We start from the raw sequence: 72,089 nt of genomic DNA, 5'->3' as shown, positions 1-72,089 counted from the left end.
TATTTATGCTCAGTATTTTGTACCTGTATTTTCTTTTTTCTTTTTTTTTAAATTTTTAGTAGATGTATAAAATAATGCATTACATTAGGAACCTTTGATACAAACATGCACATCATTGTAATTTACTCAGTATTTCTCCTCTATTGCCCAGTCCTGTCCTTATGTTCCTGTTAGTACTTTCTGCTCCCACATGGTCCTCCTCTGCTTGTGTGTCATAGAGATGCACTTATATTTAAATCTGGATGTGCAGACTGGAAAAGAATGCATTACTCTCTTTACTTTTATGGTTAAATGGAAGTTTTTTTCTGATAGACATGATAGAGAATATAGCCAGGGGCACCTGGAAGAGTCCAGAGCAGGGAGAAAAAGTAGTAGACTAAATATGGCCAGCAGAATAGGTCAGGCCTTGAGATGGGGAGCAAGAAAGGAGGATGAACAGAGAGGAGCCTAGAAAGAGAGTGGCAAGAAGACCAAGAGAGTCAAGAAGGAGCATTTCAAAATGTCTTGGTTATGTAGAAAGCAGAAGCTGGGGAAGGGAAGTTCATGATCTGGAGAAGTTTAGGCTAGAGCCTGGAATGAGAGCAGCTGAGTGGAGTCAGGATTCCAGATACCGAAGTTGACTCTATAACAAATACTTGCTCAGAGTTCTTGGAGGCCAGCATGAACTTTGTTATGCTAATAGGCACCACAGTTAGCCATTTGTACCAAGTTTCCTTTTGGGCCTGACATATCAGCCCTTTTGTTGATGATAATGCAATCTATTCTGTAACTTCTTCTTAGGTCAAATTAGAACATTGTCAGGACCTAGGCAGGTTAGAGAATTGACCAAAGGTTGGGAGGAAGGAGATGAATGTGGTCGTATTTCATTTGCGCTTTAAAAAATAAAGTTTGCCCAGAGATCAGAGGGAAAAGGCCAGTCATTATAAGTAAACAAAGAAGTCCAACATGGGTAGCACAGAGCCTTAATCCTATCACTTTGTAGGCAGGATCTCTGTGGGTTCAAGGTCACACTAGGGAACAGAGCCAAGTATGGCGGCACACTCCTTTAATCCCAGTAACAAACATAGAGGTAAGGAGGTCTGTACAGACAGACAGAAAGCTGTGTAGGAAGAGGAAGTGATGTAGCTGTGCTAAGAAAGCCAATGAGAGAAGACACCAAAAAGGCATAAAAGGTGAGTATAAAAGAAGAAGTTCTTTTTGGAAGCTGCGGAATTAGTGAGGTGAGATTAGCCCATGGTTTGTCCTATTCCTCTGATCTTTCTCTAAGGCTTTCACCCTTATATTTGGTTCCATGATTTTATTTATTAAGACCATTTAGAAATTCATCTACAGATGAATGCAGGCTTCCTAGGTTCTGTGTGACGACCTGGGGCTAGCAAAGTGCAGGCAGCTTTGGAGCAGTCTGAAAAATGTGGTTAAAGCCAGAGGCTCAGCACAGTTGGAAATTCCATCAGAAGCATCTAGCTTACATTGGTTTTCAGTAAATCTAGGATTAGCTGGTTTTGATTTGTAGCAGTTTCGAGTCTTTAAGTGATTAGAACTCTGATTGGATAGGTATAGACTAGAGAAATAAGATAAAATTTAAGAGCTTCATGGAAAAAAATCTTTTTCTTTGGTGTACCACTGAAACTTCCAGACCTGTGCTCCTGGTTTCCTGGTTGTTGGGATATGGAAATAGTCTGAAGACTAGGGGTAGCAGAGAGAGAGAGAGAGAGAGAGAGAGAGAGAGAGAGAGAGAGAGAGAGAGAGAGGGAGGACACTTAAGTATAGACAGTAGGTTAGTGGGGAAGCTTAAGCTGTTGGTTGAGAGGAGTCCACACCTGGAGTCTGGCCTGTGACAGGCGGAGGATCCAAGTCATGACTCATTGAAGCTTACATGAATTATTTAAGTTTACAAAAATAGATAAAAGGGTTTTTTTTTGATGATTTAGCATTGCCACTGCTTATAATCAGTCCTGAAATTCTCACTGTAGTGAAAGCAGTTAACAGGTGTCTGTAAAACAGCTAGGGTAGACTCATGCATTAGAGTCATACCACAAGCTGTGGTTTTGGGTTAAAACCATGAACATTTTTTCCTCTGTCCATAGAGATGGATATATAAAGATTAGAATGAGATGTTTTCATCACAAGGAGAAGCACTTTTAAGTCTATGCCTAGAAAACAACCAAAAGCATGTTAAATTCTGAGCTTGTGACTATGATGATAGTAATTAGTACTTTACCAGGGAAAGATTAACAGTTTATCAGAACTCCACTGATTACTGTTAAAACTCTTAACATTTACAATCTTAGTAAAACAATAGCATAGAAAAATATGAAACATGTTTCAAATCCCTTCACATTTTTTAAATCACTTTCTTAGACTCTTACAACTTAAGCATTCACATCCTCAGACCTTTACAACTTGCATCTACACATTTGAAATTACTTCCTTAGACCCTGTGTCTTAGTTATGGTTTCTATTGCTGTGAAGAGACACCATGGTCATATGAACACTTATAAAAGGAAGCATTTACAGTTTCAGATGTTTAGTCCATTATGATCAGGGTGGGAAGCATGGAGGTGTGTAGGCAGACATGGTGCTGGAGAAGGAGCTGAGAATTCATCGTCTCAATCTGCACAGAACAGGAATTAAACTGTCTTCCATGCTGGAGATAGCTTGAGCATACACAAATAATATCTTTAATCAGCTCCAAATCAGCCAACAGTGGAAGTCATATCATGTTCCAAACAGCTATTTCCAAAATCCTTGAGGGAGAAATGTTATGATAGAAACTAATGTGCAAGTTTAATATTAAAATGTTAAACTTAATCCATTAAGGAAAATAAAAAATCAAAATAAAAACAAAAATTGCAGTTGATTATAAGAAAGCCATGCTAACTATAAAAATGGCAAGGCTCTAAATGCAAGGCTTCATAGTTAACTCATTCTTGGTGTCATTTGAACCAAATATGTTCAATCAATACACTTCATATTTTGTACACAAATTTAGTAAACATTAAAAACCCCTATATCAACACATGAACATCATTAGGGTCAAATATAATGTACATTCCATTAGTAATTTTTTTTTTGGTTTTTCGAGACAGGGTTTCTCTGTGTAGCTTTGCACCTTTCCTGGAGCTCACTCTGGAAACCAGGCTGGCCTCAAACTCACAAAGATCCACCTGGCTCTGCCTCCTAAGTGCTAGGATTAAAGGCGTGCACCACCACCGCCTAGCATCCATTAGTAAATTTTATGTGTTAATTTTTCATGAGCAAACCCACATGTATACACATATTTATACATAATTAAAAATGAAATTTTTGTTTGTTTTTCAAGACAGGGTTTCTCTGAGTAGCCCCAGCTTTTTGGAACTTGCTCTGTAGACCAGATTTTCCTCAGTCTCAAAGATGCACTTGCTTCTGTCTCTCAAGTTCTGTAATTAAAGGCTTGTGCCACCATCACCCACCTAAAATAAAATATTTTAAGAAACATATATTTTAGGGGGAATGTCTTCTACACTATCCTTGTGCTAGTCTTGTTTCATGTGAGGGCATACTTAACTTACACTCCAATGTAGCACCCCATATCACTCAAGATTGAAGTCTAAAATCAAGAGGGGAAATGTAACCAACCTAGAATAAAAGGTTATATTATAACTCAGGAGTCTATGGAAGAAATCCTTTTTTTTTTTCTTACAGGATATGTTAAGAATTTCATAAGGGAGCTGGAGAAATGGCTCGTTGGTTAAAGAGGGGTCCTGCTCTTGCAGAGGACCTAAGTTCCACTCCTATCACTCATTATAACTGCCTAACCACAACTCTAAGAGATCCATCAATCTCTTCTTTGTTCCTTGGGAAATACACACACACACACACACACACACACACACACACACACACACACACACACAATATTAAATATGAAATGTTTTTGACAAATACATAATGATAGCTAATGTAAAGAGGTGAGAGGGATCCTTCAGACTTTAAATGTTTTATTTACACTGAATTACTCTTATTTGCATATATGAGTGTGAGTATAAGGCATGTGCATGAGTAGAAGTCAGAAGACAGTTTGCAGGATCAGTTCTTTCCTTCCACAGAGGTTCAGGGGGTCAAACTCTGATCCTCACAATTGGCCACAACTGCCTTTTCCAGCTGAGTGATGTTGCTTGTGAAATAGCATGGGGGGCCTCACACTGTAGCATGGACGTCCTAATAGATGTCACAACCCCAAAAGGGAATAATTCTCTCCCCCAAGCAGTTAGAGCTCTTCAGTGTGGAACTTGTCCTAGAGACCATGTGCCCCACGGATGACAGACTTCTGTTACTTGACCTCCTGCAGGTATCCACAGCTGCTGCATTTTCATATTTGCTACATCATGATGAACCCAGTAAGATGTACTAGGAGCACTTTTGGAAATTAATTGCTCAACAAATGTTTTTTCCTTGGTTTCCCTATAACCTTAACCCATTTCTTACTAAACACCCATTACATAAATATCCTCTTTATCCCGAACCCTACGGTTAGGTCTGATCTTTCCATTATCCTTAGTCTAGTAGTTCCTTTTAATTTTACATATTATAATTTGACATATTCTCTTTATTACATCATCTAGGGATGTTTTGTTAAATGGTTTTTGAGACAGGGACAAACTGTATAACCCTGGCTAGTTGTCAAATCTCAATGAAGAGCAGGCTGTCCTTGAACTTAGAGATCCTCCTGCCTCAACATTCTAGGTACTGTTCGACCATGCTTGGCTATTTTTAAATTATAACTATATGATTGAGGGGCTTTTAGAGGAAGGTTTGTGCACATGAGTACATGCTGAGGGATGGTCTGTATGTCAAATATGTTGCTGATTGGTCAATAAATAAATCACTGATTAGCCAGTGACCAGGCAGGAGGTACAGGCGGGACAAGGAGGAGAATAAAGCTGGGAAGTAGGAGGCTGAGTCAGAGACACTGCCAGCTGCCACGGTGACAAACAGCATGTGAAGATGCCGGTAAGCCACGAGCCATGTGGCAAGGTATAGATTAATGGAAATGGATTAATTTAAGCTGTAAGAACAGTTAGCAAGAAGCCTGCTATGGCCATACAGTTTGTAACCAACATAAGTCTCTGTGTTTACTTGGTCGGGTCTGAGCGGCTGTGGGACTGGCAGGTGAAAGAGATATATCCTGACTGTGGGCCAGGCAGGAAAACTCTAGCTACAAGTACACTTGCACAGGAGAACAGAAGCAGCCCTCATATACCCTCAAGCTATTCTTATAGAAAGTTGTGAGCTGCCCGCCCTGGGTTCTGGATACTGAACTCCAATCTACTGGAAGAGCAGCAAGTAATCTTAACCTCTTAGTCACATATCCAGTCTCAGTACATTTTATAACTCCTTAAACAATTTTATCTATTGAAACAATAGAGGATGAAGTCTGTTAGAAGTATGTTTAAAATGATCCAAAATTTGATATTTCTGAAAATCCCTGGAAATAGTGACATAATATCCTAGAAGCAGAAGTTGAAAATACTCAGAACATTTTTCTCATATTGGTATTATTCTTAAATGTAGAAGTATTTGATGAACAAATATATTTCTTTTAAATTAAAATTAATATAAATACCATGTTACAAGTAATATGAAGGGAAGTAGGGAAAACAGGTGTGTGTACTAACTACAGTGGGGTTGTAGATACATATAGAAGAAGAAAAAACATTGATAAATTAAGAGTATGTATAAATATCATAAGGAATCATACTATAAAGAAATTAGCATATAACAATTAACATATATAGTTTTTATGACTTTTTTAATGTGGAAAACAAATCTACACTTTATTTTTGCAAAATGTCATCAAACATCATAAGAATTTAAAATAACTCATTTAATATTCATAGATCACTTAGCTAAGTGCAGACTTAATTCAGGGTATTACAAAGACATGGGAATTTTTCATCTTCATATGAAAAAAAGCCTTGTATGAAATGTAGAATTTCCAGCTTCAGATTTAATAAATCTAATATATTTATAAAACAGAATGACTTCACACTTTCTAGGGGTAGGTTTGGAAATCAAATATCAATATACTAACTACAGACAATATGTATTTTGTGGATTAAAAAGGGCTTTATCTACAGTTGAGTTATGGAATATAAAAGTAATTCTAAAGAATTAGTAATTTTAAGCCATCAAAATCTATGACAATCACCTTGTCTTCCACTCACCATCAAAGACATAAAAATATGTTAAGATGTGTTTGAGAATAATACAGTTGTTTTCCTAGTTTCATTTTCTTTCTTACTTTTTTATTATTAAGAAATTTTATATTCATTTTATATACCACCCACAGATCTCTCTCTTCTCCTCCCCTGCCCAGCATTCCTCCAACCCACGCCCCATTCCCACCTTCTCCAAGGCAAGGCCTCCTATGGGGAGTCAGCAGAGGCTGGTACACTCAGGTGAGGCAGGTCCAAGCCCCTCCCCCTGCAACAAGGCTGTGTAAGTTGTCCAACCATAGGCACTTGGCTCCAAAAAGCCCACTCATGCACCAGGGATAGATCCTGATCCTACTGCCAGCAGTCTCTGTAAACATTTCAAGCAAAACAACTGTCTCACCTATTCATAGGGTCTAGTCCAGTCTCATGGTCACTCCAAAACTATTAGTACACAGTTCATGATCTCCCACAAGTTTGGTTTGGTTGTCTCTGTAAGTTTTCCCATCATGATCCTGATGTCCCTTGCTCATAGAATTCTTCTCTCTCATCGACTGGACTCCTGGAGCTTGGCCTGATGCTTGGCTTTGGATCTTTGCATCTGCTTCTATAAGTTACTGGATGGAGGCTCTATGATGACAGTTAGGGTATTCACCACTCAGATTACTGGAGTAGGCCAGTTAAGACATCCTCTCTACTATTGCTGGTGGTCAAAGGTGGGGTCATCCCTTTGGATTCCTGGGAACTTCCCTAGCACCCTATTTCTCTCTATTCCCATGATGTCTCCGTCTATCATGGTATCTCTTTCCTTGCTCTCCCATTCTGCCTGTGTTCTAGCTTGAATCTCCCATTCCCCTGTGTTCTAATCCCCATGCCCCACTCTCTATTACCCCCTTCACCCCCAGATTGCTCATGGAGAACTCATCTATTTCTCCTTCACAGAGAAATCCATGAATCCCTCTTAGGGTCCTTCTTCTTAGCTATCATCTCTGGAGCTGTGGGTTGTATTCAGTTCATCCTTTGCTTTACAACTAGTATCCACTTATGAGTGAGTAAATACCATGTTTGTCCATCTGAGTAAAGGTTACCTTACTCAGGATGATATTTTCTAGTTCCATCCATTTACCTGCAAATTTCATGATGTCATTGGTTTTTTTTTTTTTTTTTTTTTTTTTTTTTTTTACTGCTGAGTTATACTCCATTGTGTATTTGTACCACATGGTCTTTATTCATTCATTAATTGTTTGAGTGACATATAGGTTGTTTCCATGTTATGGCTATTATGAATAAAGCTGCTATGAACATAGCTGAGCATGTGTCCTTGTGGTATGAGTGTGCATTCCTCGGGTATATGTCCAAGAATGGTATGGCTGTGTCTTGAGGAAGGATGATTCCCAATTTTCTGATAAACTGCCATACTGGTTTCCAAAGTGGCTGTACAAGTTTGCACTCCCATAAACAGTGGAGGAGTGTTCTCCTTGTTCCACATCCTCTCCAACATAAGCTGTTTTCAGTGGTTTTGATTCTAGCCATTCTGACATATGTAAGATGTTATATCAGAGTCATTTTGTTTTGCATATTCCTGATGACTAAGGATGTTGAACAATTCCTTAAATGTCTTAAGGCCATTTGAGATTCTTCTGTTGAGAATTTTCTAGTTAACTCTGGAGCCTACTTTTTGAATGGATTGTTTGGTATTTTGATGTTTAGTTTCTTGAATTCTTTATATATTTTGGAGATCAGGCCACTCTCAGATTTGGGGATGATGAAGATCTTTTAACATTCTGTAGGATGTCATTTTGTATTATTGACTATGTCCTTTACCCTACAAAAGTTTCTCAGTTTTAGGAGGTCTCATTTATTATTAATAGTTGCTCTCAGTATCTGTGCTACTGGTGTTCTATTTAGGAAGTTGTCTCCTATGCCAATGAGTTCAAGACTACTTCCTACTTTCTCTTCTACCAAGGTCAGTGTCATTGGATTTATGTAGAGGTCTTTGATCCACTTGGACCTGAGTTTTGTGCATGGAGAAAGATATGGATCTACATGCTGACATCCAGTTATGCTAGTATCAATTGTTGAAGATGCTTTCTCTTTTCCGTTGTACAGTTTTGGATTTTTTATCAAAAATCAGGTGTTCATAAGTGTGTGGATTAACGTCAGGGTCTTCAATTCGACCCATTGATCCACATGTTGGTATTTATGCTGATACCCAATTGTTTGTATTATTATAGCTCTATATTAGAGCTTGAGGTCAGTGACCATGATGTCTCCAGTGGTTGCTTTATTATACAGGATTCTTGTAGCTATTCTGGTTTGTTTTTGTTTTTGTTTTTGTTTTTGTTTTTTTTATGAAGATGAGTGTTGTTCTTTCCAGATCTGTGAAGAATTGTGTTAGGATTTTCATGGGGATTGCATTGAATCTGTAGATTGCTTTTTGGTAACATTGCCATTCACTATGTTAATCCTACCTGTCCATGAGCATGGAAGATAAGTCCATTTTTCTGATATTTTCTTTGATTTCTTTTTTCAGAGAATTAAAGTTCTTGTTATACAGGTCTTTCACTTGCTTAGTTAGAGTTACCCCAAGGTATTTTATATTATTTGTGTCTACTGCAAAGGGGGATGTTTCTCTGATTTCTTTCTCAGCCCATTTATCATTTGTGTATAGGAAGGCTACTGATTTTTTTGAGTTAATCTTGTATCTTTCCACATTACTGAACATATTTATCAGCTGTAGGAGTCCTCTGGTAGAGTTTTTGGTGTCACTTATGTATGCTGTCATAGCATCTGCTAATAGTGAAATTTCACTTCTTCTTTTCCAATTTGTATTCCCTTGATATCTATTTATTGTCTTATAGGTCTAGCTAGAACTTCAAGTACTATTTTGAATAAATATGGGGAAAGTAGATAACCTTGTCTTGTTCCTGATTTTAGTAGAATCACTTTGAGTTTCTCTCCATATAATTTGATCTTGGCTGTAGGCTTGCTTTACATTTCCTTTATTATGTTTAGGTGTATACCTTGCATTCCTGAACTCTTCAGGATGTTTATCATGAATGGGTGCTGGATTTTGTAAAAGTATTTTTTCAGCATCTAATATGATGATCATGTGGGTTTTTCCTTCAGGTTATAAATATCTGGTGTATTATATTGACAGATTTTTTTTTTGTTGAATCATCCTTGTATCCTTGGAATGAAGTTCACTTTGTGATGTTTGATTTTTTTTCCTGTTCTTGATCTTGGTTTGTCAATATTTTATTGAGTAATTTTGCGTCAATGTTCATGAGGGAGATTGGTCTGTAATTCTCTTTCCTTGTTGCATCTTTGTGTGGTTTGGGTATCAGGGCAACTGTAGCCTCTTAAAAAGAGTTTGTTAATGTTCTTCTGTTCTTGTGTGGAACATTTTGAAAAATATGGCTATTAAGTCTTCTTTGAAAATCTGGTAGAATTCTGCTCTGAAACCATCTGGACATGAGCTTTTTTTTTGATTGGGAGACTTTTAATGACTGTTTCTATTTCCTTAGGGATTATTGGTGTATTTAAATTGTTTATCTAGTCTTGATTTAACTTTGGTATGTGGTACCTGTCTAGAAAATTGTCCATTTCTTTTATATTTTCCAATTTTGTGTAGTATAGGTTTTTGAGGTATGATCTGATGATTCTCTGAATTTCCTCATTGTTGTTATTTTTCTCTTTTCATTTTCGATTTTGCTAATTTTTGGTGCTCTATTTGCCTTTTGGTTAGTTTGGATAAGGGCTTTTCTGTCTTGTTAATTTTTAAAAAAAAACACAACTCTTTGTTTCATTGATGCTTTGTATTGTTCTCTTTGTTTCTATTTCGTTGATTTCAGCCTTCAATCTGATCATTTCCTGCCACCTATTCCTCCTGGGTGAATTTTGCTTCTTTTTGTTTTGTAGCTTTAAGGTGTGCTATTCAGTCACTAGTGTGAGATTTCTCCATCTTCTTTATGTTGACATTTAGTGATATGAATCTTCCCCTTAACACTGCTTTCAAAGTGTCTCATAAGTTTGGTATGTTGCACTCTCATTTTCATTGAATTCTATGAAATCTTCAATTTATTTCTTTATTTCGTCCTTGACCTATTTGTGATTCAGTTGGCCATTATTCAGTTTCCATGAGATGTAGATAACTATTAGGTCAATTTGAGTCATAGTATCTATTAGTTCCCTTTTTTATCTGTTAAGTTTCTGTTTGATGTGTGATTTATGCTTTAGTAATGTTTCTTTTACAAATGTGGGTGTCCTTTTATTTGGAGCATAAATGTTCAGACCTGAGATTTCATCTTGCTGGTTTTTTTTTTCTGTGATAAATATGAAATGTCCTTCCTGATCTTTTTTGAATGATTTTTGTTTGAAGTCTATTTTATTAGATATCTGGAAAGCTAAACTAGCTCGCTTTGTAAATTCATTTGATTCGAAAGTCTTTTCCCATCCTTTTACTCTGAAGTAGTACCTGTTTTTGAACGTTTGGTGTGCTTCCTGTATGCAGCGGAAAGATGGATCCTCTTTTCATATCCATCCTGTTATCCTGTGTCTTTTTATAGATCAGTTGAGTCTATATGGTTTTGTGTTATGACTTTTTTGGCTTTAGTGTTTTCTTTGGTGAATCTATTTCCTCTATTGTATCCTCCATGCCAGAGATTCTCTCTCCTATCTGTTGTATTCTGTTGGCTACACTTGCATCTGTAGTTCCTGTTCATTTACTCAGATATTCCATTGCCAACAGTCCCTCTGTTTGTGTATTCTTCATTGCTACTATTTCAATTTTCAGGTCTTGAACTGTTACCTTTACCTGTTTAATTGCTTTTTCTTGGCTTACTTTAAGGGATTTATTGATTTCTTCCATTTTTTCTTTGTCTTTTCCTCAGTTTCATTAAGGGAATTTCTTATTTTCTTTTAAAGGCCTATATCATCTTCATAAAGTTATTTTTAAGGTTTCTTTCTTCTGCTTCTTCTTTATTGTGATGTTCAGGTCTTGCTGTTGTAGAACCACTAGGTTCTTCTGGTGCCATATGGCTCTTCATGTTGTTGTATTTTTGCACTGGTGTCTACCCTTCCTTTAATATGTGCAAGAGGTGTCTATGCCTTTGGGAGCTGTACTTAGTACAATCTGTGCTTGTTGTGTCTGTGTTTCAGGGTGCCATTCTTAGTACATATGGAGCTCTTGTTCTAGTAGGAGATTGCAGATTTTGTGTCTCAGGGAGCCACTGAGGTATTTGGGGGGATGCATGGGTTTGGGGGAGGGAGTAGGTCTTGTAGATTGTAGGGCCTGATGGCAGTGTTGATAGTGAGGCCTGCCTGCAGGAGTCTTCCCTGCTGGCCTGCAAATGGGGCAGCAATGTATAGGAGCCTGAGTTGTGCCCCAGGGAAAGTCTCTGCATGGGAGAAGAGTCACTCACCTCTTTGTTCAATCAGAACTGACAGATTCTGTGTCTCAGGAAGCCATAGAGGTCACTGAGGGATGTGTAGTTTTGGGGGAGCAAGCGGATGTTGTAGGTTGCAAGGCCGAATGAGGGATATTACTGGGGATGCCTACCCAATGGAGTCTTCCCTGGTGGCCTGCAACTGGGGCAGTCATCACTTGTATATTTTCAAGGACATTGTTTAACCATTTGGTAACCCTGGGGAAGTCTATTCCTCTTGTTATCAGTATTCCTTATTTGCCTGCAGTTCTTTGTGTAGGGTTGAGGTCTCCTGAGCTTTCCCTTGTACATGTTTGCTCTGTGTTCAGCTCATATTTAGGCAGCTGTGTTGGTCAGACTTAGAAATGCCCAAAAGTACACTAACATCAGATTTTTTTTTTTTTTAAAAAAAGGAGAGGCTAGAGTGAATGTTCAGTTGTTGAGAAAACTGGCTGCTCTTCCTGGGGACCTGAGTTCAGCTCTTAGCATGTGCACGGTGTCTCACAATCTTTCAATTCTGGGATTGAATGTTCTCTTCTGTCATTTTTGGCTTCCAGGCACACAAATGGCACTCAGATAGACATGAAGGCAAAACATTTATACACATGAATTAAATAAATCCTAAACAAATACTACTCTTACAGAACACACAGGTTGGATTCCTAGAACCAATATGGTGGTTAAAAACCATGTGTATCTCCAGTTACACATAATCCAGGGCTATAATGCTCTCTTCTAATTTCTGAGGGCACTGGCCACACACACATATGTCCATATTATTATTCATTTTTAATAATGATTTATCATTAAACACTTCATTTAACCTCAGATGGATTTATTTGTTTGTTTATTAGTTATGTGTGTGTGATATTGGATAAGTCCACAGAAGTGCAGGGTCCTCCAAGGTGATGAGGATGTTGGATTGTATGCATGGAGAGTTATAGGCAGTTGTTAACCACCTGACAAGGGAACTAGAAAAAGAACTTGGGTTCTTTGCAGTCCCTGATGACTGGTTTTCCTTGTGGCTTTGTGGTCCAGGAGGGGCAGAAGGAAGAGTAAACCTATTCATCTGCCAGAGCAGAAGGGAAGCTTAGGCATTCATAGCTGTTGTGATGCTAATAGCCACTAGGAGGCAGAAACACACCCACATCCCAGCCCCAGTGTGCACCCTGAACATGAGTGCTTGGTCTTGTGATTTCTAATTACCACCTGGGTTTTCCACATGGCCTCATATGTGGGAAAAATAAGGGCAGTCGACACATATTTCTCCCATTCGCGTCCCCTCGAGTAAACACACAGAGACTTATATTACTTATAAACTGCATATCCATGGCAGGCTTCTTACTATCTGTTCTTATATCTTAAATTAACCCATTTCTATAAATCTATACCTTGCCACGTGGCTTGTGGCTTACCGGTATCTTACATTCTGCTTCTCCTCTTGGCCGCTGGCAGTGTCTCCCTGCCTCAGCATTCCACTTTCCAGAATTCTCTCTCCCCACCTATACTTCCTGCCTGGCTACTGGCCAGTCAGAATTTTATTTATCAATCAATCATCCACAGCAATACTGAGTAAATTACAATGGTGTGCATGTTTGTTATAAATTTCATAGTGTAACCCAGTATTTTATACACTTACTAAAAGTTACAAAAAAAGGAAAAGTGAAATACTGATATAAAATACTAAGCAAAAATGTAAGTTTATAAACGTCTTAATATACCTTAGGCTATTTGAATGAAGTTTCAAATTCTCCAGAAATATATTTTTTTTAATTTCTTTTGCACAAAAGTCACAGAATAAAAATTTTAAAATTCATGTAATTTTTTATGTTTAAAATGTTTCAAAAATTGTTTTAAGCTGAGATTCCATGAAGCATATTGGAGTTTGCTGATAATGTATAACAAACCACTAATAAAAGAAGCAAATATTTGATGACTCAAGACTCCAAGATTCACAGCTGGAGAGATGATGCTGAGGTCAAGAAAACTGCACTGACCTTATTGAGGACCTGAGTTCAGTTCCAAGACACAAAGCAGGTAGCTTATAGCAATATATAACTATAAATCCATGGGAACCAATGAGCTCTTGTGACCTCTGAAGGTACTATAGACAAAAATATGGGGACACACACACACACACACACACACACACACACACACACACAAAACAGCTACCTCCACTACTATTACCACTCCTAATACTTCTACCACTTAATATCTAAAAAAAAACTCTAAAATTCAATAACAGACTTTATTCTGTGACAACACTCAGTAATTAACATATACAAGAACAGGAAAATAAATACCACTCTTTATATATAAATAAATTTAACAATTTATTCCCATGGAAACAACCCTGAAGGGAAACCGGCCATTTTCTCCTGGAATACTTCATCAAAGGCTTCAGCTTGGGCTACTGTAAAGTGATTCTTCCAGTCCCCAGCCATGCCTAGAAAATGTGAAGCAGATACATAGTTGGGTTAATGATGATCTCAACACTGCTCTCAGTCTTTCCTTCACATGCTTTTACCATCTGCTTGACAAGAACCACAAAGTTAGTAAAGTAGAAGTACCAGTGACTTCCTGGAGAATATATCTTATTCTCTTGAAATAATATACATCAATCTTCTAAGTCTGTGGTGATAATGTAACCCCTTATTCTTTCTCATCATATCAGCTATATACTCTAATAGCTTCCACACTAGCTCTACCTTTTAGATGTTGAGATTATTCCTGCTTCCCACTACACCTGCATCCATCACACTGTCCAACTACTCAACAGAGTTTCTTATTTCAATTATCCAAACAGATTTCAATTGTTCTTTCTTAATTTTAGTGTACACTTTTAAAAGTTCTATAAAACATGCAAGCAATTTTTAAAAGATCTTTAAAATTAAGTTTAATTGTATGTGTGTAGATATACATGAATGCAGGTTCCTGCAGAGCTTTAAGGCATAGGATCCCTTAAGCTGTGAGCTATATGCCAATTATCTTGATGCTTTCATCAGATGCAAGAGACCCAGATACTGCCAGCTGAGAACATTCCAAGATTTCTGTTTTCAATCACCATGGTGTCTGGTGATGCATGAAGACATACATGATCTTTTCACCAGACTTTGGTTGTCACCACTCCTTTCTAGTATGTCTTTAGTTTTGACATTAAAGATGACAAATTGTCCATCTCTATTATTGAATTGTGTGTTCCTTTTTTGTAGAATGCTGATGTCTTCCATGTACTCACTTCTTGTTCTTTGGTTTCCTAATTTATGCAACTGTGAACACCTCTTTCTATCTTCCCTTCATGTAGTATTCTGCAGGCCCCATCCTTGCTGTCTTTATTTCATAACTCTCAAATTTTGATGAATTTTCTTTTTGTAAAGATGCCTCAAATATGTATCTAATATATTTAAACTGTAAAATGTTTTTTTCATCAGCAAAGGCTTCATTCATCAAATAATAACAGACACATAGAACATACTCAGTATGGAATTGTTGAAAGCTTTTATGAATGAGGAAGGAAGGTACTGGCCTTGTTTTCATTTTGCAGAAGAGGAAAAATTAGTCCTTGAGATGATACACAGATTGATAGTGATGGATATAGACTTGAAGCCAAAAAGACTGATAGCAGAAGTCATGCTATTCCTAATTACGTTGTATTTCTTATGTATCATTTAAGTTAACTTCACATTCCCAGTGGTATTATTAAAGAAAATATATGCTGTTCAAAATTAAATGGTAATTATTGGTACACCATATTCAAATAATATGCCATTAATTGATATGAGTATAAGAGTGTCATCTGTTAAGATGGGAATCTATCGGTATCCATTGCTACTCTCACGTTTGTTATTTACTTCATTATTGGAATAAATTTCTTTATTGTTTCCCATAGCACCCCTGGCTCTTCATAAGCCAGACTGGATGCTGAGCTACCAGAATCTCAGTCAATTCAATGTCTACCCACATTGATTGAATCAGCCCAGATGAGAGAAGCATGTATTTGCAGGTACAGACATGAAGTTGTAAGCCAAATTATATCAAAATCCTGAGCACATTATAAGCATATATTTCTCTTCATGTGTTCATCTTAAAAATCTCTTCAAACTCTGGTGTGTCGGGGGACAGGATAACCCTAATTTTTGGTGGCTTAAGTCTTGTTGGAAAGGAACTTCCTCATAGTTATGGATGCTGCCAGTCTCACAAACGTTTGTTGTCCAGTCTTTCCCGATTTTTTATTGGCCTGCAGATAGTAGGCTTCATTCTAGGTCTTCTTCCCTCTGTGTCTCAGATTAATGCCTTCTAAGGACATGAGTGAAAATGATTAATGGCTCAAGCATTCTATTTAGGAAACATCCAATATGAAGTATTGAGTTCCAAAACCTATTAAGTTTATCAGAAGATATTTTCTTCCACATGTCTTCATTGTGACAATGTCGAATGACTATCTCTCTAGTCTGCGGTATCTAAATATGGAATCATAATGATCAAAGTTGTTTGTACATAATTATTACTTGAAGCTTAAAACCAAATTCATCCCACCAAGTCAAATAACTGAGTCTCCCAGGTAAAGAGTAGCTCTTCAGAGGCAAGAAAAGGAATTTTTCTTGGATCCTGAGAAGATCAACTAAAGGACAGTGAAAATAGGTCTAGAGAATTCCTCCCACTTAAGGTCAGTATAGCAGTTAGCAAAGCTTTTCATGCATTATGATTTAGGGAATTAAGTATCTACTGGTAAGTAATTCAATTAATTTTAGAATTAATCTTTGATCACTCATACCTTCAATTTAAAAAAAAAAAGGAACCAACCTGATGTAGGAATTGAAAAGACCAACATTATGCTCAAGCATCTTATTCTTTTAAAAGTATTTCCCAGATATCCATCTCAGCAAACTCTATTTATGAAGTCATGAATCAGGGTGACGTAAATAATAAAGTTGGTCTCCCCCTTCAATGACCTGGTTTCCAGTGGGACTCATGGCTTATATTTTTGGTTGTGAGCCTAGCCTTTAATGGATGAGCTATCCCTCCAGCCCAACTCATGGCTTATAATGAGTGTGAGTACAAGAAAAATCCCCACAGTAAAAAGTATCTTCTAATGTAGAAGAAATGGATGTCATATATAGTCACTACAATAAATTACAAAGGACTTACAGAGTCACATCATTTTTTTTGACAGAAATAACATATATAATACACAAAAAATACAATCTTTTGGAAGAGACTTAACTACAATTCCCTTGTGGTCTCATCCTAGAAGAGTCTACATGGAAAAAAGGAAATGACAGATATCTTCACAGAATTGTGTCCTTAATTCTATTGCATCAGCTCAAGTGTGTTTCTGACAAAACTTTTTTTTGTTGTTTTTTATTTTTTGAGACAGCGTGTCTCTGTGTAGCTTTGTGCCTTTCCTGGAACTCACTTTGGAGACCAGGCTGGCCTCAAACTCACAGAGATGTGCCTGGCTCTGCCTCCCAAGTGCTGGAATTAAAGGCGTACACCGCCGCCGCCGCCACCACCACCACCACCCGGCCTGACAAAACTTTTACATGTAACTTTTACATGTTAGTTCCCATAGCCTTTCCCTATTAAACAAGCCACTTCATTCCTTTTGGCTTTCATTAAAGCCTTTTATGTATACATACTGTTTTGCTTTGGCCAAATTCGGATTCATTGCAAGAAATCCAAGAATGGGTAACTTCTCTTCTTATGTGGTACCTTCAGTTCTAGTGCAGACAACTCTGTCTCCATAGAGTCTGGAGCACAGCAGTCTGAGGTTATCTGTCAAAAGTAGTGGATTCTCCAAAGGTCTCAGTCCATAGTATATAGATGACCATATTTTTGAGGTGACATGTATGTGTGCTCAAATCTGAGCCCAAACTTCCTCTTGTGAGGACACTAGGAGTATTGGTTTAAATGCAATCTGGTAACCACTTTAACTTACTTCTCTATATGTATACTTCTGATGTCTTTATGTTCTATGACATGATCCTTATAATCTAGGTAGAGGAGGATTGGAGGTTAAGGCTGAAGCCTGTAAATTATTAGAAGAAGAAAATTAAACCCATAAAACATAACTCTCCACTTGCTGCATGTATACCCATGTTCTTTACTTGTCCCCAAAGACCTGACATCTGATTCATTCCTTCTTCAATGCCAAGTCCCACCTCACTAATTATTTGCTAACTAGTTAAAGGTGACACTCGAGGTGTGATTCTTTCTGGCAAAGTTGTTCCTTAACTTTACAGCTATTAAACCATACCCTCAATCTGCACCAAGCATAGAGAGATAGCACAGACATAGAGAAGATGTATATTCCCATTCCTGGAGAGGCATTCAGAACAAACTGAGTAGCCCTGACCCTGAAGAAATCTCATTTTAAGTTAATAAACATCATCAGATTGTAATATTGGTAAATAATTTGCTCAGTCTTTATGGGGTCTATTCTCACCCTAGTGTGGGACAGCAATCTTGACATGTTCAACATCTTTTCCAGCCATGAATGGAAGTTTTTCTGTGGTTATCATCCCAGGTATATGTTTGGCCCTATGCACTACATGTTTTCTTTAGATTTTTATGATATAAGAATCCTTACCAGACCTCATTGCAACATGTCTACCCTTTTGTTTTCCATTTAGGGTATTGGACACAACCATTTGCAAACCCAAGATGCTCAGCCAGAATAAATCAATTTTTTCAGAGCTACTGAAGCCTACATCATCACCATGGAATGACTAATCTTAAGGTCTGTGAGAAACTATGATATGATGAGCAATGACTTCTGAAACATTCCCAACTTTTTCTTAGAGTCTTTTTAAAACACCAAGCCCTTCACATGTTCTGACATCATTTAAAGCTCAAAAATTTCTTCACCTTTTCTCAAGAGAACCAAATCATTAGCAGCCACATTTTTTGTCAGGAGACTGAAATTGGACATTTTATTTTCCTTCATGGCTTGGAAGGAGCTGTACTTGAGTACCATATCCAGCTCATCTGGCTCTAATCTTTTTCCTAGGAAGTCACAAATCTTCTTTATAGTGCTCTTTGTGTCCTAAAAGAAGAAGAAACAAAAATGAAGGTAATCAACAGAAAGCTCTGAGAGAACAGATGCAGAGATGGGAACTATGGATGGAGGGTGAAAAGGGACATGAAGGAAGAAATGGCAATGTTAAATGAGAAAACACTAAAAAGGTTTTAGGAAAGGTACAGGCAATGTAGACAGAGTAGGAAACCCACAGCATTTGTATATTGTATGGGCTTGCAATGTGGCTGATCTTGCAGCCCTAAAAGACAGAGGCTGAAATTTCTTCTAGGGAGGGGAGGATATTAGAGACAGTGTCTCATAACTAATGCTGTTCTCAAACTTACTTCAAAGTGGATGAAGTCCTTGAACATCTGATCCTCCTGCTTTTATCTCTGTAGTGATGTATTCACAGGTGTGTGACAACCCACCTACTAAATGCACTGGGGTCTTTATTCTTGAGAAGTGTCTCAGTATAGGGCCCTGTCTCATGGGATGGATGTTGATCTGGAGAACAGACTGACTTCAAACTTAAAGAGATCAGAGATCCACAAACATGCCTTTGGCACCTAAGTGCTGGCATTAAAGGTGTGCCCCACCATACTCAATCTGCCCTGTGGTGTTCAAAGATACTTATAGAAATAATTCTAGACAATTATCCTTGAGAAAAAAGTCAATGTGCACAAAGAATTTGAGAGAGGTTAATGTTTACACCATGTAATATTGTATCCTATGGGTAAATGAGAATAATATAGTTTTACACTTTCATAAGACTGATAATAATTATTACTTGGGGGTACTTCTCTAGATGAAATTCTAAGCAGTCTAATTAAATAAGAAACACAGAGCCAAATACAGGGATGAAAGCTTTAGAAAGCTATCATAAAGCTAGTAATAGCCAACAACTAACTTTAGCTCATCATGATGCCGTAGCTTCCCAAGAGAACCAGCTTCTTCTTGTCTAACCTGCACTTTTATTGCCTTGCTCTTCTGCCTTCTCATTGGCTCTTAGCCCAGCCACCTCACTTTCTCATCACTGCCTGTCTACACAGACCTCCAGGTCTCTATGGTTGGCACTGGAATTAAAGGTGTGTGTCACTGTCTTTTGCTGAGTCCTTGAACACACAGAGACTCTGCCTGCCATGTGATTGGATTAAGGGCATGTGCTACCACTGCCTGACTTCTGTTTATGGCTGGCTATGACCTCTGATCTCCAGGCAAACTTTATTTATTAGCATAAATATAAAATATCATCATATTTCAGCACAAATAAAATATCACCACATACTTCTGGGAGACAATAGTTTTGAGTTTTACCTCATGTTCTAATTCAGATGGGCATTACATTCACAGATATCTTACTTCAGATATGTGTAGCTTGAGTTTTCCTGCCTGGCCCACCGTCAGGACAAATCTCTATCACCTGCCAGTCCCACAGCCTCAGACCCGACCAAGTAAACAGAGACTTATATTGGTTACAAACTGTATGGCCGTGGCAGGCTTCTTGTTAACTGTTCTTACAGCTTAAATTAATCCATTTCCATTAATCTATACCTTGCCACATGGCTCATGGCTTACCGGCATCTTCACATGCTGTTTGTCATCATGGCGGCTGGCAGTGTCTCTCTGACTCAGCCTTCCACTTTCCAGCTTTATTCTCCTCCTTGTCCTGCCTACACTTCCTGCCTAGCCAATGGCCAATCAGTGTTTTATTTATTGACTAATTAGCAACACATTTGCCATACGGAACATCCCACAGCAGATATGCATATCCTGGAATTACAACTGTGCACTGTCACAAGTGGGTTAATATTAGAAAATAGTCACAAGAAGGCACAATCTTCGATTGTGCTTTGAATTCCAGTTCTTTTCCTGGGTATCTTAATGTATCATTGTCTCAAAACTTTTATTATATATTTAATATTAGAATCAGTTAATAATACATGGGAAGGTAAGCAGCTATGTCAAGAACAGAAAACAAATATGTTGAATGGTTTGACAGAAAACTTATGGGAAACTGCACTACAATGCAACAGAGATATCTGAGCAAGGAAGTTTCCTGAGGAATATTGAATTTTATGATGAGAAAGTAAAAGATTTTCCAAAAGACAAAAGAGTCTTTAGTATTGCTACTTATGTGGAAACTTTCTGTTCCTGGATGACAATATTAAGAGATCAAATTCCTTTTGAATATTCCAATTTTCCTGTTTTTCTTGCTCCTTAATATTTTTCATTAAGAATTATTTTTTGACTACTGCCAGGGAAGCAGGTAGGCTGACTGCAGATTTTTACCTTTCACTGTGTTCTTCCAGATCCAATTCCCCAGTCTCATGCCCAGTTATGCCACAGAAAATCTGTGGCAACTCCCCCCACTCACCTAGAATGGATTCCACAGACCTTCTAACCTCATTCCTCCAATTCATTGTACTATCCCAATATCCAACTCCAACAGGCCCTCTTTGGGGAACCAAAGACCACTCTGGCCAGGGAAGAGGTAAGCTAACTACAGATCTTCACCTCCCCCTCATTCCTTTAAGACCAATTGTCCAGCCTTTCTACCAGCTCTGTAGCAGAACACCGGTTTAGCCACCCACATCCCTAGTGGATCTCCAAGATACCTCGTAACATTCCAACACCAATGCATTGATTTGTTCCACACTTCAACTCCATCATGCATTTCCTGGGAACCCACAGAACAAGCTGGGCATGGAAGCAGTTACACTAAATGCAAATCTTCACATCTCTATTTGCTCCTTCAAGTCCAGTCTCCTAGTCTCATTCCCAGTTCTGTGTAGAACAGGTGCTACAGTCTCCCTCCTACAAATGTCCCTGTCTCATATTGATAACACAAGTCTTAAGTTCCAGAATTCCTTCTTCCTTCACATTGTTTTGTCCTAGCAAATCCTGTAAGCACCGACAGGCCACCCTAACCAGGGAAGTAAATAGGCTGACTGTAGATCTTCATTTCTTCCTCCATTCTTCCAAGTCCATCCCTTAATCTCTCAAAAGCTTTATATTGAACTTCTGCTGTGGCCTGACCTCACTCAGTGGCCACATTCTCAGGTTACTAACTAAGCAGCTCCTGTGGAAAACTCTGCTCTCTTCCCTCTTATGAAGCTTCTAATGACTTCCTCCTAGGTGATCCCCATTCCTAAGTGTCAGCTTTCTATATCTGGAAACATTTAACCTGGAACTCCCAGTGTCCACATCTATCAGGATCCCAGAATAATTTCCTACAAGGCAACACACAGCCACCACACTCTCCTAAGTACCAGGCAGAGCAACAAAAAATTAGGAAGGAGGAACCAACCCAACAAAGACAAGACCAGATATCACCACCTAGAATTATAGTTTTCCCAATCCCAGATGCTTAGATGCCAACCTAAAAGTACAGTTAATAACATCCAAGACAGTGTGTTTTCGGTAGAGCCCAGCAACCATACTACAACAGGCACTGAGTAATTCAACATAGCTGCAGAACAAGAAAATGACCATAAAATAGCATGCATGGAGATGATAGAGGTCCTTAAAGAGGGAAAAGAGTAAATCTCATAAAGAAATCTATGAAAACACAAACAGTGGAAGAAAATAAATAAACCATTCAATACCTTAAAGTAGAAATAAAATCAATAAAGAAAACCAAATTGAAAGAAATCTGCAAAAGAAAAACCAAGGAACTCAAACAGGAAGCTCAGATGTGTGATTCATGAATAGAATATAAGATATGGATGAGAGAATCTCAGACACTAAAGATAAAATAGAAGAAATGGATACATTTGTCAAAGAAAATGTTAAATATAAAAAATACCCATCACAAAACATGCAGGCTATCTGGGACAGTATGAACAGAACAAATCTAATAATAAGAAGAGAGGAAGAAGATGAAAACCCAGGTTAAAGGCACAGAAAATATTTTCAAAAAAATCATACAAGAAAATTTCTCTAACCTAAAGAAGAACATGCCTATCAAAGTGAAAGAAGCATACAGAACACCAAATAGGCTGAATAAATTAAGTGAGTCCCTACAGCACATAATAATTATAAAAAAATCTAGATATAGAGGGCAAATTATGTATAGATACCTATGTGCTTGAATGGTAAGATCATGTGGGGAGGGTGAAAGGAGAGAGACTTGGAGGAGGGACTATTAGGAGATACATCAAAAACTAAGGGACATTTGAGGGAACATATTCTACCCAATAGTAGTAACTTCTTTATATATATATATGAATGAATACACACAGACATATATGTATATATATATATGTACACACACACACACACATATATATATATACCATCTAAATAATATAATAATGGGGAAGATGGTGTCCTAAATGGTCATCTCTTGTCACCATAGACTTTTCTATTTCTGAGATTTGTTTACACCTAATTAAGTTGTTGGCCAAAGAGATCTCATGGGAACTCCTAACAACACAGGCTATAGATTGCTCTTCACACTGATAGCAAGGTACTGTTGCTGAAGACAACACCTTCATAACTCATTGAACATGGAGATGCTTGGCTGGTGACTACAAAGAGTTTTCATCCCTACTTTCTAGCATCTTTGCAACAGGAATGTACTTTGCATACCATCAAAAAAGAAATGTAAACATGAAGCCAGCCACAAACCCTTTGATCTACCAGGGTTTCTGCTGTAGTGCAATCTTTTTCTACATTATGAATCTGTATTATTCACATTGTTTAATAAAAAACTGACAGGCAGGTAGCTGGGCAGCAAGGTAAATGGGAAAGCCAAATTGAGAAGGATGGGAAAAAGAAGGTGGTGCCAGGAGAGCTGCCAGCCAACCACCCAGGAAGCAAGACATGCTAGAGGACAGGTAAAATGACAAGCCACCAGGCATTAATAGATTAATAGAAATGGGTTAATTTAAATGTAAAATTGAACTGATAACATGCCTAAGCTATCAGCTGAACATTTACAATTCATACTCAGCCTCAGATTCGGTTATTTGGGACTCGGAAGTTGCGATAGGAAATGTCCCTTTACATATGGTATTCAAATGTGTGGCTGAAATTTCCCCATAAAATCTGACAAAGCTTATAAAAGGCTCCTAGAGCCCCACCCCCTCCCCAAGATAACCATTCCATGTGGCACTAGAGACCGCTGGAGCCATAAGCCCACCCTGCACCACTTAGGAAATGGTAAGGCCCCATCTCCTGACTGTGCAGACCAGTTCTCTGACCCATAGAACCAGGGGATATGTTCCATGCCTCTCCCCTTACAGCTCAGACAGTACAGCCCTAGAGCCCTACTTGCCAATCCAATAATCCCCTGCAACACCAGTGACAACAGTAGCTATAAGCCCCCCCACCTCACCAATAGGGAACAAGTCGAGCCCCATCTCTGGACAGTGCAGACCAGGTCTCTAGACTCTAGGCCCTAGGGGCACATTCTGTGCCCCTCTCCCCAAGTCACTAGAGCCCCAGGAACAAGGGAGCCATATCTGCTCTCCCCCCTCTTCAAGCCAACCACACCCTGTGGCACCAGTAACCACTATAAGTGCACCCTGTACCAACTGGGAATAGCTACTCCCCAAGACAGAGCCCACTAGTGCCAACTGGATTAAGAGCTGCTCCCTGAGACACAGAGTCCAACAGCACCAATTGAACCAAGAGCTCCAGTTAGATCAAAAGTATCAGTTGGACCAAGAGAGTCTCCCTCAGACATAGACACTGCTTACACCGAGTTGAGGAAGAGACGTGTAGATGCAAATGCAAAAATACAGTCAACAACATAAATACCAACATGGCACCATCAGAACATAGTGGTTCCACATTAGCAAGACCTGAACATCCTAACACAGAAGAAGCAGAAGAAATTGATCTTGAAAATGACTTTAAGAAGATGATAGAGGCCATGAAAGATGAAATGACAAATTCCCCTAAAGAAATTGAGAAAAAGACAAAAAATTGGAAGAAATCAATTAATCCCTTAAAAAGAGGTAATAAAAAGCAATTAAACAGGGTTAGGACACAGTTCAAAATTTGAAAAATGAAATAGAGGCAACAAAAAAAGACAAATTGAGGGAATGCAGGAAATAGAAAAACTGAGTAAATGAATAGGAAACACAGATGCAAGCATAACCAACACAATGCAAAAGAAGGAAGAGAGAAACTCTGGCACTGAAGATATGATAGAGGAAATAGATTCATCAGTCAAGGAAAATACTAAAGCCGACAAACATATAACACAAAATTTCCCAGAAAATTGGGACAATATGAAAAGACCAAACCTAAGAATAATAGGGATAGAAAAAGGATACCAACTCAAAGGCACTGAAAATATTCAACAAATCATAGAAGAAACATTCCCAACCTAAAGAAGGAAATGCCTGTAAAGATACAAGAAGCTTACAAATTGCCAAATAGACTGGATCCAAAAAAAAAAAAATGTCCCCTTGCCACTTAATAATCAAGCCACTAAACATACAGACAAAAGAAAAAATAGTAAGAGCTGCAAAGGAAAAAAAGCCAAATAACATATAAAGGCACACACTTCAGAATAACACCTGACTTCTTAATGGAGACTCTAAAAGCCAGAAGGTCCTGGTCAGACATTATGCAGACACTAAGAGACCATGGATGCCAACACAGACTATTGAACTCAGCAAAACTCTCAATCGTCATAGAGTAAAGAAAATATTCCATGATAAATACATATTTAAACAATACCTATCTGCAAATCTGGCCCTTTAGAAAGCACAAGAAAAAAAATTCAAAACTAAGGAAGTTAGATACATCCATGAAAATACAGGCAAAGGATAATCCCATATCAACAAATACCAAAGAAGAGAAACACAACAGTATCAAAAAATAACAGGAATTAACAATCACTGGTTGTAGCATGAATCTTAGAGAGTCTTACTAATAAAATCAAACCCGAGGCCAGTTATTGGGGTTAATGCTGGTAGATCAGAGAGACAGAACGAGCCACAGCTATCTCACCTTGCCGGATCCTCAGCTGGTCTTGTTTCCTCAGACTGGAAGCTTCTGTGTCCTCATCCCAATGGCTTTCAGCTGAACTGTTGCTCGAAATCCTGAACGCTTAACCAGCCAAATGCTTAACCAGCCAAATGCTTAACCAGCCAAATGCCTAACCAGCTAAATGCTTCTCGTTTCTGGTCCTCACGCCTTATAAACCTTTCTGCTTTCTACCACCACTCCTTGGGATTAAAGACTGCTTTCTGGGATTAAAGGCATGAGTCACCATGCCTGGTTGTTTCCAATGCGGCCTTGAACTCACAGAGATCCACAGGGATTTCTGTCCCTGGAATGCTAGGATTAAAGGCATATGCTAACATTTTCTAGCCTAAGTATCTTGTAGCTTTTCTGTTCTCTGACCCCAGATAAGTTTATTAAGGTACACAATATTTTGGGGAAAACAAAACCACCTCATATAATCCCATATCAACAAATACCAAAGAAGAGAAACACAACAGTACCAAAAAATAACAGGAATTAACAATCACTGGTCATTAATATCTATGAATATTAGTGGTCTCAATTTGCCTATAAAAAAGTCACAGGCTAACAGAATGGATACGGAAACAGGGTATTTCCTTCTGCTGCATAAAAGAAACACACCTTGACTTCAAAGCCAGATACTACCTCAGAGTAAAAGGCTGGGAAGAGACTTGCCAATCAAATGGACTTAAGAAGCAAGGTGGTGTAGCTATTCTAATATCTAACAAAATATAATTCAAATTAAAATCATTCGAAAGAGATCGGGAAAGACACTACATATTTATCACAGAGAAAATCCATCAAGATTAAGTCTTAATTCTGAAAATTTATGCCCCAAACATTACTAAAGCTGAAATTGCACTTCAAACCCCACACACTAGTAGTTAGAGATTTCAACACCCCACTCTCACCACTGGATAGATATACCAGACTGGAACTTAACAGAGAAAGAAGGGACCTAACAAATTATGACTCAAATGGACTTAATAGATATCTACAGAATACTCTGCCCTAACAAAAAAGAATACACCTTCTTCTCAGCACCCCATGGAACCTTCTCTAAAATTGACCAGATAGTTGGTCACAAAGCAAATCTCAACAGATACATAAAAAATTAGAATAATCTCCTGTATTTTATAAGTCAACCATGATGGCTTAAAGTTAGAATTCAACAAAAGAAAAATTACAGAACTCTACAATCTCATGGAAATTGAATAATTCCCACTGAATAAACAATGTGTCAAGGAAGACATAAACAAAGAAATCAAAGATTTCCTAGAATTCAATGAAAATAAGAGTAAAAAATACCCAAACTTATGGGACACTATGAAAGCAGTGCTAAGAGGAAAATTCATAGCACTGAATGCCCACATAAAGAAGATGGAGCAATCTCACACTAGTGACTGACTAAATGGCACACCTGAAAGCTCTAGAACAAAACGAAGCAAACTCACCCAGGAGAAAAAAATACCAGGAAATAATCAAATTGAGGGCTGAAATCAACAAAGAGAACAATACAAAGAAACAATGAAACAACAAGTTGTTTCTTTAAGAAAATCAACAAGATAGACAAGCCCTTATCCAAATTAAATAAAAGAGAGAGAGAGAGAGAGAGAGAGAGAGAGAGAGAGAGAGAGAGAGAATGCAAATTAACAAAATCAGAAATGAAAAGGGAGACATTAACAACAGACATTGAGGAAATCCAGACAATTGTAACAACATCAGAAATGAAAAGGGAGACATTAATAACAGACATTGAGGAAATCCAGACAATTGTCAGGTCATACTTCAAAACCTGTACTCCACCTGAAAGAAATGGACAATTTTCTGGATAGGTACCACATACCAAAATAAAATCAGGACCAGATAAACAATTTAAATAGACCAATAATCTGTAAGGAAATAGAAACAATCAGTAAAAGTCTCTCAATCAAAGGGGAAAAAAAAACCCGGTCCATGTGGCTTCAGAACAGAATTCTACAAGATTTTCAAAGAAGAGCTAATACCAATATTCTTCAAATTGTTCCACACAACAGAAACAGAGCAACATTAACAAACTCTTTTTTATGAGGCTACAGTTGCTCTGATACCCAAACCACACAAAGATGCAACAAAGAAAGAGAATTACAGGCCAATCTCCCTTGTACACATTGATGCAAAAATACTCAATAAAATATTGGCAAACCTAATCCAAGAACACATGAAAAAATTATCCACCATAACCAAGTAGGCTTCATCTCAGAGATGCAAGGATATTTCAATATATGCAAATCTGTCAATGTAATACACCATATAAATAAACTTAAAAAAGAAAACCTCATGATCCTCTCATTAGATGCTGAACAAGCCTTCAACAAAATCCATCACTCTTCATGATAAAGGTCCTAAACAACATAAAGGCAATTTACAGCAAGCCAACAGCCAACATCAAATTAAATGGAGAGAAAATCTAACCGATTCCACTGAAATCAGGAACAAGGCAAGGCTGTCCACTCTCCCCATATTTATTCAACATAGCACTTGAAGTTTTAGCTAGAGCACTAAGACAACAAAACAAGATAAAAGGGATAGAAATTGGAAAGAGAGAAGTCAAACTTTCAATATTTGAAGATGATATGTGTACATAATTTACCCCAAAAATTCTGCCAGAGAACTCCTACAGCCCATAAACTCCTTCTGTAATGTGGCAGGATACAAGGTTAACTCAAAAAAAATCAGTAATGTTCCTATTATATACAAATAATAAATGGGCTGATAAAGAAATCAGAGAAGCATCACCCTTTGCAATAACCACAAATAATATAAAATATCTTGGGGTAACTCTAACTAAGCAAGTGAAGGACATGTATGACAAGAACTTTAAGTCTCTGAAGAAAGAAAGTGAAGAAGATGTCAGAAAATGGGAACACCTCTCATGCTCATGGATAGGCAGGATTAACATAGTAAAAATGGCAATCTTACCAAAAGCAATCTACAGATTCAGTGCAATCCCCATCAAAATCCCTACACAATTCCTCATAGATTTGGAAAGAACAATACTCAACTTCATATGGAAAAACAAAAAACTCAGAATAGCTAAAAGAATCCTGTACAATAGAGCTATAGCAATAAAAACAGCTTGGTACCAGCATAAAAACCAACATGTGGACAAATGGAATCTAATTGAAGACCCTGACATTAATCGGCACAACTATGAACACCTGAATGTTGACAAATAAGCCCAAACCATACAATGGGGAAAAAAGACATCTTCAACAAATGGTGCTGGCATAACTGAATGTCAACATGGAGAAGATTGCAAATAGATCCATATCTGTCACCACGCACAAAACTCAAGTCCAAGTGGATCAAAGACCTTAACATAAATCCAGTTACACTGAACTTGATAAAAGGGAAAGTAGGAAGAAGTCTTGCATGTATTAGCACAGGAGAGCACTTCCTAAATATAACACCAGCAGCACTGACACTGAGAACAACAATTAATATATGGGACCTCCTGAAACTTAGAAGCTTTTGTAGGGCAAAGGACACAGTCAATAAGACAAAATGACAGCCTATTGATTAAGAAAACTCTTCACCAACCCCATATCTGACAGAGGGCTGATCTCCAAAATATGTAAAGAACTCAAGAAACTAGACATCAAAATACCTAACAATTCAATTAGAAAATGGGCTACAGAGCTAAACAGAGAATTATCAACAGATTTATCTCAAATGGCCTAAAGACATTTAAGGAATTGCTCAACATCTTTAGTCATCAGGAAAATGCAAATAAAAATGACTATGAGATACCATGATCAAAAACGCTGATGACAGCTTATGTTGGAGAGGATGTGGAGGAAAGCAAACACTCCTCCACTGTTGGTGGGAGTGCAAACTTGTACAGCCACTCTGGAAATCAGTATGGTGGTTTCAAAGAAAATTGGGAATCAATCTTCTTTAAGACCCAGCTATAGCCTTCTTTCGCATATACTCAAGGAATGCTCAATCATACTACAAGGACACAACTATGTTCACAGCAGCATTGTTCATAATAGCCAGACCTAGAAACAACCTGGTGTCCCTCAAACAAAGAATGGATGAAGAAAATGTGGCACATACACACATTGGAGTACTACTCAGCAGTAAAAAACAATGACATCATGAAATTTGCAGGCAAATGTATGGAACTAGAAAATATCCTCCTGAGTGAGGTAACCTAGACTCAGAAGGACAAACATGGTATGTACTCACTCATATGTGGATACCAGATTTCAAGCAAAGGATATCTAGACTGCAACAGGCAACTCCAGGGAGGCTAGCCAGCAGGGAGGATTCTAGGAGGGATGCATGGATCACTCAGAGAAGAAGAAATGGATGATATCTACATGAGCAAACTAGGGGTGAGGGGCTAATGGAGGGCAAGGAAGGGAGGATGAGAACATAGTGGAATGGCAGGTTTGAGCTGGAACAGGAACAGACTGGGAGAGCAATGAAAGAAATAACATGATAAATGAAAACATCATGGGAATAGGGAGAAACAGAGTGGTAAGGAAGTCCCTAGGAATCCACAAGGATGACCCCTCTTTAGACTATTAGCAATAGTTGAGAGGGTGCCTGAACTGGCCTACTTCAGTGATCAGATGGGTGATTATCCTAACTGTCATCATAGAGCTTTCATCCCGTGACTGATGGAAGCAGATGCAGAGATCCACAGCCAGGAGCCAGGCCAAGCTCCAGGAGTCCATTTGATGAGAGAGAGGAGGGATTCTATGAGCAAGGTACATCAAGATCATGATGGGGAAACATACAGAGATGGCCAGCCAAATTAGTGGAAATGCATGAACTGTGGACTAACAGCTGTGGAGCCCCCATGTTACTGAACTAGGCCCTCTGGATAGGTGAGACTGTTGTTTAGTTTGAACTGTTTAGGGGGCCTCCAGGAAGTCGGTTCAGGATCTGTCCCTGGTGCTTGAGCATGCATTTTGGAGCCCAGTGTCTATGGTGGGACAACTTGCACAGCCTTGTTGCAGGGAGGAGGGGCTTGGACCTGTCTAAACTTACTGTACCAGGCTCAGCTGATTCCCTGTGGAAAGACCTTGCCTTGGAGGAGGGGGGAATGTGGGTTGGGTTGGGGGTGAATGCAGGGGTGCAAGAGGAAGGAGGAGAGGGGTATCTGTGGTTGGTATGTAAAATGAATATAAAATTTCTTAATAAAAATTTCTTAGTAATAATTGAAAAAAGGAACCTAGACACACAAGAATGTAGTCAAGCATTGCTGATAGCGACTTATTTGCCAGTGGTCTTGGTTTGCTGGCAGTGAGCACAGGCATGGCTCCTTTAAGAGATGGCTTTCAGGCTTAGTGCTAGCAACAATAATAGGCGGTGGCTCTTTTAAGAGGCCCTACTACCAAATACTTACATGGGGCTTATGAGCAGCTGGCAGCATGCTACTATGTGGCAGCATGGAACTAGAAACTTCCTAGAGGTCAGGAAGTAAACATTGCTCCCAATGCTGATGGTAAACACGCCTCTGCCATGAGACTAGACTCTCAGGGAACTGAAGGGGAGGAGCTAGTGTGAGCATTCTGTGATCTAATTTACATAGCACTTTTTTTGTTATCCATGTTTAATAAGGACAGAATTTTAAAGAGAGCCTCTAAACAGGTCACAGTGTGTTTAAAAATATGTATAGGCTTGGGAGAGAGAAAAAAAGAATATATATGGTCATTGATTAAAAAAATATAGTTTTTTAAAAAAAGAAATTTCCTTAAACAACAAGCCATATAAATACGGAAAACACACTAAGAGTCTGTATCCTGTATGCTATTGTATTCTCTTTAAATTTTTGACTCCTCATCAACAAATGAGAACTGCAAAGAAACATTTAATTATGAAAGTTGCTACATTAAACCAACCTATATATTTTAAAACTATCTTGACCTCAAAATTTAAGTCAAAAGATATGTTACTTTGGGAAAGAAATTCTGATTTTATTTCCACAGGAAATGAGAGGCTCTGGAGTCATTCAGGGTTAAGAAAAATCAGGTTTGAATGAGAAAGACCCCCTGAAAAATCTCCAGTGGAAAGGGTTACCCAGCTGATGTAATGTTTGAGAGACCATCTGTTGCAGTTCCCTCTGAGTTCTGCATCAGAACAACTTCAAGGCTGCTGGCTGAGATGATCCAGCCTCACAGAATACTTCAGTCAGAACTTGACCATAATCCTGAGTTTTCTCAGGATCCCCAAAAGATTACCAGAAGTCAAAATCAACTGCAAATAGTCTGGAGAGTTACACCCATGTTCCCAATAACACACTATGATTGTCATTATTTGGAGGGTTGGCTACAAGTTGTTATACATAATGGTCAGAAAAAAGACAAATGAAAGAGGTTAGATTCAAGAATCTTGTTCTGAAAAAGATAAAGGGGGGTATAGAAATGATAGGATAAAAGGGTAGACTACTGAATCTACTTCAATCCAAAAAAAAACAAACATTAATCTTATGTGTTTGATATTGATATGGATTTTGGTTTATTGATACAAATTTAAAGTTAATTTTGTTATAATGTATGTGTATTTCAACTCTTGTTTCAGGTATTATGTTTATGCTGCTAATTTTAAATGTAATATATAGTTAAGAAATATAGATTAATAGTCATCTATAATAGCAAATGTATAGTTGTGTTAGGTCTTATAGGTATACATAGGTATATTTCATATAGATAGGCAATCTTCAAACACTTCAAAGACCTACAGAATATTTAAAATGTTTTAAGAACATAGACTTTTCTGACAGTGAGACAGTAATCAACAATTACTTCAAAGAGGATGATGGGAATCAAAGAAATTCTATATGGAGTTTGTTTTCTTTATGGCAAAAGCTATCCACAGAGGTAAAGAAACTGACATTGCCTCAATTGCTAACAGTTACAGTCTGAACTTGACCAGCAGGGTGCTAGAAATGGGACTGCTGAACTTTGCCAAGATAGTGTAGGACAGTCCTTCAATATTCCCTGCTTAACAGAAAAGTCTGTCAGATATACTTGGCCTGAAGGCCAGCATTGGATGACTATCCAGGCAACCTGATGCCCTGCCATTAGGTAACTCTTTACTCTTCTGGGTTCTTTGATGGAGTTGAAGACTAGTTATAATTATAGTTTTCCTTAGTTATAATAGATAGTAAATTAGATACAAAATTTTAGACAGACCAAGATAAGATAGATAATTAAGTATTTTCTCTAATTTTGCCAAATGTAAATGGATCAGATACGATTACTCTAATTCCTACTTAATAACTGTTTTAGCTGTATATAGTTTTACTCTATTAAGGGGAAAACCTTCCTTTTTAATTAGACAAATAGGGGAAAATTATCTGTAACAATCCTTTCTAGACTATGAATATGTATTACTCATATTGATTAATAAAGAGCTGACAGACCAGTAGCTGGGCAGGAAGTTAGGCAGTAAAACCAAATTGAGAATGATTGGAAGGAGAGCAGATTCAGGAGATATGCCAGCCAGCTGATCAGGAAACAAGACATGGTAGAGGACAGGTAAAGCCATGAGACACCTGACAATACATACATTAATAAAAATGGGTTGATTTAAAGGTAAGACTTAGCTACTTACAAACCTGAGCTATCAGCCGAGCATTTATAGTTCACATTCAGCCTCTGAGTTAGTTATTTGGGACAAGGTGGTTGGGACAGGAAACTTCCTATTACATAGTCCTACCTACAAGATAAGCTAGGGCAATGATGCCACAAAGCTCATGAGAGTAACCATTGACGGGATTGATATGAAAATAACTGATTTTACTTAAGGCCTACTCTATGAAATGGGACACACAGCTGACACTGCTTTGTGGACCAGAGACTAGACAGACTGGGAACCTAGGGTAAAATCAAATAATACTGGTCTGAAAAATTCGTGACAAAATGACTCCAGATGGTGATCTGCTACGCTCTGAATAGTGCTTTGTACAGCCGCCATCGGAGAAGTTTTCTCCCAAAGCAGTTGAGGAGAAAAATAGAGATCCACAGACAGAGAATACACAGAGTTTGAGATACTTTTGAACAATCAGCCCTAAATGGTATGTCTCTACCAAATCTCTCACTTTAAATCTCAGACAACTCTCAGGAGAAGGAAGAGTGTTAGAGCCAGAGAAGAGGGAGGACACTAAGAAAACATGACCATCCACATCAACATAAGAAAAGCTCATATGAACCCACAGACTGGAGCAGCATGCATAGTGCCACACCAGTCTGCATCAATCCTCTGCTTATATGTTAGGGCCACAGATTAGTAATTTTGTGGTCTTCCTGGATGTATGATAATGTGGGTCTCTGCTTGTGCCTTCTCTTCTGCTGTTTTCCTTCTATTGGTTTGTCTTGTCCAACTTAGAGGAGATAATATTATTTCATCATATTGTACTTTATTTTGTTATATTTATTAAAAATAAATGAATGAAAACCTACCCACTAGAGTAAAGGTTAACAACTGAACTGTCATTTATACCTGCTGGTAGAGGGAAAATCCATTGTCTCCAATGAAGTGACACTGGATATATCAACCACTGCAGACAAAGTCTTCATGTGAAGGAGTAGTTGACCAACATGTACTAGACTCCACAGTTGTGTGTGTGTGTGTGTGTGTGTGTGTGTGTGTGTGTGTGTGTGTGTGTGTGTATGCTTTTATTTGGTTGCAGTTCAGTGGGTTTTTTGGTTATTGTTTTATTTTGTTTTCTTTCAGGAGGAATTTTGTTTTCTTTGGATTTTGTTTGGTTTTTCAGAAACAATTTAAGCTTGTGTGGATAAGGAGGAGGAGAAAATTTGGAAGAAATTGTGGGAGAGAAAGAATACATTCAAAATACATTTAAATTTAAAAATTCTTTTAAACAATAAAAATTTTTATAAGAGAAATAAAAATGAAAACAAAAAATTTACAGCTGTCAGTAACCTTCATCATCACCAGAGTCTACTTCTAAAAGGTACACAGTGGCTATAAGATTCTTTTCCTTTTAATTTAATTTAATTCTTCTTTTCCTTCTTAACTAAATTTTTGAACTAATCTAAGGATGAGAAGTGTTTTCTCTGACAGACTGCATATGTTTTTTCTTGTTCAGTAAAAATTACAATTGATATTTTTATCTGTGATATATAAATGATGGTTATCTTTCACTGATAATTTCCAAACTACCTAAACTTTTGAGTTGCTAATCAAATTTGAATATATTTGTGCTTATATGCTTGGTGTCATTATTATGTGTCCATCAGTAGAGGGAGAAATTTTTAACTATATGAAAATAAAATACACAAATGAACTTAAAATTATTTCAATTAATGATCTTGTAAATCAATGTCTCTTTTAGTCAAGGTTGACCTCAATCCTACCATACAAACAAGGATAACCTAGATACCCAGGCACTCAGTGCTGTTCATGTGACTTCAGCACTTGTGCTCTCCCATGATTCACAGATTTCCTGTCTTCATTCCTCTTGTTGCCATCAAGGGGAGATGACATACATTTGGGCACAACAGTGGAATGAAGCTGCTTTACAAATTCCCCACTGACCACTGAGTTATCAGGTGTATCAAATGTGTTCCATAGACAAAATCAAAAACCCTATAGTACAAATGTGAGCAACCCCACCCTATCCCATGGTGGAGTAGGACAAAGAAGTTGTGGGTGATGGACAAGGAGGCTGGAGAGAAAATTCCAGATGCAGCTCAATAAAAGACATAGGGCATAATCTCACTTTTATTGACTCTTCATTGACCTACCACTGACATGGGTATACTGAAGAATGTGAGGTGCTGCATGGGGTTAGTTTGTGAGAAACCTTGTGATTGAGGTAAGAATTTAATCTACCTGTTTCATGTCTTTGTAGCTCAGTAGCAGGAAGTTGTCACTTTCTCTCATGGACAGCCAGGCACGGGTGTGCTCAAACCATGATCCACATAACACTATGTGAAGGGAAGAGAAAAGTGTTGATTATAAAGAATGAAATGAGGTCTGCCTGATATTCTTCTCTTTTCTGCAAATGGCACACAGCTTTACTAAGAAAAATCAAACTGTGTTTCCAGTATACAACGTGACATTTAACACATAACACAGATAGTGACCTGATTAAATCAAGTTCATTAGTAAACTTATCATCTCACAGCTTTACCCCTGATGCCTCATAGAAACATCCTCCTGGTGGGCTACAATAATGGAGACATATTTTGAGAAAAGCAATCATATCAATACAGTAAGCCAGAGGGGTCTTTGCATGGCCATGCTTAGACTTTATATTACCATCATGTCTAAAGGTCTATCTTACCACTTTTGGAGGAAGATCCCCTCATCCTGGCATCTACCTCTAAGGTTCCACCACTTCTCAATAGTGACTCCTCAATACCCTAGCCTCCTAAACACAGACTACTAGAGACCTTCCAGGAATAGCATGCCACCTTCACTCCAAAGCTTCAATTACATTACCAGGGCTACTGTGATGTATTCTCAACAGTCACAGTGTCCTAACTGTTCTTGGTCTAGAGCTCTCTCTACATTTCTCAGATGCCATTGCACACTTGCATTTTTCATGATTATCTGAAGACCTAACTAAATCAAGTCAGAAGTGAAGTTAAGAGTTAAGCAAGGGTCAGAGCAGTAGGATGCATGAATTCAAGGAATCTAAGATTTGATTGAAAGCTGGGGTCAAATGATCTACAGAGAAGTAGTAGAGGGAAGTGAAATGCACAATACATGACAGAATTTTTTATTGAAAGCTGGGTGAAAATGATCTGCAGAGAAGTAGTAGAGGGAAAATAAATTGTACAATACATGACAGAATTAAGCCACTTAAAGAGATTGAAAGCTGGGCTCAGGTGATGTCTCAATGAAAAACATTTGCTTTGCATGTGTGAGGACCTGAGTTTGAATCCTCAGGAACCATTCAACAATGGTGATGCAGTAAATTTGTTACCCTAGTGCTCCTTCTATGACAGCCGGGACCAGCTAATCTGGCACACACAGTGATGAACAAGAAGAAAGAGACTCTGTCTCAAACAAGGTAGAAATTACGGCTCAACACCTGATGTTGTTGTTTGTCTTCCACACTCAAGCTTTGGCACAAGAATAGCCACATTTATACATTTGTAACCACACCAGCGTAAACACACATACCTATGCACATCCAAAGAAAACCTAAAAGCCAAGCCAAATGTGGCATACATCTGCAAGACTAAAACTCTGGAGGTCAAGACAAGAGAAGACCAGAGGTTCAATGTCTTTTTCTATTACATAGAAAATTTGTGGTCAACCTGGGATACAACAGATCCTGTCTGAAAACAAACAAAAAGGCAAAAGCATTTTAGGGATGGCACTAAGCATAAGCTAATGGCATATATGTAGCTGATAATTAACAGTGGTTCTGCCTAGAAAGTCATTTTAAAAGATATGTGTTTATTTGGAGTTACAATATCTCAATAAGGCTGCCTCCATCTTGATATGTAGACAAGCGTGCTCTTGAACTATTGATTCATTTGAATCTGTCCCATGAATATTGTGATTGCAGGTTTGCACAATAGTAATCAGCCTGGATATTTATTATTTTGTTACCTTTTAACTGATGTGTATCAAGTGATGAGACCTAATGGACCTATCCAACAACAAACAACCACAAGATCTGAGTGTTAGTGGGGAGTAATTTTCAATTAGCAGATAAGTAAGTACCTGTCTCTTGGTCCTAGAAAAACAGAAAGATTCAAAGACAGAGTTGGGAAGAATGTCATTTTGTATGACATTGGGAAGAATGATTCTCATCAATACAACAACCAGTTGAGTGAAACCAAACGAATGAATCAAGGTTGTATGACAACATTAATAATCACAATTAATTGAATCGAAGGAAATAAGTCATCAAGTAGAGAGAAAGAGGTGGAGAAAGAGGAAAGGGAGTAGAAAAGGGAGAGAGAGAGAGAGAGAGAGAGAGAGAGAGAGAGAGAGAGAGAGAGAAAGAGAGAATGTTATAAATGAACATTCAGAGAATATACAAGGCCCTAGAAACTTGTAGTTAATGAAATAATTTTTCAAAGATTTATTTTATTTTTTCTTTTTGTATATGTTTGTGTGTTTTCATATGAGTGTGAGTCTGTGTGTTTGTGTGTGCAGAGATGGAGGAGTGTCAGTTTCCCTGAAGTTGGAGTTATGGAAGATTGTGAGCCATTTGATGTGTGTACTGGGGAACAAACTCCCCTCCCCTAAAAAGCACCAAGTTCTTTTGAGCACCAAAGCATCTCTCCAGTGCCTAATGACATAATTTTCAAAAGTAAGTTATGAAAACAACTTTATTGCACAAGGAAGAGTAGAAATTAGCACAATTGATCTACACAATTACTAAATAGTAAATGAAGTAAATAGAGATACAAAAGAGAATGGTGTCATTTTGAAATAATAATGGGTAAAAAAGTGCTTATCACATAAACCTGAAGACCAAACTATCTCTGTAACCCACATAAATCAGAAGTAGACAACTGACTCCACAAAGTTGTTCTCAGGTTCTTACCAATGTTCTGTGAGATGTGTGTACCCACACAGACAATCACACACACACACACACACACACACACACACACACACACACACTCACACACCAGATTACAATAAATGAGATATTTTTAAAGGAAAAAAATCACAGTGTGAAGGCAAGTTGCAGGACTTGGGAAAAGCCAATAAGAACAAAGTTAATAATAAGAATATAGAATATATAGAATAAAGAATATAATAAGAAGATAGGAGTAGGAATTCCAAGATACCCCTCACTCTATGAAAAGAGGAAATCTAAAGTTTATAGGTATAGAAAATATATTTAATATCATTTCCTATAGTTAGGAATAGAGTGGTGGTGTTTAGTAGCTTTTAGTGTTAACTTTACACAACCTACAACCACCTCTTGACTGTCTCTCTGCTCTTGACTGTGGACAGAGGACTGTAACTTCCTGCTGACCTTCTCATCAATCATAAACTAACCTGAGTTGTAAGCAACACAAATTCTTTTCTCTCTAAAATGCTTTTTGTTAGAACAGATGCCAATTGAGATGCAGGCAAAATTTCAAACACCACATAGACAAGACCAGAAAAGAACCTCCCCTCATAATATTATAATTAGATAAAGGAAGTACATTGAAATTCACAAGAGAGAAACACCAAGTCAAATGTAAGGGAAAGTCTGTCAGAATAACAGATTTTTTAACTCAGACTTTAAAATGCAGGAGGGACTGGAAAGCTATACTTCAAGTTATAAAAGACAACCAATGACAACTACCGTACTCATCCAAGCTGCTTGTCATAACTCAAGTGTCAGGAGCCAAGTAGCCTAACTGATTCTCATGGGAAAAAGCAGTGTACCCAATCTTCCGTTAACAGTTTCAATAGCAACCATTTTTCAACAAGACCACAGTATGTACCTTTTGATCTACTCCCTGAAACATAATGGTTTGCTGTATGGTCCGTTGATCAGGCCCTGGAACAAAGAGACCTTTCCCTGAACCCTACCTTACCCTAACTTCCTCCTAGTAACTTTCCATACCCCTATCTACTTCTCCTAGCTCCTAGCATATATAAACCCGATTCCCCTTGCAATAAACGAGACCTTGACGCAACTCAGACTGACTTTGTCTTCCTTTATGCGCCTGGTCTCCTTTCTCTCTCACCCCCATTGATCTTTCAGGAGGTGCCTCCTCGGGTCTCATCAAATAACGTGGCCCGCGGGATGGGTCAAGTGGCGCCCGAACGTGGGGCTCGAGGCACAGTGACCTACCGGACGACGGATAACAAAAGGGGCCCCGGAGAGAATTAGGGTAGAGACGCCCGGACCGCATCACTCGTGCAACACGGGAGAGTCTTGAGGTAAGTGTCGTCCAATCGATCAATGGGAAAAAATTTATCTAAAGAGGCATTTTTTAAAGGAGATGAAAGGGAATCTTCGGGAGAGAGGATTAAGAGTTAAAAAAAAAGGATTTAGTAAAGTTCTTTCAATATGTGGAGGAGAAGTGTCCCTGGTTAGTGATTGATGGACCAGGAATTCACCCTTTGACTTGGAACAGGGTTGGAAAAGATATTAACAAATTAATCAGAGACGGGGAAAATGTCCCCGATGCCTTTTTTAGTTTTTATGGTGTGATTAGAGATTTTCTAAAGGAAGCAGAGGGAGATGGGCGTGTTTCACATTTACTAGCCCTTGCAGAGGATTTTCTCTCAAACTCCCCCTGCCTGACACCCAAGTGTCCAGAGGTTTATTACATCTACCGGTAAGAGCGCTCTCTGTCTTGTCTGTGTCTCTCTGTCTTGTTACTTTTGTTTTGTACTTTGCAGGCTCGATTTGTACTTTGCAGGCTCTCACTGGGACAGACGTGTCCAGACAGTGAACCTGGCGGCAAAGGGAGACGTCCCAGAGCCCTAAAGCCACCTCAGAGGTGACCATTTGGTTTAGGAGCATCTTTGGGTATCTTCCCCCACGGTGGGAGGAAGTGCCACTTTGTATTTTGTCCCGGGAATTTGTCAGAGCCATTTTGTGGGTTTTTTTGTATGTTTTGTTGTGATCATTGTTACTTTACTCTCTTCTTCTCCTCCAAGAAAAAAGGTGCATGTCTGACTGACAGGGATGTGGAAGCCCCTGATGTCTGTTTAATTAAGGACAGAGATCCTCCAGTCTGGATTGTTTTTGGTGTGATTGAGCCTGGAGGGTCAAAACCTCCCCCCCCCCCAAAGCACATCAAGCTGTCATTGTTCTTGGAGCTTTGTTGGTTGTTTTGTTGGGGCAAAGTTTTTTCGTGTGTCCTTGGTCTTGTGTGTAATGTGTTAATTGTTCTCATTGTTGACTTGACTGTGACGGACGCTATGGGACAGTTCCCTTCTTCTCCACTAAACCTTTGCCTAGCCCACTGAAAGGATGTGTGAGCCACAATAGAGGGAACTGGGTCCCCCACCCCCACTCCCCGACTGAACTGAGATAAACAGGTATCCCCTGCCAGGTGGGGCTTGCATACTGCAGGAGGGGCTTGCTAGCTGTGAATGAGGCCGTCGTCTCAGTGCTGATGTTCCGGTTCTTGGATTGTCTGTGTAAATGTTATTTGTTTTTGTCTACTAACCTCCCTTATTTTTCTAGAGGAAGAGGAGGAGAGAGAGGCATAACAAAGGCCACCTCCGTCCCTCCCTAGCTCTCTTGCTATCAGGACTGCAGCCAGCTGGCTGCTCTCAGGAGGGTGGGGGTGCGTGCTCTCGGTACAGGTGGGCAAAGACGGGAGCTTTGGACAGGGCAATGGGGACTGCCTGCAATTGACAAAAACTGTGTGAACACTGAACAGAGAATCTGACTTTAGTCAGAAGAGTTAACAAAAACTTTTTTTCAGGAACACTGGCAGCCAAGGACACGCTCTATGCCCACTGCTCCCCCTCCCTTCCTTTACTGTGATAACTTCAAGGTTTCTTCTGCCGGCCAGCAGCTTCTCTTGTTAACCCTTCTCTATCCTGGTATTGCTTAAAAAGAAATGGTAAATTACCAGTTCAAGATACTGGGAAAATTATGCTTTTGTTTCCACAGGAAAAATAAAAATTTACATGGGTTTTGGTCATTTGAGTTCAATGGGTTACAAATACTTGCCATCATTTAAGAGACTTGGTTTCAAATTATTGTTGGTTAAGATAAAAAAATGTTTAAAAAAATATATAAAATACAAGTTATTAGAATACGTAAAAACAAGGTATAAAGGTCTGAGGATAAAAAGGCTTATATAATGATTTAAAAAAATGACTTAAGATATATAAAAATAATGAAATATGTTTCAGATTTCTTTGTCTTGCTATTCTGCTGTTACATTGAGACTCCAAAGGGTCATAGCTGTAAAAATGTCTGTCTACTCTACAGGTATGAATGAAAAATGTGGCCACATGTATGTTTGGTTTTGAATGTCTGAGTTTGCATGTCCTTTGTGTTAAGAAATACAAGTTAATACTGGTCATCTGGCTATTCAGATACTAGTTTAAAACATAAACTGTTCTATTTAAATAAAAAAACTGAGAGGTATATTTGACTAATATATTTATAGGAGAACAAATTGGCCTGGTTATTGTTACCAAATTTAGAGATATTTTTAAGATTGGGCCTAGATTTGTTTGGCTCAGATACATTTAATAGATAATGGTCCTCAAACCTGTCAAAGATCTGGTAAATATGGCATTTACATTATTTGATAAAAAGCTTACTATAGCAAACAGAGACTCCAAGCTCCCCAGCTCCTAGCAATGACTCCCAAGGAATGGCCAATTCCCCTATGCTATGTCAAAAGTATGTAGCTCAGTCTATCGATCCAGTGAGGGTCTAATACCCCGAAGTTTATATTATACATTATATGGATGATTTGTTAATAGCAGGGAAATCTGTAGAAAAAACACAAAATGTAGCTCAAAAGATAATTATCACACTTCAGGACCGAGGATTTCATATAGCTCCAGAGAAGATACAAACCCAATACCCCTTCCTGTTTTTAGGGTTCGAGTTACACCCGGACCTCCTCTATACACAAAAAAATCCAGATTAGAAAAGATACACTTCGTTGTCTCAATGATTTTCAAAAGCTTTTAGGGGATATCAATTGGCTGCGACCCTATTTAAAAATAACCAAGGGAGAGTTACGCCCCCTTGAGGATATCCTCAAAGGAGACTCCGACCCTCAATCCCCTAGATACCTTACTGTGGAGGCAGAGAGGGTGTTACAAAAGGTTGAAACAGCCATCACTCAACAACACACGGGATATTTTGACCCAACTCTCCCATTGTATTTGATCATTTTTTCTACAGATTTTGCCCCTACAGGCCTGCTTTGGCAAGAGTCCGTACCTTTACTGTGGGTACATCTTCCTATTACTAAAAGAAAAATCCTTCCTACTTATCCTTCCCTGGTTTGCCAATCAATAATGTTAGGAATAAAAGCCTCCACTCGATACTTTGGACATGACCCTGATATTATTGTTATGCCATATGATAAAGAGCAACTTGAATGGTTATGCACCCATAGTCCTGACTGGGCCATTCTTGTCTGCACCTATGAAGGGAAACTTGATACACAAATGCCCAGCAATAAACTCCTACAATTCTTCTCCCTTACTTCTTTTGTTTTTCTTAAAAATACCCGAATGGAGCCCATCCCGGACTCCCCTGTGCTTTTCATAGATGGGTCAAATAATGGTAAAGCTGCTTATGTCCTCAATGGCCAAAAGAATGTTATGACAACCCCTTTCAAGTCAGCTCAGCTGGTGGAGCTATATGCTGCCCTTGCTGTCTTTAAAGGTTTTGAAGATTGCTCCTTTAATTTGTATTCAGACAGTAGATATGTGGTAGGGGCTTTACAGGCTTTAGAAATGGTCTCAATAATCCAACCCATTACTCCCACCTTTCAAATGTTTTCTGAATTACAAAAATGAATACGACAAAGGTCGCTACCCTTTTATGTTGGCCATATTCGTGCCCACACAGGCCTACCTGGACCCCTAGCTCAGGGAAATGAACTTGCCAATTCTGCTACACGTTCTATCTTGATTTCTCACTTGGAACATGATCAGGTAGCAGCTGCTCGTGAGGTGCACCGCCTTCATCACCTCAATGCTCAAACTTTGAGACTAAGGTTCTCAATTACTAGAGAACAGGCTAGGGAAATTGTAAAAAACTGTAAAAATTGCCTGATGCTCTTACCTGAACCTCATTATGGAGTAAACCCCAGAGGGCTTATACCTGGACAACTATGGCAGATGGATGTCACCCATGTTCCTTCTTTTGGCAAATTAAAGTTTATACATGTTACTGTAGATACCTTCAGTGGATTTATTTGTGCCTCTGCTCATAGTGGAGAAGCCACCAAAGATGTTATCAATCATATGTTACATGTCTTCACAGTGCTAGGTCAGCCGAAATGTATAAAAACTGATAATGGTCCAGGATATACTAGTAGCAAATTCAGACAATTTTGTTTACAATTAGGAATTAAACACATCACTGGAATATCCTATAACCCTCAAGGTCAAGGTATCATGGAGAGAGCTCACCAAACTTTAAAAAATACTCTTAATAAACTCAGCTCACAAGAGACATTATTTCCCCTTAAGGGAAACCACAAAGCTCTGCTTTCTCACGCCCTATTCGTATTAAATTTTCTGACATTGGACGCTTTTGGAAAATCTGCGGCTGAGCAACACTGGCACCCAGAAACCAAACAAGGATATGCGCAGGCCCTTTGGAAAGATCCAATAACTGGAATATGGGATGGTCCTGATCCAGTTATAATCTGGGGAAAGGGGTCTGCATGTATTTATGACTCCAAGGAAAATGGGGCTCGTTGGCTACCAGAAAGACTGATTAAGCCTTACTCTACACAGATTGCCTCCCTAGATTAAGGAAAAAATAACTGTTATGTCCAGGACACAACCCTGAGACAAAAATTCTCTCTTTTTCTTTCAGAAATGCCTCCGGCTTGGAAAATAAAGGGAGCCACGGACATCTCAATAGCAGGACCTGTTCATCGCGAGCCTTGGAAAACCAACCCCTGCTTCATCATTTGCTTACTACTCTTCCCCCTTCCCCTCTCCTGCATCTCCAAGGAAAGCCCCCATGCTATTAAAAAGCTTACCTGGCGAATTTTCACAGTAACAGGGGAGGAGGTCTGGAAGGTTACTACAAACCATGCTCCCTATTCCTGGTGACCATCACTCACTCCTGACTTCTGCCAGCTGGCTGCAGGAGTGGATTCTTGGGATATACCTACTATTGGCCAACACCAGTTAAATGGTACAGGGGTTCAAACGATTCCAAACTGCAATCAATTTCCTCACAGTCCTAAAACCACTTGGACAAGCCCTTGTGGGACATTCCATGATAATGACCCTGCTGTGATGACTGCCCCAGGCTGTGTTAGTCCTACAGCTCATTGTAGGTTAGCACAATCTGACTTTTATGTCTGCCCTAAGGATGGTAGAAGCCGAGCCATGGCTGCTAGATGTTGGGGATTCGAGACCTTCTTTTGTGCTCGATGGGGTTGTGAAACTACAGGGGCAGCTTACTGGGAACCAACTTCATCTTGGGACCTTATTTCAGTTACAAGGGGATACAGTAAGCCTAGCACAAATAAACATTTTTGCTTTAGCTCCTATACTGGGACAGCCTATAATCCAGGGCTATCATTACCTTTAAACATAACCTTCACCCCTCAGGGTAGGGCGAATCGAGAATGGCCCTCAGGAAAAACATGGGGACTCCGCTGGTATCTTGATGGTACAGATAAAGGAGTCATTTTCAAGATCTTGCTAACAATAGAAAACCTGTACCCACAGTCGGTAGGACCCAATATAGTTCTCTCTGACCAAAAAGTTCCCTCCAATCATGAAAAGGTGCCATCACCTCCTTCCCCCTCACCTCATCCTCGTCCCTTTCCCTACCATACAGGCACCGTGACTACCATTGTAGGTTCCAGTAATGGCACTCTCCTTACTCCTTTTGGAGGAATAGGAGATAGATTGTTTAATTTGGTCCAGGGAGCTTATCTGGCCCTAAATGCCACAAATCCAAACAGAACCTTGGGTTGCTGGCTCTGCCTTACCTCCAGTCCCCCTTATTATGAAGGAATTGCCTTTCAGTCTACTGCCAATAACCTTACTTCCCCGAGCAATAGGTGTCAGATTAAGCCACATAAACTAACACTCCCTGAAGTCTCAGGACAAGGTTCTTGTCTGGGCAAGATTCCATCAACCCATAGTCACCTCTGTAAACAAACTCTGACACCCTATAAAGGGAGCTATTATCTTGAAGCACCCAACGGGTCCTACTGGGCCTGTAACACAGGATTGACCCCTTGCATATCTGCTCAGATATTTGATGATTCCCATGAATTTTGTGTGATGGTCCAGTTATGGCCTCGTGTCACTTATCATCAAGAAAGCTCAGTGATGGAATTCTTTGAGCAGAGAGGCAGATACACTCGAGAACCTGTGTCTATGACTATTGCCCTATTGTTAAGTATTGGAGGCATTGCTGCAGGAGTTGGTACAGGAACTGCTGCCCTCGTGCAGAGCAACCACCTTATGCAGTTACAAATGGCTATGACTACTGACCTAGAGGCCATAGAAAGATCCATTTCTGCCCTGGAGAAGTCTTTAACCTCGCTCTCTGAGGTTGTGTTACAAAATAGAAGAGGTCTGGATTTACTATTTTTAAAGGAGGGAGGGTTATGTGCAGCCTTGAAGGAAGAATGCTGCTTTTATGCCGATCACACTGGGGTAGTTAGAGAATCAATGGAGAAACTAAGAGAAAGATTAGCACAAAGAAAACGTGATTTTGAAAATCAAAACAATGGGTTTGAGGGCTGGCTAAAGGGGTCCCCTTGGCTTTCTACTCTGATCCCCACCCTCCTGGCCCCCTTGATCATTTTCCTTCTCCTCCTCACCTTTGGTCCTTGGGCTTTTCAACGACTAACACAATTCATCAAAAATCAGATCGATTCGGCCCTATCAAAAACTGTTTCAGTACATTACCATCGGACAGAAACTCGAGAGGAAACTATTGAAACAGGTGAAAGGCTCAGGTTCAGTGGCCTACGAACCTAAAAACCCCTATAACTAAAAGCTAGAGGGTACTCAATGACGGGAATAGTATGGGGCCTGTGCTGGGAGCACAACGTACAGAGGTCGCCAGAGACCGGCTCAACATGGCACGTTGCCAGACAGGACTGCACCCCATATAGCCTAAGACAGGGGCCCTCTCAATTTATGACCAAAGCCTGCTTTGGCCATTTTATAGAAAGAAGGGGGAATTGTCAGGAGCCAAGTAGCCTAACTGATTCTCATGGGAAAAAGCAGTGTACCCAATCTTCCGTTAACAGTTTCAATAGCAACCATTTTTCAACAAGACCACAGTATGTACCTTTTGATCTACTCCCTGAAACATAATGGTTTGCTGTATGGTCCGTTGATCAGGCCCTGGAACAAAGAGACCTTTCCCTGAACCCTACCTTACCCTAACTTCCTCCTAGTAACTTTCCATACCCCTATCTACTTCTCCTAGCTCCTAGCATATATAAACCCGATTCCCCTTGCAATAAACGAGACCTTGACGCAACTCAGACTGACTTTGTCTTCCTTTATGCGCCTGGTCTCCTTTCTCTCTCACCCCCATTGATCTTTCAGGAGGTGCCTCCTCGGGTCTCATCAAATAACGTGGCCCGCGGGACGGGTCACTCAAGGAGAAATAAAATTTTACATGCAAAAATTATGCAAAATGTATTTATGCCCATCCACACAGCTTTACAAAATATATTTATGGGAGCCCTTCAGACTGAAGTGAAAAACAGATATGTCCATAAGACTGCAATACACACAAGATTGCTTTACCAGTCTCTAATATGGGACAGTACCAGTAAAGTACCAGTAAGCCATGAGCCACATGGCAACTTATAGATTAATAAAAATGGGTTAATTTAAGATATAACAACTGGATAACAAGAAGCCTGAGCCATTGGCCAAAAAGTTTAAATAATATAGTGTCTGTGTGTTTATTTGTGTCTAATAGGCTGCAGGTCCAGGCAGGACTAGAGACAATTCCAGCAACAAATGGCACACAACAGCTTGAGTTTCCACCTGAAACCTGAGAATATTTAATAAGCAATTCTAAACAAAGCTAAAAACAGCTTCCTGATTGTCTCTCTCAAATTAGCCACAGCCTGCTTGCTTGCGCTACTCTATGGCGGGTTTGTGGCGAGCAAGCTTGACCTATGCCACATTACACAGAGGTGTCTCCAAGCTGTGTACTATGCTCCATGGGGGATTTGGTCTTTGCTAGTACACACACACACACAAACACACACACACACACACACACACACACACACACACACACACACACAGAGAGAGAGAGAGAGAGAGAGAGAGAGAGAGAGAGAGAGAGAGAGAGAGAGAGAGAGAGAGAGAGAGAGAGGTTTCTGGGTTATATGCTGCTTTGATAGAGGCATAGACCCACTGCCTCCCAGAGTCAGGCAGTTAACATAGTTCCTCAGAAGCTGGAGGTAAACATAGTTCCACCAAATTGGAAATCTGAGGAAAGTGGAGCCAGCAGCCACAGCTGCCCTTTCAGTCTTAGTAATGATTTAGTTTAAAGCAAGAGATTCACAATAAGAGAGATTCAGATTGGACAGTTTACAGTAGGTATGAAAGTATATGTAGACTTGGAAGAGAGACAAAAAGGAATATATACAGCTATAAAAAGAAATAGTTTTGAAAATAAAGTCTTTAAGAGAAAATAAAAGTAATATAAAAAATAAGCCACATTAAGATGGATATCACACAGAGAATCTAGATTGTGTCTTCTTTGAGATTTTTAACTGCAGAAAGACATTTGATTGTAAAGACTGCTAAATTAAGCATTTATATATATTAAAGGTATCTTGACTTCAAAATTTTGATCTAAGGATATGTTGCTTTGGAAAGGAAGTTCTGCTTTTGTTTCCACAGAAATCAAGGGGTTATGGATTTGTTCCAGATTAAGATACACCAGGTTTAACAAGCCAAGACCCCCTGAAACGTCTCTGATGACACCATGGCCCAGATGATCCAACATTCAGAATGGTGTCAAGGCAACTGGCTCACACAATACAGCCTCATGGACTACTCCATAATCTTAAAATTTTCTTTATGTTCTGATAAGAAATATAGCACTCTCACTCAGCAGGAAGTAGTATGAGAAGCTATGCACAAATTCCCAAATATACCAGGCTGGCTTTGGAGATGGAATTGGCTCACTCCTTCTCTAAACCCAAGCATATTTCTAAAAAAATGCTGAGAGATTATTCTGTCCCATATTAGAACCCTCTGGTGTGGGACAGACAAAAAACAATATTTTATTCAGTTCTTTTCCATTGAAGAAGTCTTGCAGAAGCTTCTGGATCTTGGGGATTCTGGTAGAACCACCCACCAGGACAATGTCATGGATCTGTGACTTGTCTAGTTTGGCATCTCGAAGGGCCTTTTCTACAGGGTCCAGAGTGCCTCGGAACAGGTCAGCATTTAATTCTTCAAATCGAGCACGGGTAATGGAGGTATAGAAGTCGATTCCCTCATAGAGCGAATCAATCTCAATACTGGCCTGGGTGCTGGAGGAGAGGGTACGCTTAGCCCGTTCACAGGCAGTACGCAGACGCCTGACAGCTCTCTTGTTCTCACTGATGTCCTTCTTGTGCTTCCGCTTAAACTCAGCAATGAAATGGTTGACCATTCGGTTATCAAAGTCTTCTCCACCCAAGTGGGTGTCTCCAGCTGTTGATTTGACTTCAAAAATTCCATCCTCAATAGTGAGGATTGACACATCAAAAGTACCACCTCCCAAGTCAAAAATCAGCACATTCCTTTCAGCTCCAACCTTCTTATCTAACCCATAAGCAATAGCAGCAGCAGTTGGTTCATTAATAATTCGAAGCACATTGAGCCCGGCAATAGTTCCAGCATCTTTTGTTGCCTGTCGCTGAGAGTCATTGAAGTAGGCTGGCACAGTGACCACAGCATTGGTGACAGTCTTCCCAAGATAGGCTTCTGCAATTTCCTTCATCTTCGTCAGAACCATAGAGGACACCTCCTCTGGGTAGAAACTTTTTGTCTCTCCTTTGTATTCTACTTGGACCTTGGGCCTGCCTGCATCATTCACCACCATGAAAGGCCAGTGCTTCATATCAGACTGAACAACAGCATCATCAAACCTACGTCCGATCAAACGTTTGGCATCAAAAACTGTGTTGGTGGGGTTCATTGCAACCTGATTCTTCGCGGCATCCCCAATTAGTCGTTCTGTGTCAGTGAAAGCCACGTAGCTCGGTGTGGTTCGGTTACCCTGGTCATTGGCAATTATCTCCACCTTCCCATGCTGGAAGACACCCACACAGGAGTAGGTGGTGCCAAGATCGATGCCAACTGCAGGTCCCTTAGACATGGTTGCTCGTGTGTAGGCCTGTGCTGCGCTAGCGACGAGACCGCACGAATCCCCCGAAAGCTGCCTCCGCGTTAACCCCGATGAAGCTGTTGCTTATGGTGCAGCTGTCCAGGCCGCCATTCTGTCTGGAGACAAGTCTGAGAATGTTCAGGATTTGCTGCTCTTGGATGTCACTCCTCTCTCCCTTGGTATTGAAACTGCTGGTGGAGTCATGACTGTCCTCATCAAGCGCAATACCACCATCCCTACCAAGCAGACACAGACTTTCACCACCTACTCTGACAACCAGCCTGGTGTGCTCATTCAGGTGTATGAAGGTGAAAGAGCCATGACCAAGGATAACAACCTGCTTGGAAAGTTTGAACTTACAGGCATACCTCCAGCACCCCGTGGTGTTCCTCAGATTGAAGTCACTTTTGACATTGATGCCAATGGCATCCTCAACGTTTCTGCTGTGGATAAGAGCACAGGCAAGGAGAACAAGATCACCATCACCAATGACAAGGGCCGCTTGAGCAAGGAGGATATTGAGCGCATGGTCCAGGAGGCTGAGAAGTACAAAGCTGAAGACGAGAAGCAGAGAGACAAGGTTTCCTCCAAGAATTCATTGGAGTCCTATGCTTTCAACATGAAAGCAACAGTTGAAGATGAGAAACTTCAAGGCAAGATCAATGATGAGGACAAATAGAAGATTCTAGACAAGTGTAATGAAATCATCAGCTGGCTGGATAAGAATCAGACTGCAGAGAAGGAAGAGTTTGAACACCAGCAGAAAGAACTGGAGAAAGTCTGCAACCCCATCATTACCAAGCTGTACCAGAGTGCTGGTGGCATGCCAGGAGGAATGCCTGGGGGCTTCCCTGGTGGAGGAGCTCCTCCATCTGGTGGTGCTTCTTCAGGGCCCACCATTGAAGAGGTGGATTAAGTCAATCCAAGTAGAGGTGTAGCATTGTTCCACAGGGAAACAATTGAAGGACCCAAATTTAGCAAGTTTCATAGCAGTTTTAAATTTAGGCTGCTACAATAAATTACTGGGCATTCTCAATACTTGAACACGGAACATGTGCACAGGGAGAGGAAGTAAATAAACATTGCACTTTATAAAGCACTGTATCCTAAACGGAAAATGCAATGTCTAATAAAACAGGTGGAAAATGGAATGTCTAATAAAATTATTTAAATTGGCAAAAAAAAAACAACAATATTTTATATAAAGCAGGTTGATTATAAATGAAATCTCTTTCTAAAGAAAAAGAGGATAATATAGATAATGATAAGATGAAAGGGTAGATTAATGAACCTACTTTTAAAGAACAACAACTTGTTTAGAAATGTTTTACATTGCTATGGATTTTGGTTTATTGATACATGTTTAAACTTATTTTTGCTACACTGTTTATGTATTTCTACTCTTGTGGGAGGTATTATGTTTATGTAACTCATTTAAATTGTAGTGGATAATCAAGAAATACAGATTAATAATTAGTTTTCTGTGATATTCAAAAGTATAACCATGTTAGTTAAGTTTTCTAGGTATACATAGATATATTTCAGATAGATAGGTAATTTTCAAACACTTCAAAGACCTACAGAATATGACATTTAAAATGTTTTACAAATTTAACCTTTCTGGACAGTCAGATATGTCTGCTCCTGGCAACACTGGATTTACTTCAGAGAGGAGGATGGGCATTGAAGACACTCCATATGGAGTTTATCTTCTTCTTGGCAAAAATAGCCATTTGGGCAAGAAACTGTTCTTCCCTGGACTACTTGAAAAAATGTATCAACTGGACATGCAGGACCATTAGGAATGTGACCACTGAACTTTGCTTGGCAAAATGGTCCTTAAGGTACCTACTTCACAGAGGAAACTGCCAGACATTCTACAGGACACAGAGAGAAGTGACGGAGAGTCTCTAGGCCTGTGGGCTGAAGACAGATGCTCTAAATTTACATGACTGTCCAGGCTTCCAGCTGTCTCTGTATACTCTCACAAGACTCCTGAAAGTTGCTTGTGTCCTTCTCCTGTTTCTCAGTTAATATTATATCCTTCTGAGGTCTTTGGTATAGTTGAAGACTAGATATAAAATCCTTAGTCAGGATAAAAGATAAGTTAGATATGAAACCTTAGATTCACAAATATATCATAGAATATCTTCTTTAATTTTGCCAAATACAAATAGACTGTATATTATAAATAGACTAGATATTGTAACTGTAATTCTTGCTTGATAATTGTTCCGTTATATGTAATTTTACTATGTTAAAGTTAAATCATTCCCTTTTGAAAAAAAGAAAAGGGGAAGTGCTGGGATGTTGTACATGTGTTGCTCTGATTGACTGATAAATAAAATGCTGATTGGCCAGTAGCCAGGCAAGAAGTACAGTATAGGCAGGATAAGCAGAGAAGAGAATTCTGGGAACAGGAAGGCTAAAAAAGGAGTCTCCAGCCACTTCCACCATGAGAAGCAAGATGTAAAGTATCGGTAAGCCACAAGCCACATGGCAACTTATAGATTAACAGAAATGGGTTAATTCAAGATATAAGAACTGGATAGCAAGAAGCCTAAGCCATTAGACCAAACAGTTTAAATAATATAAGCATCTGCATATTTATGTGGGTCTAAGTGGCTGAGGGCCTGGGCGGGACTAGAGATAACTCCAGTAATACCAGTCAAATTGACACAACCTAGAATTATCTGAGAAAGTCTCAGTTAAGCTATTGTCCCTATCAGATTGTCCTGTGGCCAGGGGTTTGAGTTGTTGTCTTCATTGATGATTGATGTGTTAGGGCCCACAGCATACACAGCTGGTCCTGGGATGTATAAAGAATCTAACCTAGCCTGAAACACTGAATGAGTTAGCAAACAAACTAGTAAAATAGTTTCTGCTTCAGTTCTTTCTGGAGATACTGCCCTGACACTTTCCATAGATAGACTGTGACCTGAAAGTGGAAGCCAGATAAACACTTTCTTTCCCTATATTGTTTCTGACAAGAGCACTTTGTCATAGTAATTATAAAGCAAACTAGAACAACAGTTAAACAAGGAAACAGCTTGAGTCCCTTGACAAAATCATCAAAATGACAGTAATCAATAGGGACCTTTCACTAGTAACTGAATATTAATGTCAATTCCCAATTAAAAAACACAGGCTAGGAGATTGGAATAAAAAAGTAGGAAGTATATATTTGTTGTACTCTGTCATAAAAGAGAGATATAACCTTACAAAGAGGTGATGAAGAAAGGTGTTCAGGGCAAATGGAGCTAGAAAACAAACAAGTGTTGCTGATCTAATCTGACAAAATAGACTTGAAAGTAAATCTAGTGAAAAAATGATATTACTTCCTACTAATTAAGGAAACAGTTCATGGAGAGAACTGTACAATTCCACACACACGTGCATCCAGTTCTATACAGAAAATACTATTAGATGTACAGTCACAGACTATCACTAGGTGTCATAGTAGTTTCACTCGCAATAATTAACCCTTCATCCCATTAGAGAGTAGACAGAAATAAATCACAGATAAAATTGCCTTAAAAGATATCTATAGAATATTTTATCCAAACACTGCAGAGTACTTCTTGTTCTCAGAAGTCCATGGAACTTTCTCTAAAATAGATCGTATATCAGGACAAAAAGAATATCTGAGCAAATATGAGGAAACTGAAATATTTCCTTATATTCTACCTGACAACAATGAGATAACTACATACAAACAGGAGAAATTCCAGAAGGTAAACAAACTCATGGACATCAAACAACTCACAACACAATTATGAATGATTTCTTGAAGAAATCTAGAGTAGAAAGTCTCCTGTAATAAAATGGAAATTAAAACCTTTGTACTTTAATCTGTGAGACACAATGTAGACAGTCCTAAGAGAGATGTTTAAAGGTCAATGTTCCTAAACTAAGAAATTAAAGAGATGTCCAATTATTTAGTTAATTATTCACCTTAGGGCTGTAGAAAAGTAACAAATCAAACACCAAAATCATTAGCTGGAAAGAAAGCACTGATGTTAATGAAATTAGTGAAAGGAAAACAGCTCAACAACAAAACAAACCACAGAGTCATGAAGTAGATTTGGTTCTTTCACAATATAAACAATATTGACAAACTTTAGATAAACTAACCAAAGGAAGAATGAATGCCAAAGTTCATACAGTAAGACTTGAAAATGGAGTCATTATGACAAGCTCCAGTGAAATTCAGAAAATTATTAGAGTTTACCTTAAGAACATTCCACCAACCTGGAAAATCTAAAACATATGGATGAATTTCTGCATAGATTAAAAACTACCAAAATTAAGCTAAGATGATATTTTGAACAAGTAAACAAGTAGGAATGGGGAGAAGGCTGAGCAGTTAAAAGCATTCACTGTTCTTTTATAGAATAAGGACTCAGTTTCTACTACCCACATGATAACTCACAATGCCTTCTCCCAGCCTCTATGGTCACCAGACACATATGTAACAAACACAGACATACAAGAAAAATACTTCTACACATAAGATAATATGAACGTTAAAAATAGTCAGGACTGGCCCTGCCCCCACCTCTGGGGTGGAGGACAGCATAGAAAAGACCAGTGCTGAATAACTCAGCAACCACCCAGGCCCAGATTTAGGGCTTTGAGTTGGTTCACCCCCATATTTACCCTATCTATGATCAGGTGGAGAAAGTGGAAAGGGCCAGTCCTGCAGAAGCATAGCCACAGGATCTCCATGACTCTGAGCAACAGTAGGATATCTGAGAGACTAGGGGAGTCAGTATTGATGGTGTAGCAGAAGCCAGAGACCAAAAGCTCATTGCAATAAACATTTGCAAGTAAAGCTGTCTGGGCAAGTAAAACATGTCTCTACATGACAAATCTCAGTTCCTGATGCCATTATGATGAACAAGTAGGTGATGGAGAGGTGGAAAAGATGGAGTAACAAAGTGGTACAAGTATGTTGGAATAGGGGACACAACAGTTTTGACTGTTATGAGAGAAGACTGCCACCGACAGAGGAGCATGTCATTGCCCAGAGGGATCGGCAAGATGGTTTGATTTTCGGTTTGTTTTTCTTTTTCTTTTTAAAATAAATGTATTTGTGTATTTATTTTACTTTCCAGCCACGATTTTCTGCTCTAACCTCTTCTCCCATTATCTCCCCTAGTCGAACTCCCCTCTATTCCCACCCTCCAAACCACTCTTCATCCATTTCTGTTTAGGAAAGGGCAGGTCTCCCATGAGTATCAACAAACCATCGCATATCAAGTTGCAGTAAGACTAAATACTTCCCCATGTATTAAAACTGGGCAAGGTGACCCAGTATGTGGAGTAGGGTCTGAAAAGCCAGTAAGAGAATTGGATATAGCCAGTGTTCCCACTGTTTGGAGTCCTACAAGAGCACCAATCTACAAAGTTATAACACATGTACAGAGGGCCTAGACCAGTACCACGTAGGCACCCTGGTTGGCATTTCAGACTCTGTGAGTCCCTATGATCCCAGGTTGACTCTGTGAGTATTCATGTTGTGTCCTTGACCCTTGTGGCTCCCACAATTCTTTCTCCCCCTCTTCTGCAGGATTCTCTGAACTCTACCTAATATTTGCTTGTGGATCTGCATTTATTTCTATCAGTTGCTGGATGAAGTCTCTCTGATGACAATTGAGCTAGCACCAATCTGATCACAAGAGATGGACAGTTCAGACTACATATCTGCTATTGCTAGGAGTCTAAGGTGGAGTCTTCTTTGGAGATTCTTGGCAATGCCTTTTGCCAAGTTTTTATCTGACCCTGAAATGTACCCCTTTCCAGGAGTCTCTTTCAGAACTCTCCCCCTTCATCCCCTCTCTCAACCTGATTGCTCACGTTCCCATGCCCAACTGCCCTCAGTTCACTCACAAAATCTCTTCTATTTCCCTTTCACAGGGATGTCTGGGTGTCACTCCCCCCATGAATCCTCCTTGTTCCCTAGTCTCTCTGGGTCTGTGGATCATAACACTATTATTCTTTATTTTACAGCTAATATCCACATATGAGTGAGTACATACCATGATTGTCTTTCTCTGTTTGGGTTGCCTCACTCAGGCTGATTTTTTTTCTAGTTCCATCCATTTGTTTTCAAATTACCTAGTGTCCTTGTTTTAAGCAGCTGAGTATTGTTCCACATTTTCTTTATCCATTCCTTGGTTGAGAGACGTCTAGGTTTCCAGGTTCTGTCTACTACAAATAAAGTTGCTATGAACATAGTTGAGCAAATATCCATATTGTCTGATTGAACATTCTTGTTATTTGCCCAAGAGTGGTATAGTTTGGTCTTGGGGTAGGTTGATTCCCAGTTTTCTGAGAAACCTCCACATTGGTTTCCAAAGTGGCTGTACAAGTTTGCTCTCCCACCAGCAGTGGAGAAGTGTTCCTCTCACACTGCCTCCTCTCCAGCATGAGCTGTTACTTGTGTTTTTTTTTTCTTAGCCATTCTGACTGATTAAGGTAGAATCTGAGAGTCATTTTAATTTGCATTTCCCTAATGACTGAGGATGATGAACATTTTGTTATTTTGTCTTTTTTTTTTCAGAGCTGAGGACCAAACCCAGGGCCTTGTGCTTGCTAGGCAAGTGCTCTACCACTGAGCTAAATCTCCAACCCCCATTTTGTTAAGTATTTCTTAGGCATTTTTGTTTTCTCTGTGGAAATTTCTCTATTTAAATCCATTTTTAATTTGGATTATTTAGTTTGTTGGTGTCTAGTTTTTTGAGTTCTTTATATAATTTGAATATTAACTCTAAGTCAAATGTGGAGTTGTTGAACTTTTTTCCAATCGATGGGGCTGCAAATTTGTCCATATTGATGCTGTCCTTTGCTTTACAGAAGATTTTTTATAAAGCAAAGATGCAGTTTATTAGTTGTTAATCTTAATGTCTGTGCTATCAGTGTTCTGTTTAGGAAGAGTTTTCTCCTGTGCTAATGCATTAAAGGCTGTTCCCCATTTTTCCTTTTATCAAATACAGTATATCTTAATTTATTTCAAGGTCTACGATCCACCTGGTCTTAAGTTTTGTGTGGGATGATAGCTATGGATCAGTTTGCATTCTTCTATGTGCCGACATCCAGTTAGACCAGCACCAATTTTTGAAGATGCTTTCTGTTTTCCTTTGTATAATTTTGTCTTCTTTGTTGAAGAGTGAGTGTCCATCAGTATGTAGATTTATGACTTGGTCTTTGGTTCAATTACTCTGTTCCACCTTTCTATTTTTAAGCCAATACTTTTCAGAACTATAGCTCTGTAGTAGAGCTTGAACTCAGGGATGGTTATTTCTCTGGGCATTCTTTTTATTGTACAGGATTGTTTTAGCTATCCTGGACTTTTTGTTTTTCCATATGAAACTGAGTATTGTTCTTTCAAGTTTTATAAACATTTGTGTTAGAATTTCTATGAGAATTATGTTGAATTTGTAGCTTGCTTATGGTAAGATGATCATTTTTACTATGTTTATCCTACAGATCCATGAATATGGGAGATCTTTTCCTTTTTTGATATCGTATTCAGTAAAGAACAATACTCAACTTTTAAAAAAAAAATTCTTATTTTTTTATTTTCTCTTAGGGGGAAGTTACAATGGTGGAGGGCAGGTTTGGAAGACCAGGGAAATGAGTGGGATTGGGGTAAATGATGGTAAACTCCCAAAGAATCAATGAAAAATTATGTTATACAACTACTCGGGCCTGAAACAAGCGATGAGTTTGCAGAAGTACTTAAAACAATCTCTAAATTAAAAAAAAAAAACAAACCATCAGGTCCAGATGAATTTTCTCAGACCCTCAGAAAACTTGACAAAAGCTTGTTGAACTGTTCCATAAATGCAGGAAAAGATGGCACAACATCAAAGTACTTTTATAAAGTATCATCTTGATACAAAAAGCAGACAAATATTCAACAAAAAATCCATCATGAACATAGATGTAAAACTTCTCAGCAAGATACTTTCTAACCAAAACTGAGAATATATCAAAGAGCAGTTAAATGGCTCAACAGGTAAGGTTATTTGCTGCCAAACCTGATGACCTAAATCCACATGATGAAAAGAAAAAAACACATTCCTGTAAGTTGGCCTCTACTCTCCACCTGCACACTTGATTTCAATTGTACCACACAATTGTGTGTGTGTGCATATATATGTGCATGTGTGTGTATATGTATGTATGTATATTTAAGTAACCATTCATCATAATCAAGTACAAATATCAATAAATATAAATTAAATAGCATAAATGGACTCAATAACAGGAAACACATTGGAATCTGTGTAGACACAGAAAAGGTTTTTTTTTATAAAGTTCATAATCTTCAGGACTAAAGTCCTGAAGAATTTTGAATAGAAGAAATATATTTCAATATAATATTTGCCTTATGTTAGGAAATATAGTTAATATTCCTACTTAGGGGGGAATCCAATGCATTTCCAGTAAAAGCTGGAAGAGCACAAGGATATATACTTCTTCCACTCTTTTTCAATGTAGTACCAAAGGCTATGTTAGAAGAAAAAGACAAAAAGAACAAACAAAAGGGATACAAATAAGAAAAGAAGTCAAAGTACCTTTATATTCAGATCACACAATTCTATCAATAAGAGAGCTGAGAGTTTACCAGGAAACACTTAGATCACATAAAGGCTTTTATACAAGTGACTGGGTATAAAATTATCATACAAACATCAACAGCTTTACTATGTACCAAAGACAAATAAACTGAGAACTAAACCATAGGAATAAGTCTGTTCACTATTGCCTCAAGAAAATACATTAGGATATATATAATCAAGGGTGATGCCTTGAAAAGTATGTCCCCTATAATTTTCAGGTGTTTGAGTATTTGTTTCCCTGTTGCTTGATGTTTTGGGAGGATTAGGAGTTGTGAATTTGCAGTAGGAAATATGTCACTAGGTAGGATTTAAGTTTTCAACAGAGTAGCACCATTACAAATGTTTTATGCTTCCTTTTTGTGGATTGAAATGTGGGATCTCAGGTGTTACTGGACTGCCATGCTTTTCCTTCTGGTGCCATGCTTCCTGCCATAGTGATGATGAACTCTCACCTCTGTAGAACAATAAGTTCCAAACAAACCTTTTCTTCAATAAGTGGTCTAGTTAATGATGTTTTATCACATCAATAGAAAAGTAATTAATGTACCAAATATTCAAAGTCCTCTTTAAGGGGAACTTCATCACAATGAAGACAGAAACTGATGTAGACAGTAGGCCATGGAAAATGTTCCCAGGGTCACAGACTAGAAGATTGGTGATATGTAAATGGCCCTCCTACCAATTGCAATGTCCAGATTTAACATAATCCCAACCATGAATTTAGTGTCATTATACACAAAAATAAGAACAAATTTAAAATTTGTACAGAATTTTAGGAGGATGCTCACTCCTAAATGGAAAGGTATGCATTTCCCTTTAAGGCTTAGAGACCTTTGCAGAAGTGGGAGTGAGAAGAACATAGAATGTGGAAAGAGAAATAGAAGAGCTGGAAAATGCTGACCTGTGGGCATGACAGAGCAATTGCAGCATGATCTCAAAGCAAGTGAGGCTGCTTGCAATGGGCTTGCACAAGACAGGCCCATCAATGATGTATGATGGGTGGGGAAGGCACTCATGAGACACTACTTACTGCTCCCTGCTGAAGTCCTGGATACTGAAGAATTCTGGGTGATAAGAAGTCATTGTCTTCAGTTGTGTCCCACTGTTGTACCTACTAGGTTTCAAATGGTAGTACAAAACCCACAGCCCCACAGATGATCCTCATCATGATTAAACTAAATGGATCATAAATAAAGAGACATAAAGTTTTCAAAGAGAAATTTAGGGAACGAATTAGTACAGACAGGGTGATTAGAAAGGGTGAAGGGTTTCAATAATCAGCATGTAATTTATACAAGGTATAAAATTCCCAAAGAACAAGTTCAGTTACAAATTCCTATGAAAGCACAGATAATCCAACCAATTTTCCAAAAGATACCCTGTTTCAAGCTATACTACAGCAATATAGTAATAAAAACAGCACTGCACTGATACAAAACAGACATGTAGATTAATCGAACAGAAAACCAAGATGTAAGTTCTGATAACTGTAGGCAACTGATTTTTTGACAAAACGTCAAACATATTCATTGGACTAAAGACAAAATCTTTAGTAAATGGTGCTTTGAAAATTGGATTACTATGTGTAGAAGAATTTATTTATATCTTAATCTCTCCTAGCACACACACACACACACACACACACACACACACGCACGCACACACGCGCACACACACACACGTGCATTCACCCCATTTCCAAATGGATCAAGAACCTCAATAGAAGATCCAAAACTCTGAAAGTGGTAGAGAAAAAGATAGGAAGTCCTCTTTGAAATGGAATCATAGCTAAGGACTTTCTAAATAATACTCATCTCACTCAGAAAAATAAGTCAGATAAACAAATGGGACTTCATGAAATTAAAAGGCTTTTACCAAACAAAGGAAACCATTAATCATGTGAATATACAACATACAAAATGGAAGAAAATCTTTGTCAACTACATGCTCTCAGACAATATGTACCTAGTATCTATGAGGAAAACAATGCCTTGTGTGCATTTTTAATGTTTTAAATATTCAACATCATTAGCTGTCAGGAAAATACAAATAAAACTAATTAGAGAGTTCATCTTACCCCAAGTCAGAATGGCTATTGTCAAGAAAACAAATGATGCTAGAACAGTTGCACAGAGAAACACTATCTCAAAAAAAAAAACAAACAAACAAAGGAAAAAAGACATCAAATGACAACAAATGTTTGAAGTGTGGGGCAAAGAGAAAAAAAATCCAAATACAAGGGGGTGAGAAAGGAGGATGAGAGTGTTCAAAGAGAATATAAGACTACTGTTTTCCTAGTTAAAAATTTGTCATGGAATTTGGTATTGATGATGGAAAATTGAGTGTAGTATAAGTGATATTTAAAGTGGAACATTCAACGTGACTCTCAACAGCTTCTCTTTGAGTATCAAATCTAACTGTATTATATACAATTTATATTTATTAAGTTTATAAGCTTAGAGTCTCATTAATTTGGATTTATCTTATTTTTACTTATTTATAAGTTCTTTATAATAAAGCTTAGTTTTTAAAATTTTAAGAGGAAAATATGGGGAAAGAAAATGTTGGTGGGAGTGCAAACTGACACAATCCTTACTGAAATCACTGTGGAGTTTACTTAAAAAAAAGCTGAAAAGAGAACTTCCATATGACCCAGCTATAGATTCTGAGTTACATACCAAACTGTTTAGGTATAGTCTACTATATACTTAGGTATGTACAACTGTACAGGTGTTTGAACATCTGTGTTCATTACAGCTCTACTCACAATAGCTAGGAAGCAAGTTCACCTTACATGCCATCAACTGAAAAGTAGAAAATGAAATTGTAATATGTATACACAATTAAATTTCATTCAGCTACAAAGATGAAATTCTCAGTAAAATAGATGGAACTGAAAAATATACTTAATGAGGTAACCCCAGCACAGATAGACAACCATTTCATGTTGTCTCTCATATGAGGATCCTTGACAAATTCTTAGTGTATTTAACTTGAAGTGCATGTTAAGTACAGGAAACTGGAAAGGGGCCATTAGAAGGGAAACATGAAAAAAGAGACCTTAAAGAAAGAGAAATTCCAGAATATCTCTGATATGAATGTGAAGGGAGGGAATATGAGACTGAGTGGGTTAAAGTAAAGATGGGGTGAGTGGATAAGGGATAAAATTAACCAAAACTGCTGGGAAGTGGTGGTGCATGCCTTTAATCCCAGCACTTGGAAGGTAGAGACAGTAGGATCTGTGTGAGTTCGAGGCCAGCCTTGGCTATAGTGTGAGTTCCAGGAAAGGCACAAAGCTACACAGAGAAACCCTATCTCAAAAAATAAACAAACAAATAATTAAATAATTAAATAAATAAATAAAAATTAACCAAAACCAAGAATATATGACAATGCCTTATGGAAACTCATCAGTTTATAAGCTCATTAAAAACATTAACAAGGATAAGTCAAGGTACAAAACTGCTCCCAGAAGTCATAGGTTACTAAATGAAAATTCCACTGCTAGTGTTGGGATACCTCCCTAGGAGTAGTTTGTTGCCTAGAAAGGCCTGAGGAACCAAATAATATAGGCAATTGGCGCTTTTGTCAGTACCCCCTAAAACTAGTTGGTAAGACCCTATTTTAAAACACACCCTCATATTCTTATCATAGTACATAAAAAAGCACACTAGGAATGGGCTTCCTGCTCAATAGTTCTCATAGTACCAGAAAGTGTCATGCAGTCTGATAATAGGAGACTCTCATCAACAGTCATATTCAGCTGTGGACACTGTGATCTATACTTCAACCAGCCTTACAAGATATGCCCACTAGTGCAATAATGATAATTGTGGTATCAGGGTAACCAATCAATTTCTGATTGAGAAGAGTTCAAATGTGGTATAGTCAATGTGGTTGAATATCCATGATGGGGAGGGAATATATCCTAGTGTTGAAGCTTACTGTTTTCCTGCTGAATGGACTTGATGTGCACATCAAATTCTCTTCTAAATAGCTATGTTTCTCCTTATATATCACTACTGTCAGCTTGGTTAAAAAAAAAGATTCTTCTTGCAGTGCAGTGGTAGATTTGAAGACTCAAAATCGACCAAAATGCTGAGAACAGGTATCTCTTTCAGTGCTCACCAAATGAGATAATCTAGAGCCCCCATGTAACATTAAGAAACATGGAGGAAGAAGGTATGGAAATGATATAAAAGCTTAATTATGTGGTAGAATGATGTGGAATATTGTCGTCCAGACATGACATGGCAATAGTACATTTTAACTCTTAGTATCCAGGATTACTGCACAAGACTGGGCCCTAAAATACTCTATCAAGGAGAGAAAAGGTGCTCACAAGTAACCACCCCTTTTCCATGGCTTTATGAGCAGCCAAGTGTAATTAGGGGGCAGGGCCCATGAGACGCCCTCCTTTCACGGTCTATAGGCAGTTAGTGGTTGCTGGTAGAGGTAAAGGTGTTTTCTTTTTTTCAGTATAGGTGCTACTTGTGAGGTACCCATGTTCCTATAAATGACTCCTTCCCTGTGTTTCAGTAAGAAACCCCAATGGACCTCACTGGGTCACAAACACCCACATGTAGAAAAGGGACATGGATGTAGAAAGCAGAGTTACTTGGGAAGAGGGAAAGGATCAGCAAAAGTGGGGACAGGAGAAGAGAGGTTAGTGGGCCATTATTTTGATCAAAAATACCTGCACACATGTATTAAAATATTATCATGAAACTGGTTACTATATATAATTATTGTAACTCAATAAAAGTTAAACTATATACAAAGTGTTAAGAATTCATGCCTATGAAAATACTTTTGAGATAATAAAGAAAATAGGATTTACAATATTTAGTAAGATGCGTCTTAACAAAATGGTGGACAGTCAGGACAGTGTATGGGAAGCCAATAAAAAAAGACTAAGAGAATCCACAAATGAGTTATGTGGTAGGAAGACAAGGACATTTTTTATTTTTCTGTTGCTTTGACAAAATATCATGAACAATGGAAACTAAAGAAAGCAGAAAGAGATTAAGTTTGGCTTATTACTCAAGAGGGATAAGAATAAATGATGGGAGAAAAGAGGCAATGGCAATAAGCTTCAAGCAGGGCTATAGCAGCAGAAAGCTGAGAGGTCATCTCAACTACAAGCTGGAAGCAGAGACAAGGAACTGGAAGTGACTTAAGAACTTAACCTTTGATGTGGATTTAGGGGAATGCTCCTCCACTGCTAGTGGTAGGGCAAACTTGTACAGTCACTTTGGAAATCAATATGGACATTTCTCAGAAAACCATGCTACAATCCACTGCCCCATAGAGACGAGGTAACAAGGATGGCCTAAAGAGGATGGCGATGCACAATGTCCCTGGGAAGGGAAAATAGAAGAGATCTCTTTGTTGACTTGGGATGGGAACATGATAAATTAGTTTGGGGACATGGTTGGAATGGAAGAGAAATGAAAGAAACATCTTGATGGTGGGCATTTGGGGTGAAGTAGATACCTAGAAAAAGAAACTCCCATGAATCTACAAGGATGACTCAAGCTAAGACTATTAGCAACAGTGGATAGGTAGCCTGAATTGGCCATCTCCTGTAATCAGGTTGGTAACTACCACATTGTCATTTGAGAGCCTTCATCCAGTGACTAAAAGAAGCACATAGAGAGCCCCACAGCCAAGCACTGGGCCTAGCTCAGGGAATCCTTTGAAGAGGCAGAGGAAGGATTGGATGAGCCAGGTGGGTCACGGTCACCACAAGGGTACCCACAGAAACAAATGACATGTACTCATAGGAACTCACAGACTTTGGACTGATATCTAAAGATCCTGCCTGGAACTGACCTAGGGCCTCTACATATGTATGACAGTTATGTAGCTTGATCTGCTTGTGAGACTCCTAGTGATGGAAGCAGGGCCCATCCCTATTTCTTTGACTGACTTTTAGGAACCTATTCCTCATAGTGGGTTGCCTTGTCCAGCCTTAATACAAGTAGCAGAGTTTAGCCCTACCTGAACTTGATACACCATGCTTTGTTGACACTCATGCTGAGGCCTGCACCTTTATGAACAGAAACAGAGGAGGAGTGGATTGAGGGGTGAGGTGGAAAAGATGGTGAAGAGAGCAAATTGGAGGAAAGGAGGGAGGGGAAACTGGTCAGGATAAAGAACAAATGAATAAATTTAATTAAAAAAGACTTTAAAACTTCTCAAAGTCCACACTCAGTGATGGACCTCCTGCAAGGTTGTGCCTCATAAATCTTCTGAAACAGTGCCATCAAGTGGGAAACAAGTGTTCAAATGTCAAGGTCTATTTGAGGCATTTCTTACTCTATACCACCAATTATAATACCTACCTTAGTACTAGAAAGACCAGTTAATCCAAATGCTGCCAGGATAATGTGTTATGTGTCAAGCTGTAGCTGTGCCCTGTTATTCAGTGGTGTGTGAAAACAGGAAGACTTCACAATTAGGTTCAAAATGGTGATGAGAGGTGGAAGCAACAATTGATTGAATATAGAGAGATAAGATGGAGCCAAGTGAAGTCTACAGAATATACTAAAGACTAGGGACATAACCGAGTTAGATAAAATACATAATCTTGTGGGTGTGAGCCCCAGCATTAAATTGAGGGAACATGGTAGTAGATGCTTTTAGTACTAGAACTCTAGAACTAGATGCAGGAGGAGCAGAGCTTCAACATTGTCCCTAGCTATAAAGAATTCAAGACCAACTGGAGCTATATCTCACCTTGTCATTAAAAATATCTCTGAGCCTCCCCCAAGTCCCATATTTAATATGACACTCACCATTTCCTTTGAGGAACCATTCAAAATAAGTTGTCATTGACTCTGGACTCCTAACAAATTTTGTCTTACTCCAGAAAAAATAACCAGACACAAGAACATCTCTGAGATTTCTGATCATATAGATCATCTTAAATAGAAAAACATGTACATGAAGGTCAACATAGTAATTCCAAACCTTTTAACTGGCACAATTTATATAAAATGTCAATCAAATCTCCATGAGGTTTCTAAAAACATTAATTATTTTGGTTTGGACAAAATATCCACATAAGTGCAAACTATCTATAGTCAGAATTCTCTTTTATAATTTTATTTAGTTTACAAACATGTAACAGCAAACTTACTCAGGTCACTAATTCTGTAAAAAACAAAACAACAATAACAAAAATACAAGACTGATTTTGTAGTTGTAAAGATCAGTGTCTTACAGTGTGAAAAAGAATCCATCCACCTTGAAGGAACCTCTTATATACTCAGAGATGAATGCTGTGCTAAATCTATCTGCAATATGAGAACCTAATTGTTTTCCATAACTTTAACTACCAAACATAACTTTCGAAACAATCATGGTGCAGAGCTCAAAGCCAGTGTGTCATTGCACAATAGTGAACACAAAGACCTACAGGCAACTCAGAAATGCAAAGAATTGGAGAAATAGACTTTCCCTGGAAAAAAGCATAACAATTGGTTATGCAATTCGAAATGCTCAGCCCTGAAAATATACATACAAATAACATTTTACAGACTGAGCAGGTAGTATTTAAATATTGAGAAATATGTAGATACATATACAGATGTAAAAACAATTAATGAAAAAAGAGACTACAAATTTGAAAGAGAGAAAGGAGGAAAACTTGCAGGGAGGAAGGAGGAATGATGTATGTAATTATATTATAATCACAAACAATAAAAGAAACTCATAAAAAATAAATAATATTTTTAATAAAAGGAAATTTATATTTTGTGTCAATTGACTTTGTGACATTATTCTAGAATTCAACTCTTTAGGCCTCAAGTTTCCCAGCTAAGTATATGTTAAATCTTGATAATGTACATGCATATAACTGAATGGTTACAAGTTCCTCATGATATTTTCAAGAGAGGAAATTTTTCTAAGTTTGTCTTTGTAGTTTAAGCATAAAATATTTTCAGGCTCCGTGGTGCAGGGACTTCAAAATAACTTTCTTACTAACAAGAAACTATGATAGTTCAGAACCTGGATATTTCTGATCCCTTCTAGAGATCCTCTATCAGTGATGTGGGGGATTCCTGTGGCTACTGATCTCAATGGACAGCTAGATACAGCAACACAGTGGGTACAGATGAGCCATGACTGCTGAACAATCTCCATGATTAGAGCACTGATGCCTGGTCAGGCTGCTACCCCTATGAGCAACAGTGTCTGGGGTGATTCACACACTGCTCATGGGATATATGTAGAATCAAGATTAGCTAATTGACTTTGATGACAGCAAAACAGTAATGTCCACTGTACACTAGAGTGTGCCCTCTGCTTGACCTGTATCTGTAGTTCCTGAATGCTCTAGTTGATATTTCACTTTCTCTCATTTATCTGCCCAGGATCACTGAGTAGTACTTGAAATTCTGGTGCTCTGATGTAGTCTGAGGTGGAGACACATCTGCACCACTTAGTGCATGAGAATCTCATGTTTGTACCCACAACCTACACAATTGGAGTCCATTTCTGCCAGAGCCCCAGGGCCCATCAAGGTAGATGAAGTTCAAAGAGCATTTGGTCAAAGATTTCTCAACCACTGGACACTGACCTTGGCCTTTGAACTGAAGAAAGACTTGGGGAAAAGATGGAAGGGAAGGTGGGAGCTGATGAGGCGTGGTCCTTCCTTATTGATTAATTTTTTATATCCATTTTGAGTCTCCATCCAGGGTGAGCAGTCCCAGACAGGCACAGATTGGATCCAATTGGGATCCCCCTTGGTCTGAATCAAGCAGACAATCTCAATCAGCCAGTTAGTTCCTGCAGAAGGAAAAGTAATGGTCACTCATTTCAATAGTGCTTATGAAAAAGCCTCAAGAAGAAAATTGTACACCTGTACAATTTACAGTGCAGCTGTTTCCAAGCGCACAGACCTGTAGTGTTCACAATGTCCACATGCTCTAAGTACAAAGTATATTCATCCAGCACATTGCCAATGCTTCACATGGAGAAACTGAGACTATACTCAATTAACTCCACTTGAACATTCCCTGAAGTCCTGGGCCATCATTATTCTACATTCTGGTGCTTTGAGTTCGACTTTCGCAGATACTTCACAGGGATGTAATTGTGGACTCTGTCCTTGAGTCTCGATCCTTTCTTTTAATGCAAAGCAATTGAGATGCATCCATGCTGCAGTATGTGTGTGAGTACTGCTTCTCTTTAGGTGAATAAATCCCCTTCTGTCCATTTACCACACACATTTGTATTTATGTTTACATGTTCACTTGTCCTTGGATATTTCTTTAGCTTTCTTCTCTGGGCCATTGTATGAATCTTCTTCATGCATTCCACCCACCACCCTTGGCTTTTCCATGTTCTTTCACTGTCAGTGTCAGCAACCCAAAACTTACCTATGTTTAGTGCTTCTGCCACCCAGCATACAACCCTCCCCAAAGCCCATGATGCTTCTTTTTTGGTTCCTTGAGTTTTGAGACTGTTTTCACTCCCTGGACAAGGTTCATGGTAATTCTTCTTCTCCCTGACATTGTCCTCTCCTCCACATATTCTTACATCCATTCCTTTATACCTTGGTGCTATTTTTTCTGTATATTTTTGTCATTTCTCCCTTCCACTCTCCTCCACTCAGAGACAGAACAATGCCAGAGTCTGCCTTAGAATCCACTGGCATTGTTCACATGGCTTAAATGACCCTCTGCCCACACAGACCGGGTCTTTCTCTGAGTGAAAATGCACTCACACACAGCAATCCATGCCCACAAAACATTTTAAACATCAGATATATAGAGCACTCTACTTATTGCCCAAATTCATGAGGATCAAAGCTCTATTCTCACTCATACACTTCAGGATCATCCTCACTAACAGTCCTTACCTGATTTAGGGTAAGTCAGTATGACTGTGTCTTCATCTCTCATCACAAAGTTGTCACAAGTTTCTTTAATTATCTCTTTTTCAAACCCTACAGCAGGGAAAGGTATCCCTTCAAACCAAAGGTAGTATGACATGGCAAAGAGCTCTTTGTGGGTGCTGTTAGATTACACCTTTAACCACCTTTTCAGCTTCTAGCAAATGCTGAGACATAATATTTATGTGCAGGCAAAGAAATCATTAACACCCCACAGTTCATTATAAAACTAGCTACTGAGGGGAAGAAATAATGTAACAACTAGTTAAAGGTTGTTGTGTTAAGCAATTGTGAACTCATTCAGAGATCATTCTGCAGTATTTGTGAGCCTGAGTTCACGACCCCAAACAAGAAACTCAATAACAAGTACTAGGACATAGAAATGGGGCTAATTTAAAGTGTTTTCTAATATAATTCAGCTTTCAGAATGGTTTTAAATGTGCATAAAAGTTACAGAGATCATACAAAATGTTACCACATGCAATTCTTTTTTTTTTTTAAAGTAGTGGTTGTTTATGAGAAACTCAATTCCTTAGCTGTGCTTTGTGACTCCCACCCTCACTCTTCCCATCCAATGCCTCACTCTCTTCCCATATTTATAATCTCTTCTTTAGTTTTCAGTTTATGCATATGTACATGTATATTATCACATGTACATATAACCTACTGAGTCCAATTAGTTCTGTTTGTATGTGAATGTATTCCATGCTGGGCACTTGTAATTGGAAAGCCTTATGGGATTTCCCTCTTAGGATATCTTGCCAGTCAAGTTATTTTTGTAGTTCACAGATAGCACACCTGGATAAGCGGAGTGATTGTTCTTCTCCCTTGGCAGCTTTTCAATTTATGAAAGCCACTTCTATGGAAGTTTAAAATACACATATTGATTTGACTCAGCAGCTTTTACAATCAAATGTCTTTCTGCTGTTAAAAATCTGAAAGACAACACAATCCAGAGTCTCTGTGTAATATCCATTTTTATGTGGTTTATTTTTTATATTACTTTTACTGTCTCTTTAAAGACTTCATTTCTAAAAACTATTTCTTTATATAACTGTCTATATTCCCTTTCCTCTCTCTTTGAAGCCTATACACGTTTTTACACATAGTGTAAAAAATTTAGAGGTTTATTTAATCTGCATCTGATTTATTGTAAATCTGTTGCTTTAAATTGTAGAATTGTAAAATGACTAGGACTGAAATGGAAACTTTGGATGCTGGCTCTGCCCACCTAAGCTTCTCAACATAGCAGAACTACGTTTACAGTCAGCCCTGGGAACCAAGTTCACCACCGACTCTGGGAAGCAGTGGCTCTATCCTTCCATCCCGCAGTGTATAGTCCAAAAAACTTTTATTCCTTTGCCTTAGCAAAAGCTGTTTCTTTCATGCAATGTATTATGTGGCTTAGAGACTCTACTGTGTACTGCAACAGAAATCAACCATGCTGCACTCAAGCCCACATGCTCCTGCTAACTGCCCATACCATATCTCATGGCTTGCCTGAGAGACACAACTAGGAAGGTGTTTTTAGTTCCATTTCAGAAACTTTTTTAAAAAAAGCTTTATCAGGTTTTAGGTGGAAACTCTTGCCCAATGTTGGGCATCATTGTTAGCAGAGTTTCCCTGTGTCCCACTTGGCCCATGGTCAAAACAAATCTCTCTCACCCACCAGTCCTGCAGCCACTTGGGACCCATGTAAACACAGAGAATTACATTATTTACAGACTGTATGATCATTAGCTCTAGCTTTTTACAGGCTCACTCTTACATTTAAATTAACACATAATTCTTATTTATGTTTAGCCATGTGGCTTGGTACCTTTTCTTAGTCTGACATTCACATCTTGCTTCCTCTGCATCTGGCGGGCAATTCCTGACTCAGCCTTCCTCTTCCCAGAATTTTCCTTGATGGCTTATCCCACCTATATATCCTGCCTGGCTACTGGCCAATCAGCACTTTGTTTATCAACCAATCAGAACAACACATATTCACAACATGCAGAACAACATTCCACAGCAAACCTACCTTAGTTTCACTTCCAGTGTTGTGACGATTCACCCTGAGAAAAGAAACCTAAAGGAGGAAGGTTTCTTTGGCTCATAGCTCCAGGACACAGCCCATCATTGTGAGGAAGTCAAGGCATAGGTCTTTGAGGTAGGTAGTCACATTACAACAGACACACAGCATACTGTGGGAAATATAGTAGAGCCATTGTACCTGACATAAAATCAAGAGTGATGGCACAACTAGACTGTGAAATAATATTTAGCAATAAGCAGTGATTGTTATCTGAGATTTATGAAGTTGCTTTTTCTGTAGGATCTTAGATTCTTTGCATGAATTCAGTAACAAAATATTCATGATAAACTAGAAAGTCTTTTTTTAATTGTATTTTTTATTTTATAATTTAATTTTATTTTACATATCAGCCACGGATTGCCCTGTCCTCCCTTCTCCTCCCTCCCCCAACCCACCCCTTATTCCCATCTCCTCCAGGGCATGGATTCCTCTGGGGATTCAGCTCAACCTAGTAGATTCAGTCAAGGAAGGTCCAGTCCCCTCCTCCCAGGCTGAGCAAAGTGTCCCTGCATAGGCCCCAAGTTCCAAACAGCCAGCTCATGCACTAAGGATAGGTCCTGGTCCCACTGACTGGAGGCCTCCCAAACAGATCAAGCTAATCAACTGTCTCACTTATCCAGAAGGCCTGATCAAGTTGGGGGCTCCTCAGCTATTGGTTCATAGTTCATGTGTTTCCACTAGTTTGGCTATTTGTCCCTGTGCTTTTTCCAAGCATGGTCTCAACAATTCCCATTCATACAATCCCTCCTCTCCTCCTCTTTCTCGCCAATTGGACTCCTGGAGCTCCACCTGGGGCCTGGCCGTGGATCTCTGCATCTGTTTCCATCAGTCATTGGATGAGAATTCTAGCACGACAATTAGGGTGTTTGGCCATCCAGATCACCAGAGTAGGTCAGTTCAGGTTTTCTCTCGACCATCATCAGTAGTCTAATGTGGAGGTATCTTTGTGGATTTCTGGGGACCTCTCTAGGACTTTGCTTCTTCCTATTCCCATGGGGTTTTCATTTATCATGGTCTCTTTTTCCTTGTTCTCCCTCTCTGTTCTTGATCCAGCTGGTGTCTCCCACTCCCCTCAGCTCTCTTTCCCTCGACCCTTGTCCTTCATTACCCCCTCTCACATGCAGTTTGCTCGTGTAGATCTCATCCATTTCTGTGTCATTGAGGGATCCTTGTGTCTTTCTTAGGGTCCTGTTTTCTAGGTAGCCTCTCTGGAGTTGTGATTAGCAATCTAGTCATCCTTTGTTTTACATCTAGTATCCTTCTATGAGTGAGTACATACCATTTTTGTCTTTCAGATTCTGGGTTACCACACTCAGGATGATTTTTTCTAGATCCATCCATTTGCCTGCATAAATGTGGTACATATACACAATGGAATACTACTCAGCAGAGAAAAACAATGACATCATGAAATTTGCAGAAAGTCTTGCAATGGATAAGAATTGCTTGAATAAGCCGGGCGGTGGTGGCACACGCCTTTAATCCCAGCACTGGGGAGGCAGAGCCAGGTGGATCTCTGTGAGTTCGAGGCCAGCCTGGGCTACCAAGTGAGTTCCAGGAGAGGCTCAAAGCTACACAGAGAAACCCTGTCTCGAAAAACCAAAAAAAAAAAAAAAAAGAAAAAAAAAGAATTGCTTGGATAATATGTTCTTTCTGATTACCCCTAGATCAGATCAAAGAATATGGCATGTGGAATTTGACTTGTTAAAAATACCTTGTGTGTAATAATTAATGAAATGATTTATCAAGGCAAATAAGGGTTCAGTTCACTGTGATTCCCTCCTTGCTCTTTCAAGGCTTCATTGTATCCTTGAGTGTCTCTCTTTTTTTCTGGTCATCTCACATGAAACAGTTATTG

General features: G+C 38.8%; 2 protein-coding genes across 2 annotated transcripts; both read right to left on the bottom strand.

The window, feature by feature from the left end:
• Positions 1-13,956: 13,956 nt before the first annotated feature.
• LOC131901268 (sulfotransferase 2A1-like) lies at positions 13,957-68,251 on the bottom strand. The gene is made up of 6 exons (XM_059252481.1): positions 68,119-68,251; positions 66,835-67,043; positions 65,048-65,174; positions 35,478-35,572; positions 18,491-18,668; positions 13,957-14,069 (listed from the first exon to the last, which is right to left on the bottom strand). The coding sequence occupies exons 1-6, from the start codon at positions 68,249-68,251 to the stop codon at positions 13,957-13,959; spliced, it is 855 nt and encodes a 284-aa protein (XP_059108464.1).
• On the bottom strand, positions 48,454-49,675 carry LOC131901279 (heat shock cognate 71 kDa protein-like). Its single transcript, XM_059252492.1, has one exon. It carries the CDS (start codon positions 49,606-49,608, stop codon positions 48,454-48,456), a length of 1,155 nt encoding a protein of 384 aa, XP_059108475.1. The 5' UTR covers positions 49,609-49,675.
• Positions 68,252-72,089: the final 3,838 nt, after the last annotated feature.

The sequence above is a fragment of the Peromyscus eremicus genome, unplaced genomic scaffold (assembly GCF_949786415.1).
Source record: "Peromyscus eremicus unplaced genomic scaffold, PerEre_H2_v1 PerEre#2#unplaced_67, whole genome shotgun sequence".
In the NCBI taxonomy this organism is placed as follows: Eukaryota; Metazoa; Chordata; class Mammalia; order Rodentia; family Cricetidae; genus Peromyscus; species Peromyscus eremicus.
The sequence above is the reverse complement of the archived record's forward strand: the minus strand, read 5'-3'. Positions and strand labels throughout refer to the sequence as shown.

Excerpts from the sequence above, each read along its gene's own strand:
- LOC131901279 (XM_059252492.1), bottom strand. The coding sequence starts at position 49,608 with ATGTCTAAGGGACCTGCAGTTGGCATCGATCTTGGCACCACCTACTCC.
- LOC131901268 (XM_059252481.1), bottom strand. The coding sequence starts at position 68,251 with ATGTCATACTACCTTTGGTTTGAAGGGATACCTTTCCCTGCTGTAGGG. Across the intron at positions 35,573-65,047 it reads ATGGTTCCTCAAAGGAAATG|TGTTATGTGGATCATGGTTT; the intron begins GTGAGTGTCATA and ends CCCTTCACATAG. Across the intron at positions 14,070-18,490 it reads TTTGGTTCTCTTGAGAAAAG|GCATGGCTGGGGACTGGAAG; the intron begins GTGAAGAAATTT and ends CACATTTTCTAG.